The following is a 60,948-nucleotide window of genomic DNA, read 5'->3' on the forward strand; positions in this document are numbered from 1 at the left end:
CCCAGGAGACACTTCGAATCTTGAGTTCAGCCCTTGTTTTCAACCTTTTTTTAGGCTAGCTTTAAACTTGTATGCTTAATATTAAAAAAAAATAAAATTTTTTTTAAAAGGTGAGTTTTTCAAAAGAGGCTGGAAACAAAACATCTACAACTTGAAGAGAAATAAAAGGGCAAATTCCGCCCAAACTCGCTTGTTTTCCTTGCTTCCTTTTTGGAAAGATTGCCTCTGTCAGTAAAAGAAGATGAGAGCTTTTTTTAAAATGCCTTTTGACATCACAGATCTTCCTATTTTAATGGAGCAACATCTTCCTAGGAATTCGTCAATGAATCAGAGCATGAGAACAAGGAGGAAAAAGAGGAAGGGGAGGTCTGCACTGAAATAGAACAATGCGTGGAGACTCCAGACTCGGTCTGTGGCTAGAGAAGGTGAATGCAGCACAGACCACAGGTTTGCTCAACTCAGATGCCCAGAAGGGGAGGTGAGGATTTCAGCTAGGAACTCTTTAGCTTTGCCCCGAGCATTAATGCACAAAGGTCTCCTGTGATGAATTTGCCCCTCCGCCAAGGCTTATTTTCTCTGACTGTTCCCTTCACTAAGTGGGTATAGCTGTTTGGGAGTTCGTGAACTATGGGTTCACCCATATATTGAAGATGATGAAATCAGGACTTCTCCGTGTATTTCTTCACTTTTCCTATGCCAAGTGCTCTTTCACTTTCTTTTTATTTCAAAAGTAATATAAAGATCTTTGCATCAACGTCATAAAAGTACTGGTAAGCAAAAAGAGGAGGGGGAGGGGGAGGAGGAGGAGAAGAAATAGAAAAGAAAATTCAGATCATTCATAAACCCTACCACCCAAGGAAACCACTATAAAATGTTATATATTCATGCAGAGACGTAATGGGTTGAATGCTGCTGGTTCTCCAACCCTCCAAAAGATAAATCTGCCCAGAGCCTGTGAAAGTGACCTTCTGTTAAAAGGTTCTTCACCAGTCATCCCGGATTATCTGGTAGGCTCTAACGCCAAAGCCGATTGTTCCTATAAGAGAGGAAAACCATAGGCAAAGGAGAAGAGCACGTGAAGGCAGAGGCAAAGAGCAGTGAGATACCACCACAGACCAAGGAATACTGTAACCTCCAGAAGCTGGAAGACACAAGGAAGCCTTTTCTAGAGCCTTGGAGGGAAGCCTTTTCTAGAGCCTTGGAGGGAACATAGCCTTTTATTTCAGCTATCTGGTATCCAGAATTGTGGGAATAAAGTTCTGATATTTTAAGCTACCAAGCATGTGGCAATTTGTTATAGCTGCCCCAGGAAACTAAAACAGTACATCTGTTCAGTAAATATTTACTAAACAACTATGAGCCAAATATCATACCAAAGAGTTGACAAATGAGATACCAAGCCTTTCCAAGATTTTTTATGAATACATGGAAATATACGGATAAATATTTTAATAGGCCACAATATAAAAGTCGTTATTAATGCACTTTTAACCTAATAGTATAAACATCTTTCATGATTATAAATGAATATATAGAATATATATAGATATTCACATATGAATATCTATATATCTTATAGATGAACCACTATTTTACTCAAGCCATCCTCAGTATTTGGAGACTGGACTGCTTTCCCTTTTTTTTTTTTTTTTTCCTATACTGGAATAATCATTCTTTAACTAAATACTTGAACACATTTTTAATTATCCCCCTTAAATTTTAAAAAATGGAATTCAGAGGTCAAAATCTGCCAGTTTTTGTGTCTCGGTTCCAAACTGACCCTTCTTTCCCCTGCTTTGTGACCCTGGAGCTGGATCCTGCAAAACTTTCTCTGCTGTGGATTGGCACATGATAGGCTTCGTCAGTGGAAGGCACTGGGCAAGACAGTAGTGGCAGGAAGACACTCCCTTTTTGGGTGCCAGTCCTCAATTTTTTAATGCAGCAAGGAAGACCCAGCTCCTACCACAACCTCGGGACACACACACACACCACCAGCAGTGGTTTCTAAGCAGTTCCAGCATGGCCTCGGGCACTTTCTCTTCATCCCATGGGCATGTCTATGCATCAATATGGCCTGCCATATGAAAGTTTCTTCACCACCCATGGCCAAGTTTTCCAGTGGTAAACACATGGTCTTCGAAGAGATTTATTTATTTATAAAAGATTTTATTTATTTATTTGAAAGAGAGAGAGTACACAAGCAGGGCGAAGGGGGAGAGGCAGAGGGAAAAGCAGACTCCCCACTGAGCTGGGAGTCCGATGCAGGGCTGGGATTATGACCTAAGCCGAAGGCAGATGGTTAATGGACTGAGCCATCCAGGCACCCCCTTCAAAGAGATTTAAATCTGTACCTTAGGTTGTAGATGGGAGCAGCCTCCTAGTCCTTCCTTAGCCTAGATGTCATGGCTCCTGCACAGGCTACTTCTGGAACCTTTAAAGGCATCTCACCATTTTTGCTAGTTAACAGCTTCTTTGGATTAAATCTCTCTGTTTAAATAACCTGCGCACTTTCAATCTCCCACCTGACTCTGACCCAACTGAGACAGTCTAGGCGCCTTTACATGACCAAATTAACTTCCAGAACAATTGCTCCGATTTACAATCCCTTCCCCAAGCCCTAACTGACTCTAATATTTCCATTCACTTTCACCAAAGAAAATACGATAGGAAAGTAAGTGTCCCTCCTCAGTTGTTTTCATTTGCATTGCTCTGATTACTAGTAAGGTAGAGGAAACACCATGTGAGTATATGTTGCGTTGGAAGGAGTCATATCAGAGTAACAATGTTTACCTTCCGGGGGAGGGAATAAGAGAAGAGGGAGAAGGAAGGGGGACTTTCCCCTATTGCTCTAAAATCTTGCACATTGTCCACATATTTTACAAAGGAAAAGCATTCATACATTATTTATGTGCATATATATATATATATATATATATATATATAACGAAACTAAGGTGCTTTGAGCCCTCCCTCTGACTACGCAGGACCGCAGCTAGTCAGAGTTGATGCCTTCTTTAACACAGCTGAGCAACCAACTTTGATGAGGACTTATCTATCTGTAAGCACAGGTCCCAGTCCTGGCCACAGACTCATCTCATTAAGGTTGCACCTAGAACACCAAAAAAAAAAAAAAAAAGAGTGCTCAGCACATGTGTCCGGCCATGACCGCTATAGTTCCTGTATCTTCAAAGATAAGAGAACCGTGTCTTTCTATGCCCTGTCTCATTTTGAGAGCATGTGTAAAACCATGAGCTGGACCCTCAGTTCCAATTTTTAGTTCATAGAAGTTGGGAAGAAAGAGAGGTAGGTGCAAAGACCATAGGGTCCATTTGCCTTTTCCTTACCATCAGGGGAACGCGGTAGAAGCTTGTGACACGTGGGACTTGGACCCAGAGAGAAAACCGCATGACCAGGTCAGCACAGAGATGGGCTATCGTCACCACCTGCTTCCAAAGTAATTAATCATCTTTTCCACTTTACATCTTTGCTTCCACATTTTTTTTTTAAAGCATGAAGAGAGTTGAGATAATGCAATGGTACTTCTCACAATTGACAAATTTATCCTTCTTTGTCTGACAGGACTACAATAGTACAATATTGTGCTACAAATATTTGAAATGCTCCTTTGAGGAAGGGAGGCATCCTTAATGACCCAGTCAGCCAGCAACCCTCTGTTGGGCTGAATTGTGCAGGAGGCATCTAGGAGAATGACAGCCAGCAAGAACAGCCCTACCGATGGAAAGACTAGGGTGGATAGAATAAAGAGCAGAGGATGGGCATAATGGGCTTGAGTTTGCAGGGTGTGAGATGGATGGGAAGAAAGGGAGAATATGAGACCACAAACTGTGGTCTTTGTGAAGAGAGATACGTGCATTCAGGATGTTTAGAAAGATACGCTAACCATCATGGAGCTCAGTAACCAGATTCTCACTGCTCCACTCCCTCGAAAGTTATTGAGTTAAGACCAGTGTTAATTTTCAAAGCCTTTTGGAGTCATTTCTACTTGTTTTAGCTGTATTGATGGTCTGAGACTAAACTTGGAGCCAGAACAAGATATTTATGTGGGTTTCATTGGTTTCGTGTTTGTCTCACCCAATGGATGTGAATTCATGGCGTGGATTAGGAGTGGATTAGACACTCTTAAAGTATGATTTAAGACATGATTGTCTAAAAATCACTCCGCCCCCACAAAATCCCAAGACCCTGCCTTCTGAAAATAGTTGTGTTATAAAAACTGAAACAGAGAACACACAGCTGTTGTTGTTCAGTCGGGTGGATGAAACTCACAGAGCAGACACAAGGGTGCCACCTAGAAGAATGACCTCATCTGAAGGCAGCTACACACATGAGGGTACAGACTTCTTCCAATTCAAGATACACACACAGCTCATTTAAGTCAAGACTGTGCTTCTACATATTCTTTGACCTCTATCATGTATCTCCCTTGAAAAGAAAACAGTGCAAATTTCTTGACTGCTGACCTTTATTAACTTGCCTAACCTCAATATCAAAGCCCAACAGTTTAGCTCATGGGTCTCTTTAAGAAGATAGACTGACCCAGGCAGGATAGGAAGCCACAAGGCACATCACGTTTTTAATGAGATATTCTAAGTATACAGAGAAGTAGAAGGAACAAGACGACTAGGATCCATGTACCTGCCCCCCAACTTTGTCAAATTTTAAGTTTGTAAAATAGCCTTCAGCTCTTTTTTCTGAGACATAAATCATTATGGATACTCTCAAAGCCTCACATATAACCGGCAATAATCCCACCCCCCACTTCAATCCCATATATAACCAGTAACCACGAAGCTGAATTTTGTGTTCATTATTCTCATGCATGTTTTTAATCATTTTATGTATATATTTATCCATAAGTAATATCAAGAAGTACTCTACCAGTTTCGAAGCTTATCTAAATAGTATCCTACTGTTGCAGTTACACACACAGATACACTGTAGACACACATATGTATATCATATGAAGGTATCCATATCCTTTTACAACTTTAAGGTGTGTCCCTGCACAGAAAATATAGTTATAGTTCCTTCCTGTGAACTGCTGTTTCCCATTGTATAAGCATACCACAACTTACTTACATATTCCTGTGGATAGACCATTAACTATTTTGCCATCCATTCTCTGTTATCATAAGTCAGACTGTGGGGAAAATTCTTTTGAATAAGTGCATACAAGCTTTTTTTAATTTTATTTTATTTTTAATACAGAGTTAAAAGAATAAAATGACCAATAAAGTTGAACTTTTTCTAGGAAGAGAGGGGTGGGGTTATGGACATTGGGGAAGGTATGTGCTATGGTGAGTGCTGTGAAGTGTGTAAACCTGGCAATTCACAGACATATACCCTGGAGCTAATAATATATTATACATTAATAAAAAAATAAAAAATTAAATTTAAAAAAAGTTGACCTTTTTCAAAAGTGTAACTCTGAATTTTAACACAGGTACACATTGATGGGACCGCCATCACAACAGGGACACAGAACTGTTCCATCACTGGAAGTGATACCTTCAGGCTGTTCCTTTGTAGTCGCAACAAAGTTGCTATTCTATTTACTCAGATTTTTATAATTTCTGTTATTCTTTCTTCACTCTTGATGCTCTAAGTTTCCCTCTGGTAGTATTTGCCACCCATCTGAAAAAGTTGCTTTTCGTGTTTCTGTTGGAACAGGTCTGCTGGCAATGGATTCTCTCAGTTTTCATTGACATTTCATCATCGTTCCTGGAGGAAATTAATTCTGGAAAGAGATTTTGAAATTTTCTAACTTAAAATATTCATCGCACATGTGAGGAAAATGAAGCCCAGAGACAGTAAATACTTTGCCCTTATGTCATTGATCCAGGACCAAAATCTAAGCTTGATTCTCAGTTCAGTGTTTCCTGCACAATGTGCCGGCTCGCTATTTGATTTATATTTGGTTTATAGTGAGAATATTTGGTTTATTATTTGGTTTATAGTGAGAATAGGTTGTGGGGAAAAAAAAAAGCTTGATTAGTATATGCTTAATACAAGAAAACCTGGTAAAATCATCATTTTTTAGAACTGAATGGGGCCTCAGAGATCATTCATTTCTGTGTTTCATGTTTCAGATGAGAAAACTGAGGCCAGAGAAGGTAATTCAGTATCCCAAAGGAAATGTACTAATAAGCAAAGAAATGACACTTATAGTAAGATCACGCTACGTATCCATCATTTGGTACGGGGGTTGCTTCTTTTGTTTTCTCCGGCAGCAGTAGCTGAGCTAGTTCGTCTTGGACCAAACACACTCTCTCCAGGAGCTCCCTCACAACCTCATGACCCAGGTTGGATGGTCATGTGGAATGACCTCTATGATGTCCTGTTCTCATTAGCACTATCCTCTCAACCGATGATTCCCCAACTTCAGCGTCTATCAGAATTGGTCCTCAGGGTACACAGAAAAGTATAAGCTGTTAAGAATCAGCTTGTCGAAATTTTACATTCCTGGGCCCTCTTCCCAAGATTCTGATTCCCCAGATCTAGCATGTGACCCTAGAATTTGCATTTTTGTAAACCCCCCCCTCCCCCACCCAGGTGATTCTGATGCATAGGCTGCACTGGGAGAAATGTCTGGTCTACCTTGAAACATTATGTCTTGGTCACGTAAAGAAAGTTCTGTTCTTTCGAGCTCAAAGAGACTGGGTATGACACCAAATCATTTCTTATTCTCACTGCATTCAGGATCCGCCATTCCCAGTACTCGAGCGGCTGTCCTCCTCTCTCAGGGACAGCTGGGACAGCTAGAAGTTAGCAGCAGCACAGCCCTCACACATCTGTATGGTAACAATAACTCTTGGAGACACAGACAGCGGCAGTCAGCATAGTTTATTTCATGTCTCTTACCTATCATCCTTTCACTAAGTCTGTTAAGATTCCTAAAACTTAACTATTCCAATTAAATGTAACAGCCAACATTGATCTAGGGCCAGATTTTATAAGTCCCGATTTTTACTTTAAATACACTTCACAGTCATCCCCCCACACACACATAAACACACCCATCGCCCCCCCCACACACACAAACAGCACTGATCCCATAGGAATGGATTCATTCTCAGCTGGTTGCCATGCTAGGCACGAGGTCCCATAGAAGCAGGAAAAAGAAGAAAGCGTGTTGGCCCTGTCCTCAGAATTACAATCCGGCCTGGAAAACCAACCACACAAACAAGAAACAACTAGTTGTGTGTTCAGCAACATGCAGACATGTGCAAGATAAAAACAGAGTGTAACCTTCACAGATTGAGGAACTCTTGTGTTTAAATATTGACTCTGTTGTCCTTGTGATTTAATTCCTGGAAGTAACGAGCTTGATATTTAGCTAGACTGAAAGGAAACATAAGTGCCTTTTCCATTTGCTCCCTTAATGCCGCAAAGGCACAGATTCCCTCATCAGGCCAGTGTACAGCCTCGGACTTTTTCTCAATTGTCTTGTAGGTACGGACAGATCTCCTTCCTCTAATAATCATAAAAGGTGTTTGAAGGCAGGAGCCATGTTTTATTTTATTGTCACCCATCATGAAGCCCCTCCCATGCCCCAGGTTCTAGGTGATACCCGACAGTTGCAGAGACAGCCTGAGTGAGGTCCCTGACCTCAAAGATTTCCCTGCATTCATTGAGCTCAAACTTCTCCCATAAGTGATAGGCCCAGTCCTCGGAGCTTCGGGCCCAGAGATAAGGAAGCCCCTCTCTGTGCTCGAGTGAGGAAGGCAGACACGGGTACTGCGTCAGTGTCTAGGGTTGCTGTCACAAAGGACCACAAACTGGGGGCTTAAAAAACAGAAGTGTAGTGGCACTTGGGTGGCTCAGTGGGTTAAAGCCTCTGCCTTCAGCTCAGGTCATGATCCTGGCGTCCAGCTCTCTGCTCAACAAGGAGCACGCTTGCCTTCCTCTCTCTCTGCCTGCCTCTCTGCCTACTTGTGATCTCTGTCTGTCAAATAAATAAATAAAAATCTTAAAAAAAAAAAAAAAAGAAGAAGAAGAAGTGTATTGCCTCCTGGTTCTGGAGGCCACAAGTCTGAGATCAAGATGTTGATGGGGATAATCTCTACCAAGGACTATGTAAGTAAACAAGCTGCTTACCTCTTACCTAGTTTCTAGTGGTTTGCTGGCTCTCTCCAGTGTTCCTTGGCGTGTAAAAGCATGACTCTGACCTCTGTCTTCATCTTCTCATGGAGAACCCCTGGCGTGCCTAGCTCCATGTCCAAATTTCCCTTCTTTGCAGGGATACCAGTTATATTAGTTTAAGGGCCCATTCCGATCTGGTATGACCTCATCTTAACTAATTATATCTACAATGACCCTATTTCCACATAAGATCACATTCTGAGGTATTAAGGGTTAGGAGTTCACCATATAAATTGACAGCATGGGGTGGGAGGGTGTCCTTCAACCTCTAATGCATACAAACAGCTAAATGTGACCTGGTCAATGCTTTAATAGGAGTGAATGAAAGAGCTATGGGGGTCCCTGAAAGCACACGGTACTGAGCTTAACAGGCATGAGGAAAACCATCAGAGAAATTGGGACACGTGGCCATAGCTTGGGCAGACAACAGACATTCTCCAGGTGGGGAAATGCCAAAGAACTTTTGAATAAAGGCATGTCTACTAGCGTATGAAGCACTGGGGGAAATGCAGAAGGTATTATGGGGTGAAACCAGAAAGACGTAGGAGAGCTGAGAGATGAAGCAGGAAGGGGAGGCAGAAGCCAAACCATGAAGAACCACGTCACAGTGAGTAGCCCAACCCAGACGCGATGAGAAGCCGTGCGGGCTTTCCAACAGGACATCGTGGTTGTACCCGCGTGCTAGAAAGCTCACTCTGGCAAACGTTTTGATTCTATCCTCACACAGGTGGGCACTGTGATGGGGCCATATTGGAATCTGGGCGACCAGTTAGGAACCTATTTGTGAGAGTCTGAGCAGCAAATGAGGAGACTCTGACGGCACTGAAGTCCCGTGGGAACGGAAAGGTGGGGATGGGTTTACGAGGGGAGGCTTGACGCAGCATGTCAGGCTCTGGTCAACAGCGGTTGGGGATAACTTGGATGTGGATTGAAGGGATGTAGATGAGGAAGCCAGGGGCCAAGATGAGGAGAGTCAGAGCAGGAGCAGAAGGGCAAGACCCATTTCTGAGAGACGGAAGAGGACACTGAGGCCACCCGCAACCGACTGGCCAATTCTGCCCCTAGGATTTCCCCTCTCCTGCCCCAACCTCATTTACACTTAACATCTGACTTCCACGTGCAGTTTTGCCCTTGACCTTGGTAGAGCAGAGGAAAAGTGCTTAAGATAATCCCTAATCAAGTTAGAAATACTGTTTCCTGAGCTGAGGCCAGACCACAGAGTCTAGGAAGGGAGCGTAACCCCTTGAGTAGCGGAGGACCGGAGTCGTGGGATGGGGATGGCTTCCTACCCACGTCCTTTGCCAGCCCAGAAGAATGCACACCAGCTTGCCACAGAGCCAGTGCAGCTGTGATCCTGGTCAGTGCCTGACTGCTTCATCCTCGGGCCCTGATGCCTAATTAGACCATCAGGAGTTGCAAAGTTTCTCAGAAACTGGCAAGCAGTTGAAATTTGATTCCAGATAAAACAAAGGGGATCATGCAACAAGATGGACAAAGGCCCACCACCATTCCTGATGTAGGAAAGAACATTCGGGTTCAAAGCCAACGGCCAAGAAAGGATTCTGGAGAAATCTTTGGTGCAAAAAGGTGTTTTATTAAAGCAGAGGGCAGGACCTGTAGGCAGAAAGAGCTGCACTGGGGTCACAAGGAGTGGCCCATTATAAGTCTCTAAGGAATTTTGGAAGCAGGGTTTGCAGGACCTTGAGGGGGCTAGCTATTGTTGCAAAAAGGTCATTTATTACCATCTAATAAAACCTTAGTCGTGATGTATATCAGTCTGTCCTATGCTTGGGGAATGATTGCCAACATGTATCTTGCGGGGTTTAGAAACTTCTAAAGGAAATTTGATATGTTAAAGTAGATTTACAGGATCCTGGGAGCCAGGCTAAGATTGCCTTTTGCCCTTAGCAAAGTATTAACTTCGAGGCAGTTGAGTCCCTAGAGGAAGGTCACTCTGTCTGTTTCAAGAACTTGTCAACAGGTTGTAGGTAGTGAGGAAATTTAATAATTTTTCTTCCGCCTTTGTTCCCCACATCAATACCCAGGAGAGGAAAGTAGGTGGCAAGAGTATCGATGTGGGGTTTCTCACTTGGACTGAGTTTTTAGGCCATGATATGCTCCTGAAAGAGATCCCTGTCCAATATCTTCCTTTCTCACGATTTATCAATCTTGTCCTGTTCATAAATAGTATCTAACTTAACCCAGTGTGCTACAGGAACAGAGAAGTCATAATATTTCTAGCATACACATATCACATACTTATGCACCACGTGCTCAGGGGTGTTCCAAGCACTCAATAACCCTACTGGGTCAGTCCTATTATTTCACTCAGTTACAGATGAGGGTATGGCAAACAGCAAAGACTCTTCCCCTGAACCACAGGGGAAGGAACTCTGCTCTGAACCTACAAGCCAAAGTGTGTCTGAGAATTCCTGACTCCATCCAAAGGAAGGAGGCGGTTAAAGAGTAGGATTGGCCTACATGGGAAGCTTCACTCTCTGGGCAAGCGGCTAGTGGCAAACATGAGTTTTCCGGAACATTCAGCTCAGTGGGGCTCCCTCCCCCAACAGACTTGCACTTCAATTCCTCCCCACTCCGCCCTCCCCCATTAAAGAGAGGAGCCAGGAGTCCAGGCCTGGCCTGCCCCCTCCCCCTCCCTCTTCCTCAAAAGGGAAATGAGGTGGGGGAGTATAAATTACTTCTCAAACTATCAGGGGAAAGTCTAACATGTGTTGTCCAGTGATTCATTTGGGTGGACTACTTTCACACCAAGCTAAATGCAAAAGTTCAGAGTGGGGTCATCGGGAGGCTCCTCCCTCCTTGAGTGCCGGAGAAATTTCCTCTTTGTAAAGAGCAGGCACAGTTGGAATCAAACTCCTTCCAAACAGGAAATCACCAAGATTCTAGGTAAAATCGGTGCCTTATTTTTAAAGGACAAACTTTTTTATTCTTTAAGTGGGTGTTTCCCGAGTGCCTACTAGGTGCCAGGCACGGGACACGTAGGTGTTGTAGACCTAGTGTGTGCCCAGGGTTGGGGGGGGTGATAGGAAGAGGAAACAGACAACACACACACGCACATACATATGTGACAAATCTTACTAAAGAAACACTTTCGGGGAATTGTCTTTTTTCTAAAAAAAGAAAATGAAAAAAAAAAAAAAAAAAGGTTGCGCGCGCGCGCACACACACACACACAACCTGCGTCCCCGAAAGTGCCGAGACTGAGCCCAGAGCAGGGAAAGTGGGAGGCCTGGGGCGAGGGGGATGGGCGCGAGGTGCCGGCTGGGTGACAAGGTGCCAGGACAGAGCCGGCAGCGGCCCCGGGAGTTGGCTGGCGAGCTTGCGCCAGAGGCAGGTGCCAGCTGCGAGTGGGCGGAGGGGCGGGCGCGGGGCCAGGCGGGGGAGGCCCGGCGTCACCTCTGCCTCGAGGACTCGGGCGCGCAGACGAGCTCGCCCCGAGCAGCCGGGGGCACGGGCGTCCCCGCCATCCGCGGAAGGAGCCGCGGGAACGGTCGCCGCAGCCGCCCAGCGACAGCATCCTCTGGAGAGACGCCCCAGGCTCCGCAGCCGCCTTCCTCCGCCGGGAGGCGAGCGCCGCCGCCTGCTCCCCGAGCTCCCGCTCGCCGCCGCCCCCGGCCCCGCCGCCTGTGCGCCCGCGGGGGGCAGCAAACACCCGCGCCCCCCAGCCCTTCCCAGCAGCGGGCTCCCGGGCGGGCGGCGCGGGGAGAGAAGGTGCCAGAGACAGGGGCCCAGAGGCACCATCCTCTGGTCTCCACTCCGCGCGGAGCAGGGACGCCCGCCAGCACCGCGAGCCCGCACGCCGCGGGTCCCCAAGTTCAGGGGCGACATCCCTCCAAGGAGGAGGGGCGATCCTCCGCGGTGAACACGCCGGCCCCGTCGACCCCGGCCGGCCCTCGGCGCCCAGCGCCCGCCCGGGTCCCCGGAGACGCCCGCGCGCCCCGGCGGGGCCATGCCCGGGCTGCGCCGGGACCGCCTGCTGACCCTGCTGCTGCTGGGCGCGCTGCTCTCCGCCGACCTCTACTTCCACCTCTGGCCCCAGGTGCGGCGCCAGCTGCGGCCCCGGGAGGACCCGCGGGGCTGCCCGTGCGCCCGGCGCGCCTCGTCCCCGGCCCCGGACTCCGCCGCCGCCTCCCCGAACCCCCGCGCGGCCGCGCGCAACTTTTCCCGAGCCGGGCCCGGCGCTGAGCGGCGCGGCGGCCGCGGCTCCAAGCTGCAGGCCCTCTTCGCCCACCCGCTGTACCGCGTCCCAGAGGAGCCGCCGCTCCTCGGGCCCGAGGACTCGCTCCTGGCCAGCCAGGAGGCGCTGCGGTACTACCGGAGGAAGGTGGCCCGCTGGAACAGGTGAGGACCCCGGGCGCCGGGCGCCCCCCGCGCGCGCACTGCCCCGCCTCGCCGCCCCCGCCCGGAGCTCCCGCTGGGCGCCCGGCGCTGCTCGTGTTCCCCGCCCGGACCCCACCAGCTGTTGGCGGACGGCACAGTCCAGCCCGAGTGCATCTCAGGGGGAGAAAGTTTCAGTGCAGCCCCACAGCGGAGAAATGCTCTCAGCCTCTTTCCTCCAGCTCCCTGTTCACCCCTTAGCCCCGCTGCACTGTCCTGGGCCGTTGTCCCCCTCTTTCTCCTTGTCCTGATGTTGGGAAGCCGCTGCTGGACTCGGGTGTTCCGGAAAAGGTTCCCAAAGAGAGCAACTCCAGAGCTGGTTCGAATTCCGCACTCCGCTTTGGACCTGGGTGCCTTCCAGAAAGCAAAGCTACTCCCTGAACACCCAGCTCTTTCTTTTAACTTACTCCTCTGCCCGGGTCAGAGATTGCAAGAGGTCAGCTGGGGCGGAAAGTTCCCTGACCTGGTCACCGACCTATTCTTTTTAAAACCCGGCTTGTCCCTCTGGCCGGTGCTCTAACTTGAAGGTGGTTTTAGCATTGGGGTAATTTGGGCTGACACGGATCTGAGGCTTGATACTTTCACAGAGGAGGTAGAAAGCTACCTGGAAATTTCTAAAAATCCAAAGCAAAATGTAGCTGGAGGTTGGGGGGTGGGCAGCCCAAACCTATTTAGGACTCACTTAAGACGTAAAAGGGCAGGAAGGGGGTAGTTTGGAGTGGGAAGAATAGTCAATACTGAGATCGGGGTTAATGACAGAGATCTTCACATGAGCTAGAACTGTTTCGAAGTACAGACTTGTCTAAATATCACTGGCATCCAGCGTTCATTTTGAACCACACCCATTACTTTTCTTACTACAAGAGATTTCAAAATGAGATGTCATCAGAGGGTTTTATAGTCCCTGCGGAGAATGGATCGACCATAAATCTCAGTGGCCGCCCAGGGCTAGCCCAGTTTAACTGTTTGCTCCTTATTCTGTAGCGCTAAGGCCGGCTGGGGCTTGAGGGAGGGAAGGACTTTCAGAAAGCAAAAGGAGATGAAATGGGGAGCCCTTGGCTGAAATCGCTGTGGTGAATTTTGCAGCTCCGTGGCTGATGACTTTAGATTAGAAAAAAGGTGGTTCTCCATTTCATTGCTAATTGGGTATAATAAAAAGGCAATTTGAGAGTGTTTCTCAGACACTGTCCTGTTCAACATTACCTTGATTTCATCAGTAATGTGGGCGTCGGGATCAATGGACTAGGAAATTGTGCCCTTAGAAAATCGTCTACCTATCTGCGGAAGGTTCCAGAATGAGGGGACTGTGGGCGAAGTCGTTTGCTTTCATAATCAGCATTCATGTATTCTCGTTTCTGTGGCCCTGCACTTCCTTATGTTCCTCCGGATCTTGAAGGAAAGTCCAGGAGAATATTTTTGGCAGAAACACAAAAATCTTTCTCACCGACATTTCCCACCGTCGATGTTTGAGCTTGATTTCTACGCCATCGTGTGTCATAAAAACACATTTCCTGGACAGAAATGATTTTGGTCATTTAACAGAGGGGTCGACCCATGGGGGCTGCTGACCTTGCTGTCTTCGGAGCTAACAGGGTAGTTTCGCATGGTTGGTTGAAATGCGACAGCTGGGATATTTCTTTTCCTCTTCCTTTTCCTACCTCCAGACCTCAAGCGAGGTTTGTGGGCTGAAGCAGGAGAGGAAGCTGCATTCTCGAGGGTTGAAACTTGACCTAGGATTGCAAAGAACACCTGCCTTCACCAGATCTGTATGGCAAACGGGAGGATTCTAATAAGCCTATGCCCTATTACGTGCATCAAGGTTAAGAACAAACGTGGAGGACTCAGTGGCCAGTGTGAACTTGAAGCACACCCAGAGTTCTGTTGTCAGAGAGAGTAACTCATTACCTGAAGCCAGAGAGTGGGCTAATGACTAGATAGCAAGTGGAAGTTTCAATGAAGCCCGCACCCATGCTGCTGTGTGCTTCTCTGGCTACCCCAGGACAAGGAAGGCTCCAGAGTTCTGTGCAAGCAAATATTTAGACAGCAAAGGAAGAAACAGCGAATGACCTTACTAGTTGTGTCTCTCTTGCACGGACAAGCCTTCCTTGTTTACAGCCGCAACCCAGCCAGTATTTAAAAACTAGAGAGTTATAGACCTATACGGATGCCACCGTGCCAATAATTACCTACCATTAACTGCTATCCAAAATAATTGTAGCAGCAAGCCATCTGCCACACCAGGAGGGTTTCAGGCAGCGAGAGAAGCCAAATCAGCATTCTTCACCCCTTGCCCAGAAGCGACCGTTACTCTGAGTAATATATGTTTTTCTTAACCGCCACGCCAATAAGGCATGGTGTGAAGTTGGAAGGTATCTTTCTAACAACGTGAGCTCATTACCAACAGAAGGTAGGGAATGACCTGGTTGTTGTTTGTTTTTTGTTTTTTGGTTTTTGGTTTTTTGTTTTTTTTTTTTCCTCCCAGCACATTCCTTTTTGATTTTGGTGGAAGGTGGAGCTTAGACATCATTTTGAATGTTTCAGGCTTTCCATCAGTCTTTGTTAATTGCACGTCAAGATAAGGTGAAGTTCAAATGCAAAAGATAGGCTGTGCGTCCCGTAGAGTCTCCCGGGCTGACATTCAGGGTGTTCTGCAGACTTCCCTTACCCACTGTTCCGCCCTCCCGTCCTCTCCTTCCTCCCTCAAAAACGGAACTAAGTGTGGCACAATCCAAGCTAAACATGCAACCAGGGAAAAAAGTGTTTCTGCCGAGTCGTTGGTCGCTGATCACAACAAGGGAGGCAACTCCAGGCTCTCTCAGGCACGATGACCCCTTGGGCACCTGTCTTGAGTAGCGAAAAGCCAAGACTGATCGAGGAGCAAGGGGAGTGTAGTCTGCAGGACTTCAGGCCGGGCACCAACCAGCCAGATGAGGCCGGAAGGCAGGGCTTACCTGGGGCACAGGTAACCGCTCACCTTGTTGCTCTCCTCTACCTTCTAGAAATGCGGCTTCCTGGCCGGTGGGCTGGGGTTCTTCTCTGCCGACAGGCTGCCCAAGCCGGACAACATCTGTCCTTTGACATGTCACAAGTGGCCAGCTTGGCCTGGCCCTTTGCCCACGGATCTTTGGTTGGTCCCCCCGTAACCCTCTGGTCTTGACAGTCAAGGTCAAACAGGGTCATCCCCCTCCAACCCCACCGGTGTTGAAACAAATTCCCTACTCTCTGCTTTTCTTCCTTGACGATCTCTCGGGTATGGGAAGGCTGTCTTTTCCTACAATTACAGCGTCAGCATTTCTCAGAAGCCTGGGTGTGTGGATCTGTGTTTTTCCCACCAGCCCAGGGACAGGAAGCACCTTTCTTTCCCTCTCCTCCTACCTACTTGCTGTCACCAAAAGCAAAGCCTCGCCCTGAGTTTCCCTTTGAAAAATCACAGCAAAGAGACTGGGCAGCTTTTCAAAGATGACAGTTGTTTAAAGGGAGTAAATTGGCTCAAGTCTTTCCGGGGAAGCTTTGAGAAGATCCAGCAGGCAGGGCAGATAGAGGAGGGGCAGAGGGGGAGGGGAGGGGGAGGGAGGGGAGAAGGAGCCAGGGGTGATGAAAAAGAAGTCAGCTGGAAATGAGAACTGGTTGGTCTAGGGGGGTTTGAAGGCCAAGCTGCTTCCCGCCATGGCATCGGTGGAATGAAAAATACAATCACTTTATTTCACCCCCTCGGTGTCTCCCCTCACCTGCCCCTTTGTCTCCTTCCTGCTGGTCTCAGGCCGGCCCCAGACCATAAGGAACATAGATCGGGAGCAGGCAACTCAACTTGCAAAGCAGCTACATGTCCAGCTTTTTCCTTCTGGATAGTGGCCACTTGCGTTTCTCCCAGAACCACCAGGATCTTGGGCCCTTGTCCGATTCTTCCATCAGTGATGCCCGCCCGGCTAAGAAAGGAAACGGCCTCCTTCGGGTAGCACATGGACCTCGACCAGACCTGTGTGTGGTTAGCAGAGGGAGTGGGGGCCCTGACTTCCATTTCTCTTTTCCAATTAGGGCTTTGCTTGACTGATTTGGGAAGACCTATTATTTTAGCGGTTTCTGCATCCCTGGACTTGTAGCTGGAGGAAACCTCTCCACTCTCCTCAGAGCCACAAACTCCAAACAGATGGTTTCTGAGAGGGCTAATCCAGAGGCCGTTTTTGGGTCCCTTCTTCCTCCTTCCAGAGCTCGGTCTTTACAGCCCTGACTGCAGCCAAGACTTACGTGGTGTTCGTCGGAGGAGTACAGGCACTTCCTGTGTCCCGAATGTATCAAAATGAAACCCTCTGCCAAGCACGGGAGGATGCTTGTCAGCTGTTCTCTTGTTCCCAGCCCTTAACACTCTCTTTTCACAGTGGGAAGTTCTCATCAGTCCGGGGAACTCAACTGCCTAACTATTTGCCCACAAACCTCTTACCTGAAACGTGCTTGATCTGGCCCCAGTACTTCACAGAAACTTGCTGACTTTCTGGGTTTTACAGTTTCCTTAGAAGCAAGTGCATACTGTGGACAGAATTGCAAGATGGCCGCATTAGGTCCCCAGTCCTGGTGTACACACACTTCTCTTCATTATTCAACTAAGTAACCTGGGAACTGCTCTAAAGCATTTTACAGATGTAATTAAGGTCCCTGATGAGTTGACTTTGAGATAGAGAGATTATCCAAGTATGCCTGGCCTGGTCACAGCAGCCCTTTAAAAGTGGGGAGCTTTGGAGCACCTGAGTGGCTTAGTCAGTTGAGGGTTCGGCTCAGGTCATGATTTCAGGGTCCTGGGATCAAGCCCCGCATCGGGCTCTCTGCTCAGCATGGAGTCTGCTTGAGGATTCTCTCTCTCTCTCTCCCTCTCCCTCTGCCCCTCCCCAAGCTGGTGCACACACACATACTCTCTTTCTCTCAAATAAATGAATTAATTTAAAAAGATTTAAAAAGGAGGGAGTTTCTTCCAGCTGATGGAAGAAAAGAAAGTCAGAGATTCAGAGTATAATACGGGTCTGATGGACCATTGCTGACTTGACAATGAAAGGGACCTCATGGCAGAGGACACTTAGGGGTTAAGATTGGTCCTCAGGCAATGGCCTTCAGGGAAACAGGGCCATCAGTCCCCAAACCACAAGGAAATGAGTTCTGCCAACAACAAGAATAAGCTCAGAAGCAGATTTTGCCCCAGAGTCTCTGGACAAGAACTCAGCCTGGTCGACAGCTAAACACCAGCCTTGCAAAGCTGGCACAAAGAACACAGCTGAACTCCAACTCCAAGAGCTAACAGATGGGCGCAACTTTAAGCCAGTAGGGTTCGTGGTAGTTTGTTACACAGTGGTAGCAAACGAATATACAGTAGGGCTGCTTGTTCCATTTCATAGAAGAGACTGGGGACAAGAAGATTGCTTACCTTGCCTTCCAAAGTCACGCTGCCAGCAAACCACAGATGGGCTTTGGACCCAGAGGGTCTGGATCCAGAATATGGTCCCAACCATCAGCTCTCTTCTGTGCATCCTTTGAAGTCCACAGGCCCTCAATTTCACTCTTCTGGAAAGGCTTTTCCGACTACCTCCAGCCACTCTGGTCCCTCCCCGACTGTATGCACCCTCCACTTAGAGCACCACATTATTTTTTATGACTGTAGCTGCCTTTGGGAGTGAACAGCATGCTTCTGTTGCTCCTGGCATGAAAAGCCCTCAGTTTGCACGTGGTCTTCTGGTTTCCCATGGGGTCCCTCCGGGGGGTAGGGGGGCAGAGTCAGAGGAAATACTGCGGAGCAAATAATTGGGAACAGACAGACAACAGCAGTATTGGGGAGCTGTTAGGAAATGGCCTATTGCATCCCATAAAGAAAAGGCCTCGAACCAAAACAACACTGACTGCAAAATCGCTCCACCTGTAACTTCCTACCCCTCCCTATAGAGGTCTAAGACAAAACCACCCTACTGAGAGATCCTAAAATTTGGATCTGGGCTGGGTGTTCTCTTCATTGCAATACCTTAAATAAAGTCAATTTTTAGAAGGGGGGCACCTGGGTGGCTCAGTGGGTTAAAGCCTCTGCCTTCGGCTCGGGTCATGATCTCAGGGTCCTGGAATCGAGCCCCGCATCAGGCTTTCTGCTCAGCGGGGAGCCTGCTTCCCTTCCTCTCTCTCTGCCTGCCTCTCTGCCTACTTGTGATCTCTCTGTGTCAAATAAATAAAATCTTTAAAAAAAAAAAAAAAAAAAAAAAGCCCTGAAGGAAAGTTGAGAAGGCATCAGGTGCCAGGAAGAGGGAATTTCCTTAGCTTCCTGTTCTCTAAGGAAGCGCAGCCAAGAAGTCTTGCCTGAAAGCACGTGGGAAGCACCAAGACCCTGACTTCACCAACTCATTCCTGGCGCTGCCCCTTGGCAGATGCTGACGTGTGTTTTTCTTGTGATTATTCATTAAGCGCAAGGCTGACAAGAGCCCATGGTTTCCACTGAAGGAGGCTTGCATGCAACAGAAAGCTGAGCGGGGGTACCATTCTCAACGGCTGCCACTAGAGTGGGACAGAATTTTCGAGGCAATGGAGCAACTGTGAGCCTGTTGTTAGAGGCGCACACATAGACACGTGCCATGGAAGCCACGGCGAGGAGAAAATAACAACAAGCAAGGCGTCTCTCTTCTTGTGCCCTGTCCCTTGGTAGAATGTCCTGGAGTTGAAACGTGAAATCAGGACAGACTGAGTTTGAGAGCTGGGGAGATGCTGGCGTCCAGGACTTTGGAGGCCAAGCCCTGGGGGCGGCCAGTAGAATTTGGTTTGGGCAAGAGGCAAAGTTAAGAGTCAGAAAAATGTATAATTTATTGGATCCCCTGGTAACAAACCAGTTCCATTTGGGAAGCCACAGGGAATCGAGAAGAGCGGAGAATCAGCCAAGAACCTGTAATAAAACTCAGCAAAATACGGAGAGTAAAAGAAGCTTAAGGAGCGTTGGCACAGGGGCCCGTGGACCGAGAAGCGGGGCTGTTAAAAAAAGGCTGGCCCGGGAAGAGGTGGGATTTTAGAAAACTTGGAAGAGGTTGGTAGGTTAGAGAAGATCTCTGCTGGCAGGAGAACATCCGTGCTGTCTGGCCCCCAGAAGCCATGCACGGAGCTCAGAGAGCAAACGTGCTGTCGGTACCTGGGCAAGCTTCATGGGTTGGAGGGAAATACGTCTGATGATGTTGATGGCAATGGAGAGTCTAAACGCAGGGACTAGTGGTCTCTCCTGGCCGATCCAAGTGGCCCACGGGGTCTCTGTTTCATCAGTTCAAATGGGAGTTTTCTCTTTCTGACTCATTTTCTTCCGTGGGTGAACAGCTGCAAATTCTGTAGCAATAGTGTATTTATCTGCATGTAACAGCTCAGCTCGTGGTTTTCGCTCTGAGTTAAGATGATGTACAACCTGTAGCTGCTTTTTACGTATCCTGCGCCCCTCGGAGTGGTCAGAGATGCTAGAGAAGGACCAAAGGCAGCTCCACCATCAAATCAAGCCCCTTTATTAACCGGCTGTTCTGCTGCTGGGGGTTTTTAACGGGGTCACTGGACCCCACTTAGTTCAAGTGATGAAGTCTGTGTTTCCCTTAAATTTGACACCGAATTTGCATTCTGTGCAAATGCTTATTATTATTTTTGGAAAGCACACTTTGGTTTCAAGGGACAGAGACCCAACTCAAAGTAATGCGAGCTGGAAAAGAAAATGAGACTCCAGTAACCAGAACTCAGCGAGGGCAGCTGTCCTTTCTGTCTCCTCAGTTTGGATCCCCTCTTGCAGCTTCACCTCCCGACAGTCCACAGTCTGTCCTAGGACCAGACAGAAAAGAGTTTCTCCGATTTCCAAAAAGAAAGAGTCTGAGCCGAGATGCCGATTGGCCCATTCTGAGAAAACACCCGGCTGTAGAAGGCTGTGATGGGCCCACCTTTGAGGGGGCTGCCCACGCCTCAACCAATCACTGATGTCAGGGAGGCGGAGCTATTGGAAACACCTGCAAGCCAGGTGGCTCAGTGTGGGGAAGGGCAGTCCCCCAGAGTAACCCTGGGTGGACAGGGGACAGGGGTCCTGGAGGAACTGCCCTGACCAGTGATTCTGGAAAGGGTCTCTGCTTAAGCATAGGGCACTTTCTGACTCCTGTAGACACTGTTCTGGAGTTTTAATTAAGGCTTTTTAAAATCAAATTCAGGGCTCCTTGGTGGCTCAGTTGGTCAGGCCTTTGGCTCAGGTCTGCCTTTGGCTCAGGTCAGATCCCAGGGTCCTGGGATGGAGTCCCGCATGAGGGCTCCCTGCTCAGCGGGGAGTCTGCTTCTCCCTCTGCCTCTCCTTCTGCTCTTCAAACCCCCTCCACCCCAGCAGGTGTTTGCTTTCTCGTGCTCTGCTGTCTCTCTCTCTCTCTCAAATAAATAATCTTTTAAAATAATAATAAAAAATAAAACCAAATTCATTCATAACAAATTCCTAACATGTGCAGACTTTTTATACCAACCATTAAAATCCTCCCAAGAAGTGAGGCATCTTTGCATGTGGGCGCAAATCAACCTTACTCACTCACGGGAGGCCGAGGAAGAAACTGATGTGGCCTCATTCATTCATGGGCTTATTTTCTGTCTCCCGACAAGAGATTCCACTTGGAGCCACGACACCAGTGTGTCGATCCTGCCTTCCTTCAGAAAGGAAGAGAGTTGAGTTGTGGTCCCTGAAGGCTCTTTGCTGCTCTGTTTTCCAAGTATTCCAAGTATTCCAAGATTTCTTCTTCAAAGTCTGTCAGAGTGAAAATATGGGGCATTTTCCAAGTGCGCTCCATGAGCTTCTAGAGTTTGGGGAGGCGTTTCTTGGGTTCTGGAAATGATTGATTAATTTTCATCTTGAAAGAGCGTACTTCAAGATGATCTTAACATGAGAAAACTCACACCGATTGTGTTTTGCACACGGCAGCCCACGGAGCCTGTGGTAGGTGGTTCATGGGGACAGATGGCTTCTTCTATCTTTGTTTAATTGAGGAGTATTCTGAGATTGCAAGGTGCGCTGCTAAAATCTGTGTGTGTATCAGGGTTTTTTTTGTACTGTTACCAAAACAAGGTGTTAGAAATTAATCAGGTTCTGAAATAAGACAATGTCCGACTTCCATTGCCCCCAAGTTTGAATGCTTGAGTTCATAATCCTGTTATCCCTCTCATTTTTATTGGTTGGCTTTTTAAAAATGAATTTACATATTTGACCCTATTAGATTGATAATGATAAATTATAAATATTGTTTCTTTTTTTGGCAATACTGGGTAAGATTTCTTTTGTAAGGAAGGTTCCACTTGTGGAAGAATTTTGAAAACCACTGATCTGGAATGTGTGGAAATAGAGTAAATGTCTTTTCTTCTTTTCTCTCAAATTGGTGTGCCTAGAACCCAAGCCCCCTGCCCCTGCCCTCACCCCCCCCACCCCCACCCCCAGCTGTTGTCAGTAATGAGATCAAGGCACTTGCTAATGACCACGCCTCCCACCACAGCTTTGCCAATGCTTCCGGCCACTGGAGCATAAGAGAGCATCTTTTAGGGCTTGTACACTGCTGACTTTGCTGCACAACAAATCATTCCAAAATGCAGTGACTTAAAACAAGAACCATTTAAAAAAAAAAAGAAGAAGAACAATGACAAGAACCATTTATTAGCTCGTGATTCTGCAAGTCAGCATTTGGGCTGGGCTCAGCTAAGCCTTCTTCTGATTCTCTGCTGGGCTCCCTGAGACATCCGTGGTCTGCTGCTGTGTATGTTCTGCTGATCCTGGATGTGTCCTCTTCTTTGGGGTTCCCTGTCTGGGACCTTGGCTGAGATGACTGTGGCTGTCCACGGCCTGTCATCCCCCAGTCAGCTAGTCCAGGATTCGTCACATGGTGGTAGCAGGTTATCAAGAGAGAGGAGATGTGTGCACGGCCCCTGGAAGTCCTGGCTAGAGCTTCCTAAGTATCACCTCTGCTTAGATACATCTCAGGCCATCTGGGGAGATTCAGGTCTCCTGGCCATCGGAGAAGAGGCAGTCTAATAACTTAGTACTGTTCCCCTGAGCAAGGCTCAGAGCAGGTCCCCTTTGCTGGTCAGTTGTCGGGCAGTGCGCCGGTGGCTCCAAGTGGCAAGAATCTGCCCCATATGTCAGTGAGAAAGACGTCTAACGTAACCCCCCAAAACCGAATGATGCCGCTATGGACTGAATCATGTTCCCGCAAAAGTCATACGTTCATGTTCTAACCTGCCATACACCTCAGGACGTGACTGTTTTTGGGAGACTGGATAATGAAGATTAAGATTAAATGAGGTCACAAGGGTGGGGCCTTAAGCCACTATGCCCGTGTCCTTGAAGGAAGACAGAGAGACAGGTGGGATACTTAGGCACAGAGGAAGGCCCTATGAGGACACAGGGAGAAGGCGGCCACCTTCAAGCCATGGAGACAAGCCTTGGGAAAAACCACGTCCACTGACGCATTGATCTTGGACTTCTAGCCTCCAGAACTGTGAGAAATAAACATCTATTGTTTAAGCCACACCAGTCTGAGGTATTTTGTGGCAGCAGCCTGAGCAGACGCATACAGAGGCCAGCTGATGGGGAGGCGTTGTGGCTGATCTGCTGCCTTGGGCCTGCCTCCACCTCAGCTCCTGGGACACCGGCAGTCATCGCTGAAATGGTCCCCACCTCCTGGTCTAGTTCTTCCAGCTTCATGAAGCCTCTGGGCCTCCCTTTCCAAGCCCTTGAAAACTCCCTCAGTTCCAGACGACACAGCTCCATCCCCGCTTACGGTCAAGGGCTTGTTTGGCTCTTCATTCAGACCTGTTTACGGACAGACTTGAAGTTCCCCTTGTTCTGGAGACCATTTATGAGGGCTGAAGCAGATACTGGTCTCTCTGTCTCCCTGCAACTCTCCCACGAGGGTCCTAATCACCCCCAAGACCATGGACACTCCGATTGAATGGATTGAGGACACAGCATGCTCCCACCAGGTGTTTAAAACTTGTTTTGTAAATTTTTTTTAAGATTTTATTTATTTGTCAGAGAGAAAGAGAGAGAGCACAAGCAGGGGGAGGGGCAGCGGGAGAGGGAGAAACAGGCTCCTCGCCGAGCAAGGAGCCGGATAAGGGGTTCGATCCCAGGACCCTGGGATCATGACCTGAGCTGAAGGTAGACGCTTCACCGACTGAGCCACCCAGGTGTTCCTTGCTTTGAAAATTTTTAAACACTTCCTTTTCTATGAACCAATGTAATATTTAGAACAATGATGAAAATTTGTTTTCACTTCTCAGGTGTATTAAGAGCCTGAAGGAAATTTCCAAAGACCTTTCTCCATTCACTTATCTCTAGGGCATTTCTGATAATAACTGTTAATATGATTAGAGGCATGAATGTGTAGAATCCTTTCTGCATCTTGAAGCTCTTTTATTTATTTATTTTTTAAGATTTTATTTATATATTCGGCAGAGGGAGGGCAGGAGCAGATAAGCAGGGGGAGCGGCGGAGGGAGAGAAACAAGAGGCTCCCCACTGAGGAGGGAGTGCGATTCGGGACTCGATCCGGGGACCCTGGGATCATGACCTGAACCAAAGGCAGACGCTTAACCAACTGACCCACCCAGGCGCCCCTTCTTGAAGCTCTTTTCAACAGTCTGTAATTAGCTCACTGTAGAAAAGGATGGGTCTTCACAGCCAGTAAGAGGCTGACTGAGTGTCCCCATGGAAAGACACCCAATCAGTCTGTCTTTGGATATATAGCGGTATCCTTGGCACCAGCCTCGGGCAGCAGACTCCGTGTACAACCGACCCCTGGGAAGAAAAGTGCTGTCTTATGCCGGGACCCTCAGAGGCCACGCCTTCTGGAAAACCCTCTGCTGAAATTTGCAAAAATTCCTTCAGTGCAATGGCATCAAAGCAACACAGGGAAAAATGTCTGCGCTGTGTTTATCATCATCACAATCATTGTGTCGTTATAATGTCAGAGTGAGGAAGGAGGTTCATCTAGGATAATTTGCTGTCAGGAAATGAAACAGACCATCAATGACGGATTTTCATGCCACACACGGTGTCGCTCAGTGGCCCGGGGCCCCTTGGCAGAGAACACTTGGAGAGCTCCATCTCCCACTCCTGGGGAAGTCACATCGCTAAGCCACTGGATGTTAGCGTTTCCTGAGCAAGTTCTGAGAAGGGGATTCAGTCACTGGCATTCATGTCCTGTAACAAACGTGTTCTTTCGCAATTCTGGAGGCTGACTCTGAAACGCAGGGGTCACTTGGCAGAGGGCACAGTGCTCTGTCCAGAGGCTCTGGGGAAGAACCAGTTCTTTGTCTCTTTCAACTCGTCGCGGCCGCCAGCGTTCTCTGATTTGTGGCCACATCCCTCTCCACGCTGCCTCCATGGTCCCGTCACCTCCTCTTCTGTCTCTGTGCTCATGGGTCTTCGCTGCTTCCTGTGTCTCTCTCCTGGAAGGACACGTGCCATCAGATCTGGGGCGCCCACGGGGGATCCAAGACCATCTCCTCTCAAAATCCTTAACTTTGCTACATCTGCACAGACTCTATTTCCAAATAAGGTCCCGTTCACAGGTCCCAGGGATTAGGTCGTGGACATGAGGTCTTTTGGGAGACCACCCTGCAGGCCACTGCAGTCCCGTTCTGATATGAATACAAACCGTGAGTGACCATGGTTTTATTGTAAAAAAAAAAAAAAAAAAAAAAAAAATTTTAAGATTTTATTTATTTGACAGAGATCACAAGTAGGCAGAGAGGCAGGCAGAGAGAGGGGGGGAAGCAGGCTCCCCGCTGAGCAGAGAGCCCGATGTGGGGCTCGATCCCAGGACCCTGAGATCATGACCCGAGCCGAAGGCAGAGGCTTTAACCCACTGAGTCACCCAGGCATCCCTGTAAAAAAATGTTTAAAAATGAAACATCATCTAGTGGATAATCTTTTAACTATATCATAAAGACAATTACGATATGTCTCATGGTCAAATAAATATAAAATAGTTGAACAAAACAAGTCAGAAGGAAAATAAGACCCATGGGGCCTAGAGGGAGGAACGTCTCAGAACACCTCTGTGAAAACCTGCCCGCCCCCAAGCTAGCTGTGCTCAGGAGAGCTGCTAGTCGTGTCTTGTCTCTAGGGCAAGAGCTAGCCTATAGCCCAGGGAGGACCCAGGGATTCCTGGAAATTCCCTGTTCTCCTCCTCCCTCACGTCCGGCACCTCAGAGGACACCATGTGGTAGAAGGACCAGAGCCTTCACCTTCCCCAGCACAAGTGGCGCCATGTCCCCCAGCAAGTCCATTACGGTCATGACCCCGCGGGCCCTGTGCGGCCCAGGCCCGGCTCGCAGGCCTGCTGGCTTGTGTTATCGAAGGAGAAAACCGACAGGTTCCAGAGAAACAAAGTAAAAGACACCTCCTTTGGGCAGCCTCCCAACAAGCCTGATGTTTTAGCAGAACTGTTTTTTAAAAATATATATATTTATTTGAAAGAGTGAGCAAGAGAGAGAGCACCAGTGGGATGGGGGGTCGGGGGGGTGGGGACAGAGGGAGAGGGAGAAGCAGGCTCCCTGCCCATGACCCCAGGATCATGACCTGAGCAGAAGGCGGACGCTTCACCGGCGGAGCCACCCAGCAGAGCCCCACAGCAAAGCTTCTATTCGATGTCGAGGGGCATTATATTTAGGATAAATTGCCCAGGAGCTCGGGCGGGAGGGGGGAGTTTCTCAGGGTTATCATTCAGCGCAGAGAGGGAGACTAGGCAGTTGGCTAGACCTGGAAGTAGGAACAGAAGGTTCTGTGGGAAGGTCGCATGGTCCAGAGGGATGGGTGAGTGGATTCAAAGCCACTGACCTCCGTCCAGCGAGGAGCCAAAGGTCCAAGGGCGGGCTGCATCCTCCTCACACAATACTTCGGGAGCTGCAGTGACAGGTGGGTCAAAGGGTAATCAGTGCCACCCAGCCTTGTGCCGTGGCATGTGGCTGCAAAATTGGGGGCTGGAAAAATATTAAAAGACATTATAACCGAATGGCCACCTTCGATATTAAAAAACCATCAACAAAGCCACCACGGTACGCCTAATCTGAGCAGTAGAATTTAGTGGTGGCCCCTGTGGGTTAAACTCATTGCAAAATGTCACCGAACGAGGTGGCCTTCTGTTCTGTTATGAGCTGTAAATCCATTAAAAGGTCTGAGGAGGTCAGCCAGAAACGATGAGCTTGGATTTATGACAATCGGGCGGCCGCCCTTCTTTCTGGCAATGATGGAGCTAGTGATCTGTTAAGGTTCCTTGTCATCTGTGATTAGGAAAACTGTTTTATCTGCATCTATGAAAATGCTTCTTCCTGACTTCCCTGGCAGGATCCACTCAGCCAAAAACATCAGTTTTTCATTATGTATTTTAAAAAAACAAACAAACAAACAAAATCAAGCAGATGGGCCAGAACGATTGGGCCCCAAAAAACCAGCTGGCTTCTTCTTGCCCTTTGGGTCTCCTTTCAGAGCTACCCACCCACAGGGGGCTTTCCTGTCCCAGTGACCTAAAGGGGTCCCAGGGCCTCCTCTGCTGGCTCCTGCCTTGTTTTCATCAGGCTTCTTAACAGGACTTAACACCTTCTCGCTTATTGATAAGCTCAGCATTTAACCTCACTAGATCACAAGGTTCTTAAGCGTCGTACTCAATCGAATGGATACATTCAGGTCCTCATTCCCTGAATCTGTCACGGGTATCTTACTTGGAAAAGGAAAAAAGTCTTTGTAGATGCCATTACGTGAAGGATCTGGAGATGAGGAATTCATCCTGGGTAATCTGGGTGTATCCTAATCCTAAAACAAGTGTCCTTTTTTATTTTTATTCTCACACTTTATTACTTTATCCAAGTGATAACAATCTGTTAGAACTTGTATATGTTCTTACATTTTCCCTTTTTTTATATATAATTTTTTTTATTTTTTTATAAACATATAATGTATTTTTATCCCCAGGAGTACAGGTCTGTGAATCACCAGGTTTACACACCTCACAGCACTCACCATAGCACATACCCTCCCCAATGTCCATAACCCCACCACCCTCTCCTGACGCCCCTCCCCCTGGCCACCCTCACTTTGTTTGGTGAGAATAAGAGTCTCTTATGGTTTGTCTCCCTCCCAATCCCATCTTTTTCATTTATTCTTCTCCTACCCTCCAACCCCCCTACATTGCATCTCAACTTCCTCATATCAGGGAGATCATATGATAGTTGTCTTTCTCTGATTGACTTATTTCGCTAAGCATAATACCCTCTAGTTCCATCCACATCATTGCAAATGGCAATATGTCATTTTTGATGACTGCATAGTATTCCTTTGTGTATATATATGCATATATATATATATATATATATATATATATATATATATATACCACATCTAGAGCTACCCTATGATCCAGCAATTGCACTACTGGGTATTTACCCCAAAGATACAATGTAGTGATCTGAAGGGGCACGTGCACCCAAATGTTTATAGCAGCAATGTCCACAATAGCCAAACTATAGAAAGAACCTAGATGTCCATCCACAGATGAATGGATAAAACAAGTGTCGTTTTAAGGAAAAACAGGGAGAGTAGACACAGAAGAGGAGACAGCGTGAGCAAGAAAGCAGAGAGCGTGGTGGGGCTCCCAGGCAGGGAATGCCAACAACCGCGAGAAGCTGGAAGAAGCAAAGAACTGATTCTCCCCCTGCAGCACCCCCGCCCCCCGAAGGAGCAGAGACTTACTGACACCTCGCTGTCAAGCTCCCGGACTCCAGAACGGCGAGAACACTCAATTTCTGGAAAGCCACCAAACTTGTGGTCATCTATTATGGTCATCCTAGAGCCTAATAGAAGGATGGAGGCTTGCTTGCGTCTTTGACGATGTAAGCCAGTATCCAAAAGGCTGGTTTGTACACAGTAGGTGCTTAATAAATGTTTGGTGCATGAATGAGAAAAAGAGTACTTCAGAGACTCTGTGAGCAGGCAGTTCTGGGTTGAAATCCTGGCTCTGCCACAGGTCACCGAGAGGCCTGTCTTCTGGAGACCGGGTGTCCTCATCAGCAGTGTGGCCCAGAATACCCACCCTGAGCGCACTGGAGGGCAGAGTGAGGTCACATACGTAACGTCTTGAGCGTGATGCTTGGTGCATACAGCACAGAGTCTCCAACAGGGGAAGGACGGCTCGTTGGTTATTCTTCTGTGTTCGATGTGGGTGACTTGCCACATGTCGGTCGCCAGCCTTATCCAGTTACGTGGGATTCTCAGTTGATGAAGCAACAGCAGCCTTGGCCAGGTCCCACAGCCACGGGAAGAGCACCAGGGCCTCCAGCCCAGCCAGCGCCCTGGCTTGCCTTGGCCACCTCTGGTGCTTCCGGAGACAGAAAATGCATGGATGGATTTCTCCACGGTCACCCGGACGTCGGACGCCTAGTGCTTGCGGACGGACAGAACACGGAACTGGGTCTCGGTGCCATTAGTCTACGTCTTTCAGAGATCACATGGCTTCCCGCCCCCCCCACACGCTTCAGAGTAGAAACCGGTCAGCTAATGTTTGCCCAGGGACAGGACTTGAAATGACAGGAATCCTGCGGATTCCAGAAATGACTTTATTTTTTTTCTCCTTTGCTCTTTCCACAAGCATTTCTTAAGCCAGTTAAACAGGCTGCTCTCTGCTCACTGCGGACCTTTTCCTTACAACAAAGCCTCCCACAGGTCGGTGACAGTGGTCCTAGCTGACACCCGAGAAATCCTTACTCCGGCGGTGGGGGGAGGGTAGCCGCGCTGCTTCCTTCCCAAACTCTCTCACTTAATCCTCACAACAACCCCGTAAGAGAGGTACTGTTATTGTACGCATCTTCGGTGGAGGAGAAAGGCTCAGGGGGGTGAGGTTACACCAGAAACTGGATTTCCAAGGCAGAAATTCAACACTGACTTGAACTTCGCCTCCTATCTGAGATCGGGTCCTGGCAGCATAGCTGAAACTAGAGTCAAGAGCAGGAGGCCTGGGGGCTGTGTTCTCAGAGTGACCCCTTGCGTCGCAGTCTGGGGGTGGGCCAGGCCGAAAAGCTCCCAGCCCTCGGCCATGGACACACAGATCGTGTGGGCTTCCCGGAGGGCGAGTTGGTGGTAAGCACCAAAAGCTGTAAAAATAGCTCAACTCATCCGTTGTGATGCCCTCTAGACTTGTTTGTGTTGTCTTTTATGCCACCAAAAAAAAATGTTTGCTTTTATAATCAGGGGGAAAAAATCAGTGATGGTTGAATCCCTCCCCCGTGTTCTGATTCCAGGCTTGGGTTTCATCGCAGCAGCACCGGGGACGGTCACCGATCTGCCCCCGTGTAATTCAGGTCTCCTCTGCTTCGGGTCCCCTCCAGCTCAGAAGCCCCTGTCATGCTGGATAGGTCTTACTCAACCGCTGAGCCAGAGCAGTGACCCCGGGAGGTCAGGATGGGGTGGGGGACCAGTCAGCCCTGAGTGGAAACAAGCGGTCTGTTGCAACATAGCATGAACCCAGCTCGGAGAGGGGGAAGTGATTGTGTTTCAGCCGGAGAGAAACGAGTTTGTGTTGAGAAATCAGCCCATTCAGCAAAGTCTCACTGAAATCTTGATACCGTTGCTTTCCCAACAGCGGACAGACAAGCCCGTGTGGCTGGTGTTCTCGCCACCCTCTCCCTGATCTTTATGGGGACCCCATCGGTTGGCCGAGTAAGTCCTTGACAAAGCATCACTTGCCCTGCTAGACTAGAAGGATGATCAATTCACAGGGCATGGGGGAGCTAGAAGAAAAGAAGCCACGCAAAGGACCCCCACGATTCATGTCTAATAAGCTCTTCACAAGCGCAAGTTAGTGACACTCAGTAAAGACACATCCTATGTGAGCTAATAGCACGAGAGTGAGGCACCAGCATCCACGTGCTCCCCTTGGGTCCCAGCCCCCCAGCAGCCAGGTGGGGCCATAGGATCAGTTCTAGCCAGTGGCAGGAGAGTAGACGTGACCTATGACCTATGTCACTTCCTGGCCAGTAGTGAACACTCCGGGGCCTCTCTTTCCTGACCCTGATGGCCTCAGAAGGCCACCCGCTGGGATCTTGGCATATCCCCAAGGCCAGGTCCCTGAAGCACGCTGTGACCTTCACGAAACAAGTAGCATGAGTAAGAAAGGAGCCTCTGTTGTGGGAAGCCACGGAGATCCTGGGATTACTCTGGGATTCTAGCAGAACCTGCCTCTGATCCACCAGCACAAGGGTGAAAGAAATAAGAGATAGGTTTCTTTCTCCGAGGAATCCAGTCTAAGATGAAACTCTAAGCCCCCTTTCCTGTTAGGTTGGTTGGACATTTATTTACTCGAAGTCATCATGGAAGCTCTTTTTCCCAAACCCCTTCATGCTGGGTGGACGTGCTTAAGGTCACAGGTGACAGAACAGGTGAGGAGGCTCCCCTAGTTCATGTTTGTCACTTGGGCTTGTGCAGGTGGCTGGGGATACTCTGTTGGGTCTATGCCAAGCTCAAACATAAGCACAGGACTATTTGCTGGGGTGGGTTTCCAGTACCTGAAACACACCTTCCTAGGCACACCATGCAGTCACTTTCTGCCACCCTGGGTCGCCCCCAGGAAACAGACCAGACATATACCCCCCAGCCAATTTCCCTTTCCTAAGCAGCTTTCGGAATCTGCCTACTACCCTCAATAGTTTGTGCTTCGGTAGGCACATCCCACAGTCTGTTAAACCCCACTGTCCAGCGTATCCCTTCATGGAGTTCAGGCTTTCCTAAAACCAAAAATGAAAAAAGTCCAGAGAAGGAGTGAGGAAGCCTGTCTCAAGTTTGCCTGCTTGGTCCTCAGTCATCAACAGCCTCGGGGACAGGGAAACTCAAAGCCCAGCCACCTCCTCGGAACAGAGTTGGGAAAAATTCCACAAGAACAACAACAAAAAAAACACACAAAAATATCTCAATAAATTATCCTACCCCATGGGTCATTGCGCGTGCAGAGGAGGAAAACAGGCCAAGGTCGGCGATCACTCTCTGTTTGTAAATCAGATGGAAAAAAGAATGCCATGCAAATGAGCCCTAACTCAAGCTAGGTCTCCAGGCCAAGGACTGGAAAGAATTCAGTCCGTGGCTGAGCCACAAGGAAACTGGCCCACAAACCATGAAATCATGTACTGTGCGCCCCCCACCCCGGCCCTCACCTAACCCCCGATTACAACCCCCTGCATTTCGATCTCCCTGCATTCAGACTTCTCTGTCCTTCAAATGCCCTTGCCTTGTGTGCCAGACCTCCAGGCAAAGCTCAAACATTTTTTGGAAGTACGTACGTTCTGATGGACCTTTGATTATCAGAGGACCCCCCCCCCCGGTGTGGATTTTTAAGGTTCCTCTTTTTCTGGGTCCGCTCCAAGGACGGCCGCTAGACCTCATTTCTGTCTTCTGCAGTCAGGAAAAACAGTCCAGGAGAGAGAAGACCCTCGCCCAGCCGTCAGTATCATTTGTTCACAGCGTGTGTGTGTGTGTGTGTGTGTGTGTGTGTGTGTGTAACACTTACGCATGCGTCCTGTGTACATGAGGCATCTCTGTTTATCTGGGGACCGCACAATGGGAGGTTGGGAAGAACCAAAATGATGACATTTCAACAGACCCGTCCCGTATCTCTTGCGGGGGACAGGTGTGTTAGCATTTTAGCCACGGGCTTGCGAAGTGGGATAACTCTGATAGCTTCGGATGTGCTGACTCCCATTCGGCATTTCTTTTTTTAAACCATTAAGAAACATTTATAATTTTTGCTGCGCAGAAGATGCCGGAGGACTGTGGGAGGCCCGGAGGAAGACTTGCACGCTGTCTATGGAAAATATCCAATTGCACAGAGTCCAGAGCCCATCCTGGTGATTTTCAGGTCATGGCCAGAGGATTCAGTGTCTTTCCTGCTCGTGATTCTGTGGCTGCAGCCTGGGGTCGCTCCGCGTCAGCACTCCTGACATTTCGGGTCGATTTTCCATTGCGCTCGGCTTTTCTATGTACCAAAGGGAGTTCAAACACTTCCCTGAGCACCTCCCCCACCACCCCTATTGCAAAAAGTTCTCCAAGTATCACCACCCCCAGGGAGTGAAATGGCCTCTGGTTGGGAAGCTCTGGTCTTCGCCAGAGGCAGCGGTCCGGTGGAAAAAATGGACAAACAGCTGTGGGACCCCAGCTCTATGAATCATCACGTCATGGTTGGGTGGAGGGGTTCCTTGGTCCAGTATGGATCTTTAATGTTTCCAAATGTGTCGTGTGCACCATGGAGTCCAGGGGGTGCCGACACGTGCCGGGAACAGGAAGGGCTCTCGGGACGGGAGGGCTGGCTGCAGGACTTCCCAGAGCCTTTCCTGTTCTCCCACCACTGTGACTTGCCCAGAGAGGTTTCAGCGTGCGGCTCTTTCCAAATTTCTTTGTGTGCTACCCGTAATGTCTGGGAGTCATGTCGGTGTTCAGCTCTGCACCCAGGCAGAAATGTAGCCCCGCTAGCAGGGGTCTGCGCTTTCCTGGACTTGAGTCTGGGGATCCTGGAGACTGGGGATGGCTCTTGCTTTCCTCTCCAGAGTGTCCAGTCTACTCACATCTTGGGCGATCGGTCTTAAGGTTGTTAAGAAGATCAAGAATCAGGTTCCCCACTGAGGTCATTGTCTCAGCTCCTGGAATGTTCCTCCTCATTGCCACGGGTGTCTAGCCCATTCTGTGAGGCAAATTCCAACAGAGTCTGCGTGAAATGCGTAAGTCTAGCCACTTTGACAAGATCTTTATTTTTTTCACACTTGGGAGCATGAGGACCGAGGGTTTCTTATTTTAGCTTAGATGTCCACCTCAGTTAAGCAAGTCATTTCATGCCTACATGCCCAGCTGCATGTAGCTAATGTCCTTCGTGGTTACCCGCCCCCGAGGGTGAAGGCTGTGCACGGTGATGCCCTCCCTACTTGGATGGGCTCCTGGTTGCACGCGTGGGGCTATGGATCCCTCTCCCTGGGGAGGAGCCTGGGGAGTCATCAATGATCCTTGCTCACAAGGATCGAGACACAGGGAGCGAGAGGGTTGTCAATGGCCGCAAAAATGACAGACAACCAGAGTGGTGTTGAGGAGGTGTCCTCAGAAGGCAGTCCCTGAGATTTCTGTCCCTGTTCTGCAGCGAACGCTCACCAGGCTGGTGACCTTGAGGCAACTCCACACAGGCCCCTAACTCGGGTGGGTCTCCTCCCCTATGAAATGGGGCCAGCGGTGGGCCTGCCTCATTGGTAATCGGGTAGTTGTGACGAGAAATGAGCCAGGGCTTGGGGAGTGCCCGGCCCAGAGCAAGAGCCTCCTTGTGCTCGCTGTGGACCACCGTATGCGAGAGCACCAGAGGGAGCGAAGGGTGCTGGCGACAGGTGTGAGGGGCTGCTGAGGGGCTGGCTCTCGGGAGCCACAGGGCAAGGGCGCAGCGGCCTGAGTTTGGATCAGGCTGATCACCTCCTTATTGCCTGTCAATGGGCTCGCAAGTCTTCTTTTAAATTTTATTTTATTTATTTATTTGAGAGAAAGAGAGAATGAGAGGGCATGAGAAGGGGGAGGGTCGGAGGGAGAAGCAGACTCCCCGCCCAGCAGGGAGCCCGATGTGGGACTCGATCCCAGGACTCCAGGATCATGACCTGAGCTGAAGGCAGTCGCTCAACCCACTGAGCCACCCAGGCGCCCCTGGGCTCGCAAGTCTTTGTGGGAGCTTGTTTCCTTGTCCGGCCAGATCTGTAGAAGGAGTTTAGCACTCAGCCAGGTTTCAGAATCGAGGACGGAATGGAGAAGCATTACCTTTCTCTAGCCTATTAGCAGTCCCCGCCTCCAGTGCCAGCTCCCGAGCGCGGGAAAGGGGCTTCCTTAGGGGAACGCCTTTTGGACTTGCTCTCAGGAACCATGGAGCCAAGAACCACTCCGTGTGGCTGGTGGTTTCTGTTGGCTCCATTGGCTGTACCTGCCTGTGGCCACTTCTGTTAGAGCTGCCAAAACAGATGACCGCAAACTGGGTGGCTTAAAACACCAGAAATGTATTTTCTTCCTTTCCAGGAGGCCAGAAGTGCAAAGTCAAAGTGTAGGCAAGGTCATGTTCTCTCCTAAGGCTCGGGGGGGTGTTGGGGGGGGGGGCACTCATTTGCTGCCACTTCCAGCTTCTGGTAATTCCAGGTCCCTTCACTGTGATCACTGCCCCTGTGGTCACGTCGCCACCTCCTCTTCTCTGTATCTCTTCGTCTGTGTGTCCGTCTTATCAGGACACTGGGATGATAGGCAGGCAATCCAGGATCATCGTCCCCTTCCCGGATCCCCAACTGAATCACATCTGCAAGTCCCTTTGGTCATAGAGGGAAAAGTACACAGATTCCAGCATTAGGATCTGGGTCTCCTTGCGGGGAGCCATTGCTCAGCCTACTGCAGGAGCCGTCCTAGAGAATATAGAATAAGCTCTTGCTTCCACCCTTGTGAGCGCAACTCAGGTAACTGGGAAATTAAGCAGCTGTTGTGCAGAATTCTTCACCACCCTCCTTCCCCACCAGCATGAGGCATACAGAGCCCTGTGATAATGGAGTCTCAAAAATCATAGTAATAATAACGCACATAAATAACAATGAATTTAGTTAATCTTCACTAAAATCACATAAAGGTGGGTACATTTGCCATCCCTGCTTTTCAGATGGAGGGAGGCACAGAGAGGTCAGGTAACTTGCCACAGGTCACACACAGCTGTGAGTGGTAGAGCCAGGACTCAGGACCCGGGACCTGCCTCTCCAGTCCCCTCTCTCTGGATCTGCAAACTCATTCTTAATGGACAGACACAGCAGCATCACCACTCATCTCCTACCCCTAAAAATCAAGCTCTGATCCACAAGCTAATGGAAGCAGATACTTTTTCCAAGCTGGAGGACAGCCTCCAGGGGTGAGTGCTTGTCTGTCTTGGGAAGAAAAACGAGGAAATGAAGAGCACTTGGGGACGTCACCTTGGGGTCTGAGGCTCCCGACCACTATTATTGCATCACAGTTCCCGTAGGCTTCCCTTGGCCTCGAGGGCACAGAGATGAACAGACCAGGAGGAGGATGAGTAGAAAGGGAAGAAATGGGAAATGTCCTCTTCGAACCCATGGGACCCAGTGGTGGGGAGACATCAGTCAGCAGCCCATGACCTGTGTACAGCTTTGGACGGTGAGTCCAGCAGTCTGCCGAAGGCTGGTCATTCTACATAATTCTATGGTGAGCACAGGCCGCCAGCAGGAGCTCAAAGCTTGGGTCTCAGGAATAAAGTCCATTCGAATGGTGAACAGAAAAGGCCATTTCCAAAAGCCCACGCCCTTCTCGGCCTCAGCCACTTCGGCTTGATGCCATTGTTCTGACATTTTCACACTCAGCTCCCAGCCAAGGGGATCCAGAAGGTCCAGTTAGATAAAGCCCCCTAAAGACTGCCCTAAGATAATGTGCTTGAAAAGTGACGTGCTAGGTGCTAAGTAATTATTTCTGGGTTGTGATTTGCATACTGGCCTGTCCAGGGAAGATATACCAGGATGCTGATAAAGCGTCAGCCCAGGCTCCCCGACTTCCCCTGTGGGTGCTAGTTGCCATAGGGTGTGGAGGAAAGCCAGATAGGGAGGGAGCCAGGTCCCAGTCAAGACGTATTTCGAGGTAAATAGGGCATCTCAGAAGAAAGGGCTCTAAATCCTCAAGACACTCTTAATTCGTTGATATCTCTTCTCATTTTAAACAAACAGCCACTCTTCATGTCTAATGTTATATTCGTAATTTTGTACTCTTTTTCTTAAAAAATGGTCCTCTAAATATGTAAATGTCAGGCCCCACTAAACTTGGATCCTTCTTGGTCACCGGAGATACAGAACAATCCAAAGAAGTGTTTTCCCGGGGATGCCTGGGTGGCTCAGTGGTTTAAGCCTCTGCCTTCAGCTCAGGTCATGATCTCGGGGTCCTGGGATCGAGCCCCACGTCGGGCTCTATGCTCAGCGGGGAGCCTGCTTCCCCCTCTCTCTCTGCCTGCCTCTCTGCCTACTTGTGATCTCTCTCTGTCTATCAAATAAATGAATAAAAATCTTTAGAAAAAAAAAAAAAGAAGAAGCGTTTTCCAAACTCATTACCACCACAATAAACAACTCTGAATAAATGTTCTTTCTAAGGCCAGTGTCAAGGATAAGAATACTGAAACAGACATATGGACCAAGCAGGTGCACAGATTTAAATGGAAAGCCAAGCCCCATCGAGGCTCACTCTAATGCTTTTTAAATTTTCTTCCTCACGGAATGCTTTTGGAAATTCATAAAATGAGGAGAACCAGCCTTCTGAGTTCCGTTCTAACCGAGAGCAAAATCCAGTGCAATTCCCGTGTTCAAGAAATCCCCCTACCAAGTTTTGATCCTAGTGTTTTGGAGACGGCGTCTTTGCAGCAGGAAACTTGTTCAGACGTCTTGGAATCATTATTTATAGAGCATTTACTGTGTGCACAGCACTTTGCCAAATACTGAGGCGGAAGCAAAAGAAATCCAAGGCAGATCCTTCCCCTTGAGAAACGTAAAGCTTCTTAGTTGGGAAGAAAATAATGTGACTCTGATATGTGACTCCTGCTCAGTCTCTCTTCTTTTTTTTTTTTTTTAAAGATTTTATTTATTTATTTGACAGAGAGAGATCACAAGTAGGCAGAGAGGCAGGCAGAGAGAGAGAGAGGGAAGCAGGCTCCCTGCCGAGCAGAGAGTCCGATGGGGGACTTGATCCCAGGACCCTGAGATCATGACCTGAGCCGAAGGCAGCGGCTTAACCCACTGAGCCACCCAGGCACCCTTGGTCTCTCTTCTGAGGCTGGAGCAAAGGGACCACTACCCTGAGTTTCCAACAGAGAGGGGTTTTTTTGTTTTTGTTTTTTTTATTATTATTTATTTGACAGAGAGAAATCACAAGCAGGCAGAGAGGCAGGTAGAGAGAGGAGGAAGCAGGCTCCATGCTGAGCAGAGAGTCCGATGCGGGGCTCGATCCCAGGACCCTGAGATCATGACCTAAGCCGAAGGCAGCAGCTTAACCCACTGAGCCACCCAGGTGCCCCCCAACAGAGAGGGTTTTGTCTGGGGGCCTGACACCCCATTCCCACCTCCCTCCCTCCGTTCAGGATCTGGGTGCAGGTGGCCAGGGCTCCACGAACGCTCGAATACCATCCACCCTAGCATAGGCGATGGGACAGGGAGGGAACCTTGTTATGCCTCTGCACCTGGTACAGCACCTTCTAGAATTGCTCAGGAAGGAACAGCTCCAGGAAATGAACAGGGATTCAAGTCGTTAGAAAATAATTAATGGACTATCACCAAATTCCTCTGCAGGGGACCTCCATACCTCCATGTGAGCTTTCACGGCGGAGGGAGTGTCATTTCTCATAACAGCTTCATAACCACCAAATTTAGCCCAAATATAAATTCGGTGGTGCACAAATGAAATAGCTATGCTTGAGAGGGCTTGGCATCGTTGTACTGCTTCTGGAAGGGATTCTGTGTCCAGATGCCAAGGGGAGACTTATTTCAGCAGAAAGAACGGAGGTTATCTCCCCAGATCAGCTCAGTCTGTCCTGATGCAGGAGAAGCAGGAAATTCCAAAGATGACACAGTGATGGAGAAGGAAGGAGGGTAGGTAGAATGGCTGGAGATTTTAATGTTCTGGCAAACATGTGATATCCAAAAAGAAGCATACAGAGCAGCTTCCCTTGAATAAGCTTGTGATTTCTGTTAACTGCCTTTCCAGAAAAATACAGTAAGTCGTTCCTTTTAGAGCTGTGCACCCACTCCGTGTGAGCTGCGGAGTACTTCCACTCACTCCACAAAGATCTCTTAAGCCCCTCTTACATGCCAAATGCTCAGGATCCAGTGTCAAGAAGAAAACAGAAAAAGACTCTACCGCTGTAGTGCTTGGGTCTGATAAGCAGAAACAAGTGTGAAATTGTAAGACTGACATGAACGAAGGAGAAGATATTCTGCAATGGAACACAGAGGTAGTGACGTGGGACCTGACGTGGGTCAATGCTGACCTTCAAGGAAGGGAAGGCTTGAGCTGGAGTCCAGAGGAGAAGGATTTGGGAAAAGAGGGAATGAACGAGTGCCCCGGACAGAGGAGATAGCATGTTCCAAGTCCCTGTGGCGGGACGGATCCGTACCCTCGTGGTTGGAGTAGAGAAGCATGGCTGTCGACCAATGGCATCCGATAAAAATTCCCACGGTGTTGAAAATGTTCTATGATCTGTGCTGTCCACAGAAGTAGCCACTAGTGACGTGTGGCTACCGAGCAGTTGAAATGTAGCCAGGGAACCACGTTTAATTTTATTTCATTTTAGTTAATTTAAATCAAAATAGTCTCCTGTGGCTCGTAGCTATCCCATGCGCCAACACAGGCTGGCAGCAACGGTAAAGAAGCTTATCAAACAGCAGTAGGGAAACACGGAATGCTTCTGGGCAGGAGGCTGACGGCATCAGCTTGCATTCTGAAAAACAATCATTTTGATTTCAAGAGCTATTGGCTTTTTTTTTCTTTTTAATTATTAAGAATTCAGGATTCTTTGCTAACTACAACCATGAAACAGGAAGCCATGAGGCCCCTGAGTGGCTCAGTTGGTTAAGTGTCTGACTCTTGATTTCGGCTCAGGTCATGCATGATCTCAGGGTCATGAGATCGAGCCCCGCATTGGGCTCCATGCCAGCCGCAGAGTCTGCTTGGGATTCTCTCTCTCTTTCTCTCTTTCTCTCTCTCTCTCTCTCTCTCCTTCTCCCCTGCCCCTCCCCTGTTCTCTCATTCTCTCTCAATAAATAAATAAAATCTATAAAAAGAAAAAGTAAGCCATGATACTCAGGAATGACAGAAATGCCCCATTCTAAGTAATGGGTTTTATGAGCACATTTATTATAGTGAGACCATAAGAAATGCTTACCTTCCACATTTAAAAAAACACATGTCAGCATTTTGCGCCAAGTCTGTATGACTTAGTGATGGAGTGGACATTGTGGAGAGGGGGAGGGAAATTTCTAGAATGTTTCCAAGGATTCTGGCTCATCCAGATGGACAGCGGTGTAATCCACTGGGCTGGGCCCCTTCCAGCTTCGCCTCCAGCCTCCAGCTTCTGCATGCTTTGCTACCAGCCTCACCCTTAGGAGGGGCCAGAAGTCCCTGAGAGTTTTACTCTTTGCATTAGGTAGAAAAAAAAAAAAAAAATAGCTCCCGAAAGATATCCACACCAAATCCCTAGAATCTTTGAATGCTACCTTATTTGGAAAACAGATCTTTGCAAAGATGTGATTAAGTTAAGGATTCTGAGATGAGGAGCTAATCCTGGATTATCTGAATGGAGCCAACATGCTGTCACAAGTGTCCTTGGAAGAGAGAAGAGGAGGAGGCCACGTGACCACAGAGACTGGTGTGATGTAGTCACAGGCCAAGGAGCGCCTGGAGCCACCAACAGCTGGAAGAGACCCGAAGGCTTCATCCCTTGAGCCTTCAGAAGAAGTGCAAGCAACCCTGCCAAATTTTTTTTTTTTTTTTAAGATTTACTTTAGAGAGAAAAAGAGGGAAGCCAGGGGACGGTCAAGGGAGAGGGAGAAAGAGAACCTCTAGCAAACTTACCCCCCAACGGAGATTGAAACCCGATGCGGGGCTTGATCTCAGGACCCTGAGATCATGACCTGAGCCGACATCAAGAGTTGGCCCCTGCCAGGCACCCGCTGCGCCGATATTTTGATTTTGGACTTCTGGCCTCCAGAATATGGAAGAATACCTTTCTGTTGTTTTCAGCAACCCAGTTTGTGGTGCTTTGTTCTGGCTGCCTCATGACCCCACAAGCTCTTGCCCTGGGAAGAGCGGAGCCAGTGACTGACCCGGGTAAGAGCACAAAAGCCTGGCTCCCTCGCCTCGCACTGTAGGACAAACTTCCAGAATGTAACAAGCTGCAGAGCCCACGCCAGTCTCCCAAAGGATCAGACAGATGGAGGGGACTTCCCCTAAAGTCACCCCTTTTTTTGGCTTCTTCCTCCCCCATCCTGCTTCCCACACACCTTCCCCTGCTTCTCCAGGGAGCGTCTCCTTAGCCCATTGTCCTCTCGGAAACCCAAAGCCCAGGGTCAGCTTCTCCCTGACAGGCAGCCCTTGGGGGTAGAAACCACAGCAGAGGCCCCGGGCTGGAGGGAAAAGCGCGAGCTTGGTTTGAACTTGTTGACTGCAGATGCTTTTAAAACCAGCCTTGGCAAGCGACACCCCGCAGACCCGAACTGGCCTGTGGCCACCTGTTTTCACCGATAGACTAAGTACTGGAATGCAGCTTCCCCCATTCATCTCTGCCTTGTCCGAGGCTCCTTTCACGCTACAGTGGCAGAGCTGTATAGTCGAGACAGAGACGGCACGGCCTGCCAAGCCCAAGATATCTGCTGTCTGGTCCTTTATAGAAATACACAGCTGGATGTAGAGGCCAGCAGCTCAAAGGGCTGGAGGTAAGAATTGGGGAGCCCTCGGCATATGAGTAGCAAGTAAACCTACGGGTGTGGGGAGGCTCAAAGGTGAGGCTAGAGGGAGAGAACCAGAACAGAGCCTTCTGGGATTCTAGCACTTCATGGTGGATCAAGGAAGCCTGAGTGGGAACCAGACCAAGAGACCAGAAAGGTCGGAGAAAACCCAGAGAGCTCCCTAAAGTTCCAAACACCAGGAAAACATCATTTATGCCACCCACTCATTTTTATGTCTTGGGATATCGAATTTCTTCTGGAGAATCAGCCTTTTGAAGTATCCATCAAAAGACATGTGCTCTCTCCAGGACTTTCAAAATGATCTTGCATTTAATTCTTCGGAAGGGCCGCCCGAGTGGCTCTGTTGGTTAAGCGTCCGACTCTTGATTTCAGCTCAGGTTATGACCTTGGGGTCCTGGGATTGAGCTCTGAGCATGATGTTGGCTTGAGATTTTCTCTGTCTCCTCTGCCCTTTTCCCTGCTCTCTCTCTCTCTCTCACACACACACACATAAATAAATAAATTATAAAACATTGTTTGGAAGTTAGTTTGGCCCAATGCAGCTAAAAACAGAGAGAGATCCCCATATGCTGGGTCTTAGTTGTGAAGGATGCTGTGATGTTTAAACTCAGGAGGAGATGACCCATCCTCACTCAACTTTCTTTTCTTTTTTTTTTTCTCCTCGCTCACCCTTCTGCTAGTTACCCTCTCTAACTCCTGGATGTCAATGCCCCACTCCTATGGGGTTCCCTTAGTTAGAAAGTTTTCTTTGTGGACAGTTGGGGTAAAATAATCTAGGAAAGACCAGATTCGTTTCGAATTAGAGACCATCGAATCGCTGAAAAATTTTGCAGCATGTTAATACCAGAAATATACTCAAGTCATAGCACGTGTTGGTGGTAGCTGAGAGCTTCTGACTTCTTTCAATAATAAACGTGAAGTGTCCTCCATGGGCAAGGGGCCACGTTGGGCTTTGGAAGGGATGCAACAATAAACAAGACATTGCCCCGATCCGCGATGTGCTAGAAGGAATGAGAAATGTGTCTAAATCGCCATTACCCAGAAAATGGCAAGCGCAGCAGAAGAAACGGGAGTTGAGTGGAAATTTGTGGGCATGAGAAAGAGAGATCATATCCGGTGGTTGGACTGGAAAAGCTTCAAAGAGGAAGTTCCGTGGGGGGTTGGCCCAGAAGGCTGGGAAGGATTCAGTAAAGACCTAGAGGAGGATTTTGTAGGGAGACACACACTTGGAGCTGTGTTTTACTGTCCGTCTGTCAGGGCGCCCCAGAGGGCAGAGGGAGAGACAGAGTGACGAGTATCAGGGGAGAGAGAGGACATCCCAGGGTCTAGGTAAGAGGTTCGAGGGCTGCGCTGGCGCGGGCAGCAGGAAGAAAATGGAAATTTTAGAGGGTGTGGAGGTAACATTATAGGTTTTGGAAATGAATTGGAGGGGAAAAGAGTCAGAAGCCTGGGCTTTGCCACTGGTAAATTTGAGGACGAATAGCTTGCTCTTTGCTTTTGGAGAATAAGCAAGGGCCTCAAATTTCCCTTCTGATGTCACCCTGGCTTCTCCACTGCAACGGCCAAAAGAAAGTATTATTTGCATTTGCATGGCCTGGTGCCAAAATTATCCCAGAAGCACTTGACCCCAACCCACGGGGTCTCTGTAAACATAATCGAGGCATCTATGCCTTTTGGCAGGGCCAAGGTGGTGAATTCTATTTCTTCTATTTCCTACAGACGAGGAACTTTAGGCGTCGGGAAGGTTTTTCAGATCTGAAGCCATGGGGTCAGTGACTGGGAGCGTGGGGCGTTCACCCAAGCGCTGAGAACCTTCCAGATCCTCCTTGAGCCCTCTGAGTCACAGCTGTCTCCCTTCCTTGCCTCACGCACCCTCAGCACCTGGCTAATGAATGCCACGCCCACACCGCCCCCCGCCCCGGGGTGGCTGTGCCCTCAGGATCTCAGAACGAACAGGGGAGGTTGGCACCCTCCACATGCTGCTGTCTGCCCACCTGCTAGCAAGCAAAGGCGGATCCAGGCTCCCACTGAGCTGGATGTTCCAAGGCCAGACCTGCCAGAACACTCAGAAGGCAGAACACAGCGTATCGCCTTAATACCTCCAAGGTGCATTGGCTGGGGTTCCATTTGTACCCCAAGACTGCAAACTAACAAAGGAATTCTGAGGTCCCGTGGATGGTCCCTGACCTCAAAGATGGGTGAGAGCATGCCCCTGGCGCTATCTAATACAATAGATGACCTAGAGGTCCTTCCATTGCGCAAAGGACGTTCCAAGGACTCCGCTCTGGCTTGCAAAGCCACTGTTTCTGCTTACCCACTACAGCTGTATTTTTGAAATCCTACTCTCCTGATCTCCAGTCTTTATAAACAGTAATAATAATAATTTAGAAAAGCAACCATTCTTTGATGACTTCTCTGTGGCTGGATGGTACTACACTTCATTCTTACAACACAGTGAGGCTCAATGTCAGCATGCCCATTTTCCACCATAGGTAAACTGAGGCTCAGAAGGCTTAAACTACATTTTTTTTTTTGAAGGCCATGCCCTGTTCTCAGTCTTCTCATTTGTGAATTGGGGATGAGAATAGGTATCTCATGCACTGGTCATAGGCTCACGGGAGGTCCTGTAGGTATAGCCCGGTCCTCAAGGTGACTCACTCTGCAGGTAAGAGGCAGGACCAGGTCTTCGGGACACAGAAGTCTGTGTCTTTTTCTATTGTCACGCTGCAGATTAGCTGCTGGTCTGCCTCACTGCGCTGATGTCTGAGTGACCCCGTCATCTCACTCTAGCAGGGAGAGAACTTTCCCTTTGTCAGTATTACCCGGCAGAACAGGCCTCGTGTTTTGCTCTTGTGTTTAGTGTTTATTTGGGAAAGTCAAGGAAATGTTCACTCTGGAGATGGGGGCATTGGAGATGGTGCTTGAAGGAGTTCTGTGGCTGAAGGTTTCTGTCCCAGCGGGCTGCAAGTCTGGGAAGCATCGTTAGGAAGAGATTTAAGGTTATGGAGAAAACAACCAACCGGGCAAGCCAAGAACGGAGTCTGGAAATGAAGCAAGGGTTTAACTAGGCATTGAGTAACAAAGGCACTGAGAAAGGCATTTATCAGGTCATCCACATATAAGATGGAACTGGGGAAGCAGTTTTGTTTACAGTTTAAAAAAATAAAAATGTCCCTAATGACTGTGGGCATCGGGAATGAATTCCAGAGTCCCGACTGGAACCTGGAGGTGAGGTGACCAGGCTCGATCCCTCTGTAGTGTGTGCAGGTGACATACAGGGGACCTGACCCCATCTCCCAAAGCCAGAGCAAGCATACGATACATAGGAGCAGGATCTGCGGCTTTCAAAGGGCAAGTGTTGGAAACCCAACCCACCCCCTCGAGAGGAAGGGGACTTGTCCCGATGAGATGATCCAAACATGGCGGCTGTACCCAGGCCCTCAAACTAGAGAGAGAGAGAGAGAGAGAGAGATGTATACACACACACATACACATACATATAGCTTTTTAACAACACTGTGGTATTTTTCTTAAGATTTTACTTATTTATTCCAGAGAGATCGCAAACACAGGCAGGGGGGGAGTTGCAGAAGGAGTGGGAGAAGCAGACTCCTCACTGAGCAAGGAGCCCGATATGGGACTCGATCCCAGGACCCCGGGATCATGACCTGAGCTGAAGGTAGACGCTTCAGCAAATGAGCCACCCAGGGACCCCCAACATAGCGGTATCTACCTTTGCCCTATTGAACTGCTCTTTTAGAAAACTACTTTTTTTTTTTTTTTTAAGTATTGCCAACAGGAAAGAAAGCGGGTAAATTCTGTGTTCAGCACTTTTATACTTTTAAACCCTGGTAGGTCACTTCTGCCAATTGCCATGGTGTCAAAGCTCCCACCAGGGCCAACCCTGAGCTCCCCGTCCAAGCCAGCTCCAACACGCCCTGCTGGTTGTCCCCAAGGAACGAAGGGCGCTCAAAGTTTCTAACCAGAAATAAATTAGTCTTGACAGCTCTATCGTAACCATAAAAAATAAAATAAAATAAAAGCCGGTAAAGGGTACCTGATACCTTTCTCTCCCCTCCCCACCCTTTCCCCAAGGTTGTCACGCTGGCTCCGGCAAGGGCAGAACAGCTAGCCAGAGAGCCATGTGTCCCCCGCCTCACGGTAAACGCATATGCCTTGAAGAGCAATTTGCCCTCATCCAGAAGCGACACTCAATTTGCCACATGTGTCTTTTTCCTTTGGATGCTGTATCCCAGACGGCCACGGTGGCTGGAATTCATCAGCTCAGAGCGCCACTTAAGAGAACCTCCCCCGCCCCCCCGCCAAGCCCTTCTGCCAAAAGCCAGCTCGGCCCCAACATCTCTTTCTCCTCCTAACTTGCTTTGGGCGCTGCTCTAGTGCAGGGGGACTGGCTTAGCTCGGGACTGTGCCATCTTTCCACCAGACTCCCCAGAGAGGTTAGCCGTCCCTTAGCTTTAACCTCAAAGTAGGCTTGGGAACGAGAGCCTGGCCCGACTCGCTGTTAAAGTAAAAATAAATGTTAATAACGTAAGGAAAAGTTGGCAGGGGCCGTACAGACCTGGTCAACAAGTTGTCCTTTCCTCGGATTTTCATAGAAGCAGTTCAACAGTGTGTCATTTGAAAGAATGATGCCGGGAGCTCAAATCTTCCCCCCACCCCTAGCTGGATGGCTGCAGTGGGCTCGCTGACTTGTGAGAGGGAAGTCTCCGCCATCCGTCTCTCTTCTGCTCTTGGAGACCGAAGACTTAAGAGAGAGTTCCCTAGCCTAGCCTTGTCGCCTCTTTGCGCAGACTTCCTCAGAGCCGTGTGTGTCTTAATATGTCCCTGCATTGAGTCAGATCACATCTGAGTGTGCCTTAACCGCACAGGGACAGGAACATGAATGGGTGGCTATTTTGTTGTTGTTCCAGATTTACGGGGGTACAACTGACAACAGCTGTCTGTTTGCAAGGTGTACAACTCAATATCTTGACACACTTAACATTTTGATTGATTGCGAAATAATTTACCACCATCAAGCTAATTAACAATTAACAAGCTAAATAACATATCCATCACTTTACGGAGTTACTGCGCGTGTACAGAGAACACTAAAAATCGACTCTTACATCTTTCAAGCATATAATACCGTATTGTTAATTGTAGTGACACTACTGTACGTTAGATCTCCAGAAAGCATTCATGCTGTGTAATGGAAACTTTGTACCCTTTGACCAATGAATGGCTCCCCATCTCCCCTTCCTCTCAGCCCCCACCCTGGCAACCATCATCCTACTCTCTGCTGCTCTGACCTGGACTGTTTTAGATTCCATCTGTGAGTGAGATCATACTGGGTCTGTCTTTCTGTGTCTGGCTTATTGCACTTAGCATAACGTCCTCCAGGTTCATTCACAACGTTGCCAATGGCAGGATTCTCTTCTTTGTTAAGGCTGAATAATATTCCTTTGTATATATACCACGTTTCCTTTATCCACTCATCCATTGGGAGACACCTAAGTAAGTCCCTTCCGCGTCTGTTGGGAATAATACTGCAATGATCGAGGGAATGTAGGAATCTCGTCACGAATCTCGTCACGATACTGGTTTATACTGGTTTCGTTTCCTTGTGTATACGCAGCTGATACAGGATGTTTTTAGATTTAAGCCAGCGTGCTTTAAAAAGGAAGATTCTACATTCTGACCAAGATCTGGATTTCTAGCGTCTCTTGAACACTCAGAATAAATGATTTCCCAGGAAACGTAAGTTTCTTGACAACACAGAGTTTGTTTTGTACACAGCCCTAGCTCCAGGATGGAGATCAGCGTCTAGCAGTCAACAAATATTTGACGAATGAATAAATGAATGAGCACTGACAAGGCATGACTACTGTTAGCTGAAACTTAATAGCAGCTGTCCCCTTTAGATGGGGCATCTGTTCTCCCTCGCATGTTAAGTAAGTGTTCTCTACAGATGAGTTAAGGGTGGAAAAACAGGCTCATCTTTTTATGGCCTGAATACTTGTGAGTCTTCCTTTCCTCCTGCTCCCACCACCAAATTCATATGTCAAAAGCCTAACCTCTGAATGCCGTGGTGTTTAGAGGTGGGGTCTTTGGAAAATAATTAGGTTTAGATAAGGTCAGGAGGGTAGGGATCCATGATGAGATTAGTATTCTTATCAGAAAAGCAAGAGAGCTGCTTCTGTCTCCACGTAAGGATGTAAGGACGCTGTGAGAAGGTGGCCATCCACAAGCCAGGAAGTAAACCCTCATCTAGAACCAAATCACACCTTGATCTTGGACCTCCCAGTCCACACAACTGCAAGAAATCAATGTCTGTTGTTTAAGCCACCGGATCTGTAGTATTTTGTTCTGGCAGCCTGAGAAGACTACTACCAAGTACTTCTCTTAAGCCCCAGAGAAGCTGATTAAAGAGAGAATGGGGAGACGCCTGGGTGGCTCAGTGGGTTACAGCCTCTGCCTTCAGCTCGGGTCGTGATCTCAGGGTCCTGGGATCGAGTCCCGCATCGGGCTCTCTGCTCAGCGGGGAGCCTGCTTCCTCCTCTCTCTCTGCCTGCCTCTCTGCCTGCTTGTGATCTCTGTCTGTCAAATAAAAAAAAGAGAGAGAGAGAGAATGGAAGTACGCAGCCCTGCCTGACAGCAATGAATCTCATCAAATTCCATACGTGGGCAGAAATGTGTTCCGGTCAGAAACCTCAGCAATGGATAGTTGCCTTGCTGTCCCAGCCCTTCTCTCTCCTGACCCCCTGGACTGAGTTGAGGAAAGTCTTCTGGAGTGGACCTTCCTGGTGATTACCAGCAAAGCTTGTGGGTGAGCAAGTGTTCCCTCAAGATTCCTATGTAGAGTGGGCCTGAAACCAGCAATACTAGCATCCTTATAAGAAGAGGGAGAGACACCCCCAGGAAAGGCCACGTGAGGAGACAAGAAAGAAGACAGCTGTCTGTCAGCCCGAGAGGAAGGTCCCAGAAGAAACCAAACCCGGCCACACTTGATCTTGGACCATCAGCCTCCAGGAGGGTGAGAAAATCAATGGCTGGTGTTGAAGCTCCCCGGGGAAGTGGTGTTTGGTTTGGGCGTCCTGAGCCGACGGAGACAATAGATCGGGAGTCTTTATCCGTTAGCAATGTGGACACAGTGCCGAAAATACACAAGAGCTTTTAAAGGGCTCCAAGACCTGAACAAAGAAAATGTATTGGCTCGAAAACGAAAACTCCAAAATCAGAAGGAATTCATATCTAATTAAACATTTACAAAACAATGAGTCAACATTGACTCGGTGGTATTATGAGATACTTTATGCTTAGCAGAATTCAAAATGATAGATTCAGAATTCAAAAATTATAGCAAAAAAAACACCTCAGTCCCATCACAGACCTCAGAGGTCCAGTACCAGTTTGAGAAACACAGATGGGTAGGAACACCCACCCATTCCCTCCCCCCACAAGCCCACCTGCCCTACAGTCAGCTTTACCTCGCCAGATGACATCACGCGCGCTTGCTCTGCCTTCCAGCTGGAGGCCTCCATGTTTCTGTTCAATCGCCTACTTACCGCACCTGCCTCTCTGATCCTCACGTACATCGGTCCCCTGCCAGCCTCTCCCGGCGCTCCTACCATCCCCCGCCCAGGAGTACCCTGGTACACCCCATTCAGTTGAAACACCACCCATTCTTTAGGATCCAGCTGAAGCCCACCTTCCTCTACGGTTGTCTTCGTCTGACCACTTCATTGTGTAGGCATTGTTGCCATCTCCAAAATGTTGGGGTGTTTTCGTCTGAATGACCTATCTAGCCATCAACTACAACCGCCTTGTATTTTCCTCTGATGATTTCAGAGACCTACAACTTGTCTCCCAAACTAGACTCTTAGCCTCTATACAGCCCTGGTGTTGCTTTCTTCTTTGTACCCCAGCAGAAAAGGCTCTTGAGCAGGACACACAGTAAATGGCTAATGGATTCTTCTTTTCCTATATGACTTACTGTTTAATCTACTTGGCTCCCAGCACTACTGAAGGGATCCTCACCCTCCAACCACTTCCTTCTCACCAGGTACCTTTCTGTCCCCCAACTCCTCACTCTGTAGGTCAGAAAAGAGTGGGAAGTATAAGCATACAGACCCTTTCATGGAGAAGTGCACAAAGAGACCCAGATGCCAGATTATATGAGGTCCCTAATTTTACTCTTAACCATCTGCCCTTTCCTTCTGATGAATTGGTCATGGTTTGTAGTTAGATATTTATGTATTTGTGGATGGCATTGTGCATCTACGTGCCTGTTGTACTCACTAGATTATAAGCCCTTTGAGGGCAAGGAAGACATGTACCTGTTTTGCCCCCAATAGTATCCTAAGCTCAGCATAAAGCCAGGTGCATAGGTGCTGACTACTGCTGTTGAATGAATGAAAGAATGAATAGAGAGTCCAGACAAGGGGCGCTGGCAAGCCTTGGCACTTCTCATAGCCCCAGTGGAAACAAAACAAAACTCTCCCTGCTCTTTCAGACGACACAAGATGTACAAAGAGCAGCTCAACATCACCTCCAATGACGCTCCCCTGCAGCTCCGACTCGAGGCCAGCTGGGTCCAGTTCCACCTGGGGATCAGCCGCCACGGGCTGTACTCCCGGTCCAGTCCTGTCGTCAGCCAACTCCTCAAGGACATGATGCACTTTCCCACCATCAGTGCTGGTGAGATGCACTGGGTCAGGCGGGATGCACTAACTTTCTCCCAGAGAGGCTGCATAAACCATCTCAGACTGGGCTCTAGGGTGAAATATTAAAGGGTTGGCTCTGACGTGTGGTAAGACTGTAAGAAGAAAAACAGACCCTGATATTTTTGCCTTTGAATGAGATCTTATCACTCTAATCTCATCACCACCGCATCAGAGAGCCAGAAGAAAGCGTTTCTGTACACATTAAGAATGGTGGTTGCTACCATTTACTGTGAGCTTCTCAGGAACTTGGCAACTCTCTTTTATACAATCACAATATGACATAGATGTTATCATGGCCATTTTATAGGTGGGGAAACTGAGGCTCAGAGAGATTAAGCAACCTGGCCAGAGACCCAGTGGTGGTACTGGGATTCAAACAGTCCTACCGTGCCACGTCTGTGTTCTCAAGCACTCCAAAACAGCCTAGTCACTAACAAGGACCAGATTAGCCTCGATCACACACCAGGAGTTGCTGGAGCATCTACTGAAGGGCTAGAGGGCATGGGGCCTGGGATGGAGCAGGGTGGAGGCTGTAGCCAGCTGGGGCCCCCAGCCATCCCCTGTTGAATGGATAAGGGCCCCAGGCTGCCTCACCATCTCCCCTTCTGTGGTCTAACCAGAGTTAAGGGTGCTGTGTGGTGAGCTCTCTCCTAGGAGCAAGACTGGACGTTCTCACTCCCTTCTCTTCCTTTACAGATTATAGTCAGGACGAGAAGGCCTTGCTTGGGGCATGTGACTGCACCCAGAGTAAGTGACCCAACCCTGCCTCTGTCCAGCCCCTCCACCACCACAGCCCCGTAAACCCCAGGACCTGGCAGCAACATGAGAAACTCGCCGTTCACTCTGTGGTGGTCCTGGTTAGAAGCTGAAGGAGCTTGAGTCTCTCTGCCCAGTCTCTAAGAACTCGACATTTCTCTCCACCCATCCACCCACATAGCCACCCACACAGAAGAAAAGGCATTCAGGAGGGGCTATTCCTAGGGTCCTGCTGGAGAGCATGTGGTCCCCTTCGTCATCAGCATCATCGGGGAGCTTATTAGAAATGAAAAATCTCAGTCCCCACTCTGATGTTCCAAATCAGAACCTGGATTTTAACCAAATCCTCAAGGAGTTGGAGGATATTTGTAGATTTCAGAAGCAGATGCCCTGGGCAGCAGTTCCCAAGCTGGCCACATTCTAGAATTACCTGGAGATCTTTAGAAAGTACTGAGGACTGTCTCCACCTCAGGAGGTCTTGGCTCAATGGGTCCAGGCATCAGAATTTTAAAGCCCTCCAGGTGAGTCCAATGCAGCCGAAGTGGAGACCCACTGGGGTAACTAGAATAGAATCAGAAAGACAGGCAGGAGATAGAGCAGCTCCCAGGGTGCCATGAGTCAGGTTCAGTTGTGCCTGGAAACGGAGCTCCCCAGCCCCCAGAGTGGCCAGGCCACCCACTGGCAAGTCACCGCCCGTGATGAGTAACTTCCTCCATTTACTTCAACACACTGATCACACATAGAAATTCCAGTATGTGCCATGATGGTAAGGCTTCAAGAAGAGCGTTTGTAGGGCCCGGGGCTTCCCTTTGCTTTGGCTTAGCACCTGCCCACCATTTGCCGTGTTACAGAACACAAAGGTGAGTAAGGTGTTGTCCCAACCCACGAGGGGCTCACAGCAAGGCCAGGACGGGGCAAAGCGAGCGAAGCAGCCAGAATGCAAAGTATCAGGAGGCAGGGCCGAGAGCCGGGTGAGGAAGGGGCGCCACGGGTGTGTCAGTCCCCAAACCCTGTCCCGGCCCAGGTGTGCGGTCGGAACTAGAGAGAGATGCAGATAAACGGGTCCAATGCCACGTAACAGGTGGCAGAATCAGAATCCACAGGGGTCCCTGGGAAGCACAGAGGGGACGACATCAGTTCTTCTTAGGAAAACATCGTTTAGGGTTTTCAGTGAGGGTCTGTCTCGGGAAACCTACAGCATTTACCCTCTTCCCGTAAGAACGACTTTGGGATTGTCTTGAGCCCCTCCCTGGACACGTTCTCCATGTCCTGACACACTAGAATTTACCCTGCAGGTTTCGAAAGCAAATGCTGGTCTTCAGGATCTTACCACATAAGAACAAAAAGAAGAAACCAATTGGGTTTTTTTTTTTTTTTTGAAGGACCAAAAGGTCGCATCCCTGAGGTTAGGCTCAGAGACAGTGTTCACTCTCCGTTCTCCCCCCTCACAGTTGTGAAACCCAGCGGGGTCCACCTCAAGCTGGTCCTCAGGTTCTCAGACTTCGGGAAGGCCATGTTCAAACCCATGAGGTAAGTGACCGCCTTCCTCACCTCCGCGTCCAGCTGCAGCAGCCGTGAGGGAATCGGAACAAAAATCCGTGAATGTGGGCAGGCTGGGAAGGGGATCTCCTCCTATATTCGGGCATAAAAACAATAACAAATCTGCACATTCACCCATTCACCACCCCTCACCAGATCCGGGGGCTGTATTCTCTGAGGAACATCTTATCTGGCCCCTTAGGATGGCAGTGGTTTTTATTAAAACTTAGAGCTAATTATACGGCAGGGAGCTTTACTGTCATTGTTCAGATGTGGGCAGGAAAACCACTCACACTGGCCATGGTTTATGTGCGGGAGAGGCCCGGGAGTGCCGGCCCCTCCTCTGTCTCTACCTCGTCACCGAAAAACAACCCGTCACCTACAAACAACCTGTCCAAACCAACTGGTTTTCTTCCTGGATAGAATGCAAAAATTTCCAGCATTGGGTCACAGAAGCCCTTTTGTCTATCCTGGGGCCATAACACAAACTTTAATCTGCATTTGTATAAAATTTCGTCCAAAGCCAAACAGCATCATTTTAAAAAACGTATTTCTTGGAAAAGCGTGCATTTTTTTTTTCTATACGTCATTTAAAGTAAAAACAAAAACAAAAACAAAAAACCAAATGTGTCCCTTATTAAAAAGGGAAAGTACAAGTTTATCTTTGGAGAACATAAACTATGGCCATAATTAAAGATCGTATTTTTCATATCATCTATGGACTAGAGACCCTGAGAAATGCATCAGCCCTTGTCGAAGCCTGAGAAGCCCTGATGTAAAAATGATTTTCAAATTTGAAGTGCCATCTAGGTGGGCCATACAGAAACGGGGAAATGATGTTTTAGAAAATTCTCAAAGGTGCCGGAGAGACGGTGGATCCTGATGGATGGAATCCAGGGGTTCAAATGTGTGGGTGGGGCCCCATGGACACGCTCCTTGCTGCCCCGGCGCCGGGCGGCGACGCTGGTGAGGAGAAGAGGGGCACACCGGCACACGGAGGCCTGTCCTTCCAAGGTGGCCGCACCTTTTAAAAACAGGACACCTGCTTTGGCAGCGCCTCGCCGTGGTTTCCAGGACGTGCGTGTGTTTTTTGGCAAAGTGCACGTCACTGTTTCAACCGCTGGAGCTGTTTCCTGCTTTGGGCAACATTACGCATATTTGCACATTTGAGTTGCTTCTGCAGGCCTCACGCTGCCCCCCAGGGCCGATCTCTCTTGCACGGGTGTTCACAGCAAGGCAAGTGAAGCTTGGGGCCAGAGGCCACGCTGCCCTGAAGAATTGGGAGGCACCTTTCTGAACATTCATACCTACCAGCCCCGTCGCCCTCCGGCAGACCTGGTGCTTTTCAGGAATCCATTAGCGATTTTCTTTTTTTTTTTTTTTTTTTTTTTTTTAAAGATTTTATTAATTTATTTGACAGAGAGAAAGATCACAAGTAGGCGGAGAGTCAGGCAGAGAGAGAGAGGAGGAAGCAGGCTCCCGCCGAGCAAAGAGCCCGATGCGGGGCTCGATCCCAGGACACTGAGATCATGACCTGAGCCGAAGGCAGCGGCTTAATCCACTGAGCCACCCAGGCGCCCCATTAGCGATTTTCTAATCACTATCCTCTGAACCAGCCTCCCTCAAGCCTCCGGCTGGGCTCATTCTCGGGACCCAGCCGGAGGCTTCTCCAAAGGGACAGGCTTATTTTTTCACCCCGTCACCCTAAGACCTGGACCATTTCTGGTCTTCAAATGTCAGCTGTATTAAACTGCATCCCTAGGACGCTTTTCCTTCTAGAAAGGCCCGCCTCCTCCTCCACCTCTAACTCTGGATGTCTGGGTCTCTGCCCCTTTGGTTGGCCAGAAAGTGCCTCTCTTCTGTCTACACCTGCCCATGAATGTCTGTGTATTTTCCCAACTAACCTACCTTTTAGAAGCATCAGCCGCGGTCCCCGAAAGTGGCTCAGATAGGAGATGTGGTCCGGGGAGCGTCTGCAGGACCGGGTCTTGCGGGAACCCCGAGGATCTTCTCCCAGCCGTGGGAGCCACGGGCCGTCCCTGGCAGGTCGTTCCATCAGGCAACATGGACACTGAAAGCACGAAAAGCTGTTTCCCTCTCCCTCCAGTCATGCTTCTCAGCCCTCCACTCAGGCTCCCACCGAGTCTGGGTCCAGGGCGTGAGTCCTCCCTTCCTTCCAGACAGCAGCGAGATGAAGAGACACCCGCCGACTTCTTCTACTTCATCGACTTTCAGAGACACAATGCCGAGATCGCAGCTTTCCACCTGGACAGGTAGGGTCGGGCCCCAGGGACATGGCTTTGACCGCGAGGGCCGACGGCCCAACGGGCGCCGGGCAGGACCTCAGGCGGGACCTCCCTGGTGTTTCTTCCTTCCCGCATCCTGTCTTCCTCACGAACCTCAGTGATGCCTTTGAATTCAACACATCTCCCGTTCAACCCCATGTTTGAAGAACACAAGGCCTCTCATGTAGTGAAAAGAATGACGCAGAAGAAAGCTAACCACCCTGCCAGGCTGCTCAGGCTGCCACCTTGGACCTGACCCTGCCCTCTGCTCTAGTTTCCTGATTGTTAACAGGGAGAAGGCTTTCACTCCCATAGACCCCCTTTCTCCCAGAGGTGAAAGCACATTCCTCAACTTCCTCCCCTCCCATTTGCCCGTCGTGGCTCCTCCCGGTGTGTTCTAAGGACCGGCAGCCAGGGCCCCACACCAGGAACTTTTCAGAAATCCAGAAGCTCGGGCTCACCCTGGCCGGTCTGAATCAGAGCCTGCATGGGAAGGAGATCCCAGCTCACTTGCACGCCCAGTGATGTATGAAGAGCTCTGACCTAGAACATAGTGTGGACTGTAGGAAGGCTTATCCAGGAGGCTTGCTGGAATCGGGATTCCTTTGCCACCCCTTCTCCCAGCCCCTTAGACACAGGTTTGCCCTGGGCACCGTCAGCTCGGTACTGCAGGGCGCCCTGAGCTGGGGGTGGTCAGGAATGCCCAACCATTCCTAAGGGGCGACCATCCAACCCCCTCAACGATCCCCCGACGTGAACAGGGCTCTCTCTCCTTCAGGATTCTGGACTTCCGGCGAGTGCCACCCACAGTGGGGAGGCTAGTCAATGTCACCAAGGAAATCCTAGAGGTCACCAAGAATGAAATCCTGCAGAGTGTTTTCTTCGTGTCTCCAGGTAGAGTACTGGCCCGAGCGACGTTCTGGGTGTAGGAGGGTCGGCCCCTGTGGCCACCGATGCATTCCCAGGGGTCTGAGCACCTGCCAGCCCTCCTTGGGGTGGGTCTATGCTGCATCAGACTCTCCCACCCTGGGAAAGGGTCACGGGTGAGATGCCGCATAGCCTGTGTGGGCGTGGACAAGGCCGGCCCGCCCTGGATTCAGATGTCACCCATGCGAGCACAGCATTCTCATCATCTGGATGGGAGGCTGGGGCCCACACTTCCTCTGCTCGGAGACATTTGAAAACTTGGCACCCAGGATGCTCAGTTTAAGAGCACTAGCAAGCCGCGGTATCTGGGAGGGCAATACTGTCTTGTCCTTGCTGCTTGTGCCCGAGCTCTGAGTTGAGGCCTTCCCCACCCTCCTGGAGGACTTTCCCGGGGTGTGGGGTGGGGACAGGAACACGGCATTGCTGCTTCCTTCTCTTATTCCTTCTCTCTCTCTTTTCCCATGCCCTCCAGCCAGCAACGTGTGTTTCTTTGCCAAGTGCCCGTACATGTGCAAGACCGAATACGCCGTGTGCGGCAACCCCCACCTGCTGGAGGGCTCCCTCTCCGCGTTCCTGCCGTCCCTCAACCTGGCCCCCAGGCTGTCTGTGCCCAACCCCTGGATCCGATCCTACTCGCTGGCAGGGAAAGAGGAGTGAGTTGGCCCCCTGGCCACGATGCCACGCCCACGTCCCAGCCGCCTGGTCCCCGAGAGGAGCTGCACCCCAGCACCGAGGCCTTGCCGCCAGCCTGGCTCGTGGACCCCTAAGCCCCAAGCATTTCCTGATCTCACACCAATCCTAGGGCCAGCGGTGTCTGTTCTCCCCCTTTGGCTCATGCATTCAGTTACAAACAGCCTCCTACGTGCTGGGGGTACGGAGACCAGGGACAGAGGCTTTCCCCAGCCTAGGGGGACGGTCAGACGAGCAGGCCCATCACGAAAACACGGTGTCACACTTGCTGTCATACAGGACGCAGTGGGAGGCCCGCAGGAGGGACACCTGCTCCTCCTGAGTAAACCCTGGGAAGCCCAGGCCCCCGAGTTGGGATCAGGGAGGCGGGGTTTCGGGGGGGCGGTGCAGGGAGGCATGAGGAGGGCCCCCAACACCTTGCCATCTTGGCTTTTCCAGCCCCAGGACTTCTTCTCCCCCTCAGGTGGGAGGTCAATCCACTCTACTGTGACACCGTGAAGCAGATCTACCCATACAACAGCAGCAACCGCCTCCTCAACATCATCGACATGGCCATCTTCGACTTCCTGATAGGTAGGTCCCCACGCTCAGGCGGCTTGGCAGCAGCGGCCTCGGCTGTGGGGCTGGGATTCACCATGACCTTGGGCCATGAGCTCGAGCCTGGACCATGAAGCCTGTGCAACCTTGCACGGCCCACAGCCTCGGAAGTGGTGGGGGTTCCCGGGGACAGAGGTTAACACGCTCCCCTCTTTAGAGAGGACCTCAGAAGGCGGGCACGTGGTGGGAAACCCGTCCACATGAGGGACTGTCTGCTCGCTTAGCTCCCCTCTCCCGCTGCACCGTCACTAATAACCGTGGGAAACGGCGTGGGGTCCTGGGTTCAGACTCCCAACTCAACTGCGGACCGGCCTCCGGGCCCGGGGAGGATGGAGAGGTCAGACGCACCTGCCCTCCTTTGCAGGAAATATGGACCGGCACCATTACGAGATGTTCACCAAATTCGGGGATGATGGGTTCCTCATTCACCTTGACAATGCCAGAGGGTAAGTGTCGCAACACCGCTGTCCCCTGCCGTGGCCCAGGTGTGGCTGTTCGAGGCCAACCGGAAGCCCCCGAGGACGAGGCCCTTCCCTGCTCACGTACCCAGCTGCCCTGCCCTCCCCGTCCCATTCCCTTTTTCCCAGATCTCTGCCAAGGAACGGTGGATTTTCCTGAGTCTGCTAGTCAGTTTCCCACATTTTCACTCTCTGGCTCAGTCCTGAACGAAGGATGCTTGGTAGTAGCCTCTTTGCACAGAGGCCTTGGGGGAGCTGATTGAGGACAAGGGGCTGACCCCTGGCATTTTATGCCCGGCTGTGAGTCAGAACAAGGCTGAGGTAGAGGAGAGAGGAAACCATTCAGAGTAAGGTGTGTGGGGGCGAGGGGATTACCCTGAAAGCCCGTCTCCCCTTCCAGGTTTGGACGACACTCCCAGGACGAACTCTCCATCCTGTCGCCGCTGTCCCAGTGCTGCAGGTGAGCTCCCAGTGCCAGGGCAGGTGGCAACTGTGCCCTTCATCCCACTTGCAACTAGGCTCCGGAGGTCCTCGAGTTCATTGGTCTAGGACCCCAGGGGGTAGGGGCACAGGCATGACCTCCTTCCTTGTCCACCTACAGAATTTTCCCCAGCAACATCTCCCTCTTCCATCTGGCCACACAGGATGAATGAGGACCTCATCTTGTAAACCCTTCAGTCGCTAACTTTTATCTCAAGCCCACCCAGAGAAGGGCTCACCCTTGCAGAGGCTGATCATCTCCCACACGACTCATCAGAGCTCTGCTTCGCTCAGCACTCAGAGCAGCTCGTAAATACCATTTGTTCACCCTCCAAGTAAAATTCTGATTAGAGTCCCATAAACCAGAGGCGTCTGGCAGGCTCAGTTCGTACAGCAGGCGACTCTTGACTACAGGTCATGGGTTCAAGCCCCATGCTGGGTACAGAGATCCCTGAAAAATAAAAACCTTAGGGGTGCCCGGGGGGCAGAGCCAGTTCAATGTCTGACTCTTGGTTTTGGCTCAGATCGTGATCTCGGATTTGAGGGATCGAGTCCCACGTTGGGCTCAGCACACAGTCTGCTTAAGACTCTCTCTCTCTCCCTCTGCCCCGCCCCCCCCTAAAATAAACAAATCTTTAAAAAAATAAAAATAAAATCTTTAATGAGCGCCTGGGTGGCTCAGTGGGTTAAGCCGCTGCCTTCGGCTCAGGTCATGATCTCGGGGTCCTGGGATCGAGCCCGGCATCGGGCTCTCTGCTCAGCAGGGAGCCTGCTTCCCTTTCTCTCTCTCTCTGCCTACTTGCGATCTCTGTCAAATAAATAAAATCTTTAAAAAAAAATAAAAATCTTTAAAAAGCCCTATAAACTCATGTCAGATTGAAAGGAAGTACTTGGACTTAGTGTGGCCTCTCTACTCTAGAGAATGTCTAACCCACTCCCACACCTCTCTGGTGAATGGGTCCGCGGGCTCAGGTGCGGTTTCCAGAGCTAACTGGAAATACGGGATGTACGCCTAGCAAAACCGCCTCATTCATTTCCAGCTGGAAAAGTCTGAGCAAAGCATGTTCTTTATCTGCTTCTTTGGTTCATTTAAACGTGCCTCCCTCCAGCGCCCCCTGCTACAAGTAGGCTAGGCAGTGGTTGTTGATGACAAGTCGGACACTTAAGCTGCTTACAGATCTGAGTGCAAGTCAGACTCTCAAAAAGAAATCAAGATCCTATAAAGTCGAGATTGGCTCCACCCCATCTCCATCCCTCTAAGAGTCTGACACAGGGAAATATAAAACTGGCAAGAACCAACTTGGGCTGAGGGTACCTATGGCTTTTGAGATGGCAAACCTCTTCATCATTTCGCCTACGAGAAAATTCTCTCGGTGGCTTTAAATCTCCTTCAAATGCCGTTAACTGTCATTTATTTCCTTTCTCTGGTTTTCAATAACATGTGCTTGAGGAGACACTGGGGGAGGCGGCTTCCAGAACATCAGCTACGGCAGCTGTTTGTGGGGAAAGAAGTTCAGGCAAGCTTTTCTGTTCACATTTACTCACTTGCCTCCTATGGCTCTGTCCTTCCAGGATAAAAAAGAAAACGCTTTTGCACCTGCAGCTGCTGGCCCAGGCCGAATACAGACTCAGTGACGTGATGCGGGAGTCTTTGCTAGAAGACCAGCTCAGCCCCGTCCTCGCAGAGCCCCACCTCCTGGCCCTGGACCGGAGACTCCAAATCATCCTGCAGACAGTGGAGGGGTGCGTGGAGGCCCACGGAGAGCAGAATGTCATAGCCACTGACCCAGCACAACAGTCCGCCCCAGACTCTAGCCAGGCTAACTTGACAAGCTAGGGGCGGGATGAAGCCAGACCTCAGGAACTACCCCGGAGCCAACCATGGACTTGGGTGCGGACCACTGCTTCCTCACAGCCCCAGGAGGGGCTGGGTCTAGAGCTCTGGAAGAGGTCGGGCACTGGGATGATTCCACAAGAGCAAGAGGGCTGCGCTGAACTTCCTTCCTTGGTGCGCGGCTTCTCTAGTGGACCTTCTTGGCTCCCTCTTTCCCAGAAAGTCCTGTTTCATCAACGCCACAGACCATGCCGAGTCCACTGGGAAATCTGGGTAAGAGTCGGGCTTGGAAGGTTTGGAAGCCTTGTCCCAGGAAAGAGTAGAACAAATAAAGTTAAAGGACATCATGGACACCTAGCTGACCTCCAGATCCTTACTGTGTCTACAAGGATAATTTTTCTTTTCTTTTCTTTTTTTATTGTTTACAAGGATAATTTCTGACCCAGATAAAACACTTGGCATCTCAGGAGCAGACCAAAAAAAAAAAAAAAAAAAAATCTAAATATGGTAGCTTTCAAACTGGTCCGAAGTAGACTTCACCCTTTCTATTTCTGCCCCAGTCACTGTGGCCCAGCTGAATACAGGAATCCCTTGACCAGTCCAAAAGTAATTTCTTGGAAACATTGTTGCAAGGGGTAAAAATAACAGAGGAATTTGCTCAGAATATCTGAAAAGGGATGTTTTCAATCTGAAGAATATTTAAACACCAACCAAAACAACAACTATGTCAGATTTAGCCTCCAGCAAGGAGAGAAAGAATTGTACCGGAAGGAAAACCAGTAGTCTTGAAGGGGAACAGCAGAATGGGCCCAGCAGGTGCATGAGCCTGGACTCGGGCAGGAGAAAAGCCAGGGCCTCCCACTGCCCACCTACCACAATCCTCTCTCCCATAAGGTCCTGGAACGGTCACCCCCCTGCCCCCAAAAGCAGCAGGAGGCTCTCTGAAGAGGCCTGACACTCTAGATGTCCCTCCCCTCAGTGGCTTTATCAAAAAAGGACTCAATCAAGTTGACCTTTTTTTTTTTTTTAATATTTTATTTATTTGAGAGTGAACAAAAGAGAGCACGAGTTGGGCCAGAGGGAGAGAGAGCAGACTCCCCACTGAGTAGGGAGCCCAATGGGGGCCTTGATCCCAGGGATCATGACCTGAGCCGAAGGCAGATGCTTCACCAACTTAGCCAGCCAGGCGCCCTTCAAGTTGACTTTTGAAGCCTCCCTTAAAAACGGACACATCAGGGATCCCACCCCCTCCGCCTTCTCCCTACTGACCTGCCAACATCTGAGAGAACTGTCACAGCAGGCTCTGTTTCTTATCCCGTAATTCATGTCTGAAAACCCAAATGATAGGAATGTATTCATACTATGGAGTGACTTGTCAGTCAATCAACCAGTAAAAACAGTTGCTTTCAGCACATCCACTTCCCCATTAAAGGCCAGTAGCTCAAATTCTAGAAGTGTGAGGCAGGGGGCTGCAGGTCAGGGAGCAGAGAGGTCATCTGCTGAAAAGTGACATGAGTCTTTCTGACCCAGCCGGTACCCCACATCCCTGGTGCATTA

At 49.4% G+C, this 60,948-nt stretch overlaps 1 protein-coding gene and 1 long non-coding RNA gene across 3 annotated transcripts; one reads left to right on the forward strand and one right to left on the reverse strand.

The window, feature by feature from the left end:
- Positions 1–12,123: 12,123 nt before the first annotated feature.
- Positions 12,124–59,744, forward strand: FAM20A (FAM20A golgi associated secretory pathway pseudokinase). The gene is made up of 11 exons (XM_059148223.1): positions 12,124–12,525; positions 49,615–49,799; positions 50,522–50,572; positions 52,033–52,111; positions 54,301–54,393; positions 55,184–55,299; positions 55,805–55,985; positions 56,486–56,595; positions 56,984–57,065; positions 57,478–57,537; positions 59,130–59,744. Exons 1-11 carry the CDS (start codon positions 12,134–12,136, stop codon positions 59,392–59,394), a joined length of 1,614 nt encoding a protein of 537 aa, XP_059004206.1. The 5' UTR covers positions 12,124–12,133; the 3' UTR covers positions 59,395–59,744.
- Positions 25,273–31,632, reverse strand: LOC131815982 (uncharacterized). 2 transcript variants are annotated; one of them, XR_009347910.1, is made up of 3 exons: positions 31,534–31,632; positions 26,401–26,543; positions 25,273–25,445 (listed from the first exon to the last, which is right to left on the reverse strand). It is a non-coding gene; the product is annotated as an uncharacterized LOC131815982 (long non-coding RNA). The 2 variants fall into 2 exon arrangements; XR_009347909.1 differs by lacking the exon at positions 31,534–31,632 and adding an exon at positions 28,309–29,118.
- Positions 59,745–60,948: the final 1,204 nt, after the last annotated feature.

This window comes from Mustela lutreola, chromosome 15 (genome assembly GCF_030435805.1).
Source record: "Mustela lutreola isolate mMusLut2 chromosome 15, mMusLut2.pri, whole genome shotgun sequence".
NCBI classification, from domain to species: Eukaryota; Metazoa; Chordata; class Mammalia; order Carnivora; family Mustelidae; genus Mustela; species Mustela lutreola.

Excerpts from the sequence above, each read along its gene's own strand:
- FAM20A (XM_059148223.1), top strand. The coding sequence starts at position 12,134 with ATGCCCGGGCTGCGCCGGGACCGCCTGCTGACCCTGCTGCTGCTGGGC. Across the intron at positions 54,394-55,183 it reads GCAGCTTTCCACCTGGACAG|GATTCTGGACTTCCGGCGAG; the intron begins GTAGGGTCGGGC and ends TCTCTCCTTCAG. Across the intron at positions 57,066-57,477 it reads CACCTTGACAATGCCAGAGG|GTTTGGACGACACTCCCAGG; the intron begins GTAAGTGTCGCA and ends CTCCCCTTCCAG.